The sequence below is a fragment of the Salvia hispanica genome, chromosome 2, assembly GCF_029641045.1.
Source record: "Salvia hispanica isolate PSC_SH4W2 chromosome 2, Shi_PSC_v1, whole genome shotgun sequence".
In the NCBI taxonomy this organism is placed as follows: Eukaryota; Viridiplantae; Streptophyta; class Magnoliopsida; order Lamiales; family Lamiaceae; genus Salvia; species Salvia hispanica.
In genome coordinates this window covers 30,605,279-30,677,367 of record NC_142693.1, presented here as the reverse complement: position 1 = coordinate 30,677,367, position 72,089 = coordinate 30,605,279, and the positions used below count along the sequence as shown (strand labels likewise).

The window sequence follows — 72,089 nt, the reverse complement described above, 5'->3', positions numbered from 1 at the left end:
TAAATGAAACATGTAAATCATTTAGATAAGGCACCGAGTAATCAACACTCACTAAAATCAATCCTAACTAATCATAAACAAAAATATATATTGGTTAATATAAGAAGGTAAGTAGCAACATCAAACCAATACTCAGACAAACAGCAATGACGCCCATCCCGACAATCTTGTTTCTCATCCTCGTTTCTACAGTAGCAGAAGCCCAAACAAAACCGTCCAACATCAGCTTAGGCTCTTCCCTCACACCCACCTCAAACTCCTACTGGCCTTCACCCTCCGGCTTTTATGCCTTTGGATTCTTCCCCCAACACGTCAACATCTACGCCATCGGCATCTTTCTTCCCGACAAAACCGTCGTCTGGACAGCGAACAGGGACACCAATCCAACCGTCTCCGACGACGCAGTCTCCCTTCTACTATCCCCTGACGGCAGGCTAATCCTGCGCCGGAGGCAAGGCCAAGACGTAGACGTCATCAACCCCTCCATAGCCATCGCGTCGGCCTCAATGCTCGACAACGGAAACTTTGTTCTCTATGCTTCCAATTCCACAGTCATCTGGCAGAGCTTTGACCACCCGACTAACACGCTCCTCCCCGGCCAGCGCCTCCAGCCAGGGAAAGAGCTCTTCTCCAGCGCCTCAGAGACCGACTACGGGAGAGGGATTTTCAGGCTGAAGATGCAGACCGATGGAAACCTTGTGCAGTATCCTATCAACACGGAGGACACAGAGGCTAACAATTACTATGCAACAGGCACATACAACGTGGGTAGTAACGTCTCATTCAACCTCGACCGCGACGGCCGACTTTATCTGCTCAATGGTAGCCTACCTCTGAAGAATGTATCCTATGGTGGATTCCCTACGCAGGGATACATCAATTTTATGAGGCTCGACATCGGAGGAATTTTCAGCATCTACTCTCTCTCACTCGGTAATCTCAACTTGACCAGGAGATGGTCCTCCACGCACGACCAGTGTGCTCCCAAAGGTTTCTGTGGAGTCAACGCCTTCTGTATTCTGATAGATAATGCGCCGGAATGTCAGTGTCTTCCCGGTTTCGTCTCCATCCAGCCCAGCAACAATACAGCCCCCTGTTCGAGAGTTTTGTCGATCCAGGACTGCCCCAAAATTGACGATAGATTGAAGTCCAATATGATAAGAGTCGAAAACATCAAATGGGATGAAGCCTGGTATGAGAATACGGTAATGACTGAAGAAGAAGAGTGCAGTAAATCATGCCTCGATGACTGCAACTGCGAAGCAGCCATGTATGCATACGAAGAATGCAGAAAACAGAGGCTTCCCATAAGATTCGGCAGAAGGTCTCCAGAAATATCAAACGTGATTTTCATTCGCAACATCACAACCACGGAACTCGACTTGGGAGGCGACTCCGAACTTAAAATCATCATCAAGAAAGAGCGGCGTGTTAACATCCTCATCACCGGCATTGTTCTCATGTCTATAGGTTTCTTGGCGTTGTCGATTTCTGTGATATTTGTTCGCCAGAAAAAGAAGGATTACAGCAAGATCGGTAAGGAAAATGGAGACAACTTTGTTGAGGGCATATCACTGCAAGTGTTCACATTCAAGCATCTGTCCGAGTCAACAAATGACTTCGAGGAGGAGCTGGGGAGAGGATCATCTGGCACAGTGTTCAAAGGGGTTCTGCAGCAGAAAATGGTGGCAGTGAAGAGGTTGGAGAAGGAATTCGCACAAGGAGAGATAGAGTTCAAGACAGAGTTGACAACAATTGGGAAGATGTATCATAGAAACCTAGTCCGGCTCCTAGGTTATTGCTTCAACGGTGACAACAAACTGTTGGTGTTTGAGTACATGAGCAATGGAACCCTTGCAGATATACTTTTTAATCAAGAGAAACGACCAAGCTGGGAGGAACGGATTGAGATTGCTCGAGATATATCGAGGGGGATATTGTATCTGCACGAGGAGTGCGAGACGCAGATCATTCACTGCGATATAAAGCCTCAGAACATACTCATGGACGAGAACTGGTGCGCTAAAATATCAGATTTTGGACTGGCGAAGCTCCTAAAACAAGATCAGACTAATACGTATACTGGGATAAGAGGCACTAAGGGCTATGTCGCACCAGAGTGGTACCAAAAGCAGGCGATCACGGTGAAAGCTGATGTTTATAGCTTCGGAGTGATGCTGCTGGAGATCATATGCTGTAGAAAGTGTGTTGATTGTAACAGGAATGAGGATGAGACTATTCTTGAAGAATGGGTTTACGATTGTTATGTAACGGGGAAGATTGGGAGTCTGGTGGGGGATGAAATGGTAGAGGAGAGGAAAATGGAGAGGATGGTGAAGATAGGAATATGGTGTGTGCAATATGATCCGTCACTGCGTCCAACTATGAAGAAAGTTCTGCTAATGTTGGAGGGAACTGTCGAGATTCCAATACCTCCAAGTCCGAGTTCTTTCTTAAGTTCTATTTAGTTTTACTAGTTGGTTTTGATACGAGTTTTAATAAATTGTTTTGAGTGTGTTCAGGCTGCAGCTTTCATGTAGCACCCGCTTCTTTTATTATCTTTTCATGTATGTTAACGTCGAACTAGAAATCTATCGTTCTCTTGTTTCGTGAAAATAAATGGAACTCGAGCCTTTGATGAACTTAATAGTGTTTTTGCAAAGTAAAAGTTAAAGAAATAATCAAACGAACTAAACCAACTAATGTACGTTGCGGAATAAAAAGGAATGCTATTCAAGTGTTCCCGAAAGAAAATATCCACATAATGCCCAAAATTTGTTTCTTTGGAATTTCATGATGGTCTTACAAAAAGGATGAGATGGGATATTAATATTACAATACTCTTGAATGAACCAAAAGCTCAAGGAAATAAAGTCTAGGGTAGCTTGCACTTGGACTTCTTTTCCCGAGCCCACGCCGCACTACCACCGCGCCATATTCGTGCAGTCGCCGAGCCCAGGCAGCCGACGGAGACTCAGGGCAGCTGACCCACGTCTCAAGGCAGCCGCAAGGCAGCCATGCTTTTCCTCTCACCTACAAGATAAGTAAAGACAAGTTTAGTGACTAGGAAACAAAAGAAAATAAAGGGGGCTATTAATTGAAGAAAAGAAACAACATTTCCTTTAGTTATAGAGGACCAAGGATTTGCCATAGAAGGCAAGTCAGCCCTGCAACAACTATTGCACAACAGCCATTTATTTCTCACGAGTACATACTCCATAAACCACCAAAAGAATAGCTAGCAAGGAGCCAAAGAGTCCAGATTTAATCTCTGCCAAAATCCCAACAAACTCCAATATATATACACCCTCTCCAATCAGCCTCACTGCCACACTATGACCACACACATTGTCGAGAATTAGAGCGGGAGCAAGGAGAGTGAAGGGAGTGAGCCTAGAAGTATCTCAACAAACAAGAGGAATCCACAAGCAAGGTAATCAAGATACTCCCTCTGCATCATATTAGAACCTCATACTCAAGAACTTAGAACTTTAGGATTTCCACATCACACAATTTAGTACAAGAAATATCATAAGCTACTGCCTAAGGAGGATCAAAGCTTTAGCACCCCATAGTCAAGAACTTCTTTACCACAAGCTATTGCCAGAAATGAACTCAACATAATGAACTAGATAATGGGAGTTAGAAAGCTTAGCTTAGTGCGATCGAATGACAACGAAGCTCCGGAGAACTGGCTGTAATGGTGGCGCTGCTGGAGCAGCTGCGCGAGGCAGCGGCGGCTGGCGTCGGCGCCGCCGAGTAAAGATCGCTGCCTTCCGGAGAGCTTGATGGAGAAAGAGCTCGACGGCGAGAGAAAACTCGGCGCAGAGCAGCGGCGAACGACGAGGTGGAGCCGTCGCGACGGAGGCGATGCCTCCTCTCCACCACTGATTCGCCGGGAAGGAAGAGCGCCCGCCGGAGCGCAGAGGAAGCGGGGGCGTGAGCCTCCGGTAAGTGTCGTGGCTGCCTCACGGAGGAGGCGGACGACAAGGGACGGCGGCGAGAGGAGCTGCCGCTCCCGTAGCGGAGTGAAGGACGGTGTGGGAGCCAGCGCTGACGGAGCTCCGAAATTCCCATCGAGGTAGCGGCGACGGAGAGGTCGTAGGAAGGGGATGGAGGCTCAGCTCCTCATTCTCAATTTAGGGAATCAATTTTAGGGGATGAATTTGTGGGGGGAAAGGAGACGGCGAGGAGGCACTGCGACTCCGGCGATAGTGTCGCTGAACTCGACGGAAATCGTGAGCACAGAGCTGACGGGCTGACGCTGGCAAATTCAGCCGAGAGAGAGAGGGAGAGTGCTGGACGGAAATGGGCGGTTGACGGCGTTTTTGCCGAGGAGGAGAAACGCTGCCGAAGGAGGCGGCGGAGGACGGCGACCGATGAGGGCGGCCGCGAGGCGGTGGCGGCGGAACAGGCGGCGTTGTCGCCGAGAGAGAGGAGGGAGGAGAGTTTAGGGTTTGTGATTGGGGAATTTTGGAAATGAAGGAGGAAGAGAGAGGGGTCGATGGTTAGGGTAGGGAGTTTGGGCCAATTCTTTTTATTAATTAGGTATCGGGCCTCTTTAGTAATAGGTTGGGCCACTAATTAATTAAAGCATGGGCTAAGAATTTATTTAAATCATGGGCCTTTATATGTTATGAATTAATTAATAGTCCACAAATTAATTCCACGAAGATAAGTCTAATTTTTTTTTCCGGAAACTAGCAAGAGTGCTCAAATGATTAATTTTAAGAAACTACGATACGCTAACGAGTATTTAGACCTCGAGCCAAATTTTTTGAATGTTTACATAAATGGCATGGGAGGTAGCACCCTCTAGTTAAGTGAATAATTTTACTAATTTAATTAAATCTACTGATTTAATTCATATTCAAGAATTCTAGAACTCTTCTAGAAAATTTTAAAAGAAGAATAAAATGATCATCGCACTTAGGATGCATTCATGTCTAAGCTTAATGGATACCTCAAAATCTAATAAAGTATCCTTTTTATTTTCCTAAAGGGACGTCTTCGAACGTCATCTAAGACCAAATTAAGGAAATTCCGGAAGGAGCTTTAGCTTTTGAGGTGGGCATTCTTTCAAAATGTGATTTCAGTATGAAAATGTGAATTTTTGCTCAAGTATGTTGTCATGCCATGTTTTGTTTTATGATTACCTATCTGCTTGGCTATGCCAATTTATGCTAAATCGAATTCGGGTCTCAGTAGGGCCGCAAACCCTACTCGGACTAGTGTACACATAAGGGGACCGTGAGCTAACAAAAGGGGTTGGGCGGTCCAGTGACCGTCGTGGAATGTGGCCACATTCCCGGTTCACACAATGTTCAGATATGGTAGATCTATGTCATATGATTGTGCAATCAAAATCTTTATGAAAGGAAAAGTATTTAGAGACTCGGGCCTTTTAAATAAAAACCCCGTGATCTCTCAACTGTGGCTTGACAATTAAAATCAAAACTGTTTTTGGCAATGTGCTCACTGAGTATATCAAATACTCAGCCCTGCATGTTTCTTTTAAAATGTGCAGGTTGAACGTGGACGGGCAGGCGATGGTGTTGGGAATGAATCCTCGAATAAGTCAATAGGTAGCCCAGGGTAGTATGTCTCCATACATACTGCCTTGTCTTGGACGTTTCCGCTATAATAGGATTCTATGTTAGAGGGATTGTGAACCTAGACCGCACTCTGACTTTATGTTGTCCATTTCACTTTCACCTGCGAGACTTTTGTCCTAGGTTTCTTCTTATAAATCATGTTTATTCTTCATCCCTTGATTTTAAGGTGCTATTGAATCACGTTTAGATGCAGTCACCATCATTAGGAAGTTTGTGGTCGTGACATTTCATTTCCTACATCTAGTCTAATCAATCGTTGCCTTCTTGTTTCCAAAAGGGATCTTCAAGCTTGTTTGTGTGGGGAATGAGCTCTCATTTCTATTGTATTTTAACTTGAATAATATAGTTTAATGTGTTGTGTGTGAATAAGAATCCCACTTTTATTGACTATTGTGTAAGGTCCAACACATCTTCCATGTTATATCTATAACTTGCAGAAATTGTTGCGGGACGGAACGTAACAAACTCCGACCCCCTCTTTTCTCTATAGAGATGAGCAGATACATTGGTGATTCGTATCGCAGATTAAACTTATACAGTTAAGATGTGATGAGTCCTGCATAGTGGACAATATTCATGTTGATGTTGCCGCAGCAGCAACTCATGATCGTGAACAATTAAGTTGCAACCACTTCCAGCTGAAATCCTAAAACAAACTTTATTCATAATATCTCATCAAATTGTCAAATTAAATCTCCCTAGTACTCCTACCCTATCGTGTATATATGGCTGATACTTTTTGAGCGACCATAAACATCTCATATTTAATAGTAGGAGTAGTAGTTAATAAACTTTAGTCTCTATGCTTAATTTTCATTTCTTCTCATTTTGTTACTAGTATATTTTATCATTTCCATGCGATGTTTTTGTTGCATTCTTTCAGATGATTATCTAATTATCTTTCTCTTGCTCGTCGACTCATCTCCTTGTGCATCTTTTTTTATGCTGAAGATGCGCACAAAAAATGCATAAATATTTTAATTTCGTTCATTAATGGATCCAATCCATATATCACTGTATGTATTTATAATTTTTTTTTATTAATTCTGTATCCCGTTCCACAAATGGAATTTACTAATAAGATGTGAATTTTTTTAAAATTCTGAAATAGTTATTCTCTCTTTATTAACTGAATAGCGTAATGAAATCAAGATACTTTATGTTATATTTTTGCGATGACAAAGTATTAATCTAAGTAAGAATGACGGCTCTCAGCATCTGGTGGAGTTTTATGAATGAAGACACTTACAAGATCTAGCTAGAGAGTCATAGTAAAACTAAGACAGTATTAAAAATGACGGATCCAGAAACTAGAGCTGGTGGGGTCGGACAAAAAATTTAATAGTATTATAGTACTCCCTCCGTCCCATTTAAGATGACATGTTTTCCTTTTTAGTTTGTCCCAACTAAGATAACACATTTCCTTTTTTTAGTAACTTTCTATCTCCAATTAATACACTCAACTACTTTTTTCCACCCCTATTAAAATATTCATCTTTCTTACTCTCTCTATTTCAATACTTCTATTCACCTTTTCTTTCTCTAATTAAACACATTAACCAATAACTCCTAAAACCCCGTGCCGGCTAAGGAATGTATCATCTTAGCCGGGACGGAGGAGTATAATATTTAAATAATTATTATTTAATTTATATATAATTTTTAAATAGTTATTTTTATTATTTTTGCAGTCCCTTCTGTTAATTTCTTTAGTATAGGAGTATCATTTAATATTATTCCTAGTATTTGTTATTACAAATTTAATTGTTAATTTCAACAAAATAGAAAATAAAACTAAAAAAACATTTTTTTAATATTTAACACATTTATAGGATCTAGTAAACTAAATTAATTGCACAAAATAAACAACTGCATAGTAAATAGGAGTACAACTATATATTAATAATAAGTTTATTGCATAAAAAATAAGGAAAAGCTAGACAACCACATTATGTACAACCATAATCCGGTTCGATAGAAAAAAAACCGGTTTATTCATAAATTTTCGGTTCAATAAAAACTAAATTTACTTTTCTACCCTTGATTAAAACTGCCGCCTCTTATTATTTTCTCCACCCAAAATGGTGCCTGTTTTTCAGTTTTTCCCTCTCCCGTTTTGCTATTTCCTTGGTTACCTCACAAACTTCCATATCCACCTAGCTATATTCAAGGATTCAATTTGTTGTTTTACAAAAGAAACACAACTAAAATGGGATGATACTATACAGAAAATATTTTAGCCAAATCTTTAACTAAACTTGCTTTCTTTCTTTTTTTTTTTTTCTATAAACATAGTATTGTTATCTGACGTATTTTTGTATGTATAACATGAATTTTTTTTAAATCTATATGTTTTGCATATTTATTTAATATGCGCACTGAATTAACTTTTCTCTTTTCCTTGTTTAATAACTTGTTTAATAAGTATTTATTATGTAATACTGTATTATATTTTTATTTAAAAATTCAAATACTTTAAAATTTAGTTGGATTCATAAACTGAAATGCTCATAAATTTTAATTATCATATCATATTATGTACTATATATATTTGTGTTTTTGTTTAATATTTTTATTTTTTATATAAACATGATATCTAATGTGATCAAAATATTAAATATAAATATAGAAAATATTATAATAAAAAATCATAGTTATATACAAGAATTTATAAACTGAAAGGCTTACCCATATAATTATCATATCATATGGAGTATTATATACTATATTTTTATGTTTTTGTTTATTTTTGTTTATTTTTTTACATAAATATAATATCTAGTGTGATAAAATATTAAGTATAAATATAAAACATATAGTGTAATAAAAAATGAAACATATTATATATACAAGAATATGTAATATAATTATGCTTATGGAAAAAAGAAAAAAAAGATTGATTCAAGGACATACAACATTATTTGCGTTTCAATCTGTCATTCTCATTGATCTATAAATGATAGCTAAAATGTATTACAAATTCATTAATCTAACATTTTGAGTTTTGATTTAATAGAGAAATTCTAATGAAATTATTGTTTGAATAAATATATATTTTTAAATCATAATCATCACTTGATTTTGTCAGTAAAATCCTATGATATTAGTGTTAGATTAAATAATTTTTAATGTGCTTTGAGATTTAATATTACAAAATAAATTAATTAATTTGTCAATCATCTCATCCATCTATTTGGTTTGTTAAAGCAATACTAATGACATTAGTCTTGATTGAAATCTAACGTTGCAATATAGATAGATCAATTAGTGATTTGATCAAATTATTTGTTAATGTGTTTAGGATTTAATATTGTTCGACTAGTGATTTATTTTCATCCAACCTTTTGACTTATTAGAGAAATTATATTGAATTATTGTTAGATTAAATAAATTTTTTTAATTTACTTAGATTACATTATGACAGAAAATAAATAAATCAAGCATCTAATTGTTCTTATTTAACTATTTTGTCTGTAAAAGTAATTCTATGACATTAATGTTTGATTAAATCATTTTTTTATGTGCTTGAGACTTTTAATGTTGTAAAATAAATACTTGTCATCCAACTACTATTTGGTTTGTAAGAAAAAAATACTCATGACATTTTAGTCATTATTTAGATCTAATGTTGCAAAATAGATAGATCAAATGATTTGATTAAATGATTTGTTAATATGCTCGTGATATACTCCCTCCGTCCCGGTTTAGCAGTCCCATTGACTTTTCTGCCATCTTTTTGTAAAAATGATAAAAAATAGTTAAAGAGGAGAAATGATAAATTAAGAGAGAGAATAATATAGAGAAGAGTCTTATCTACATTATTGTCTCTCTTACTTTACAATTTCTCCACTTTAACTATTTTTTATCATTTTTACAAAAAAAGGACGGAAAAGTCAATGAGACTGCTAAAGTGGGACAGAAGGAGTAATATTTTAAAATTCAACTAGTGGTTTATTATCATCCATTGTTTTTTACTTATGACATTATATTAGAATCAAACTAAATATATAAATCAAAACGAACAACGTTAAACGAGCGTCAAACGAGAGTGATGCTCACATAAGGAACGCACATAAGATATGTAACATATCATTCCTCTGGTATCTGATTCATTAAACTTTTAATGTGGTCAAGACTCAATATTGAAAAATATATAGATCAATTAATAAATTATTTTCATCTAACTATTATTAAAAAATCTTAATGATATTAATTATACTAAATTTAAAGTAAACTCAATGGCTCAAATAAATATTAATATTCATTTGAATGTATATATCAATTAAATCACAATAAAAATATCTCAATATTATAAGTAGATTTGAGATTAATAAAACTAAGATTAATCTAAACTAAACTGAATGATTAAATTGAATCTAAAATTCAACTTAATTGTTCAATTATATTTAAGTTGTATTGAATTTAAAATTAAAGTAAATGTTTAGTTGAGTCCAATATTGTAACACTCCGGAAATGTAGTATTTTAAATACTATATAGTAAGAAAATTTTGTCAACTTAGAACCAAAGTAGATTTTTTTTTTTGGGGAAGTTCTATGCATTTAGAAACACCTCATTCATTAAAAAAATCATGACCTTAATTGAGGATCTTTGTTGGAATGTAGAATTTAGATTTAAGGTAGAATTGTTGGGATCGTTTGGACTACAAAATTGTTCAAATCATGCTTCATTTGGTTTGATCAAAGTTATTACATGATAATTGGGCCTGATTTATTCCCTCATCTGAAGCAAGCCCATTTAATTTATTTCTTCTAAACCTTAGGCCCAATTTTCTTGTAGCCATTACTCTAACTTATCTCTAAGCTACCAATCGTATGTAACCACTTGCAGTGACTTTAGCTTAGATGGGTGTACTGAGTGTACACATGTGGAAGCCTGAGTATTTAGTAAAGAGAATAGAAGCTAAACATTAGAAAATAAGGAGAAAAGGGAAAGGGGAAGAATAGGAAGATTAAGAGGTATGTATAAAAATTTCTTCACGAAGGACTCCTCGTCTTTACCAAACAAATTATTTAAATCCCATAAATTTTGTGCCACAATTCTTTCCTCTTTCTGTATAGATCATGTAAGTGTTCCATGGTTCTGATTTGAGGCCTGAAATTCAGGGAAAGAAAGAGGGAAGGTTGCTGCTGCTGCTGTTTCGGTTCGCCGTTGTGCGACGCAGCAACCTGTTCGACCCTTTCCTGATGGTTCAATCATGGAATTTTGGTGTATTTTTACACCACGTTGAACCTATTCTGATAGGCTTTGAGAATCTTGTCTCGGGTCTTTATTTTGATATCGTTTAATTTGCCGTTTTGGTGTCGAAAGTTGCAAAAAAGGAAGGGGACAATTATGTCATGTCTAAAATAAATTTTAGAAATTGACTCCCTTTTAGGAGTTCACTGTGTTCTCTACTAAAGAGGTAAATTCCTTTCATTTTGTTTTGATTTTTTTTTAAGAGCACTCTAAACTTTCAAATCAAGTCAGTAGCTTGACTTAGTTTGTCAATCTCTCTTCCGCAGTTTGAGACGAGCTGCATTTCAGTTACAAATGATCTCATTTACTAGGAAATTCCTAACTTATGTCATTTATGGACCTACATTAGAATTCTAAGTTAGAATTACAAACTTTGTAGGTCGAGACGAGCTGTCAGGATAGGAACTTTTCACACATATTGCATTGTACTCTGAGGTCGTCAAGGTGGGTTTTCTATAACTCAAAACCATGTTATAAATTGCCATGTGAACATGTTAACTGTGTTTATAACATTGTTTACAAAATGATTGGATATTTGAGACTTCAGGCAAGAGGAAATTCCGAATTTCAAGCATAGACGGTTTACTTTGTGACTAAATGTCTAGATAAGTAGCCGTAAAGTATTCATGTGATCACATTGAGTCTCTTATCCAATGAAGAAGGGTAAACTTTGTTATAAAGTGTGTTTATCATTGTTTATTTTTAAGCATGAAAGTATGTTTGAACGAATGTAATACCCACTGAGTGTTTTCTGGCACTCAACCCAAATATTTTTCAAATGGTTTCAGGTGTTGGAGATCAAGCTGGGTGAAGACTAGCTGTTGGTGTGGATTTAATGGTGACCACGATGTTATGTGGATTTTTGCTTAAATCATCCTTAAACTTGGGTTTGGATGCTACCAATTAAATATCTTAGCTACTATTTTGTAAAAGGAAGAAAACAGCCGGTTTGAAACTTAGGGACATAGTTGGCTAGTGAGTTGTTAGATTGTATAAACAAATATTTTGGTATGTATAGAAAGGTTGACTGTAAATCTTTTGAATATGTCGTCTAGTTGGCAAGATATCTTCGTTGTTGGCATTTTTATTAGGTTTATATAGAGGTAAGGACTTGAAAAAGCTATGTTGGAGTTGAATTCAAACTTGAAGTGGAGGTGTTGTCTATTTCGAAATTTTATTTTGAAATCAGGTGAACTTTTCAATTAATATTTGTCATATAAGAATGTAGGTAGGTTTTAGTGACATCTCTATTCTGTTGAATTGGGGCGTTACAAATATTCATTGAATAGTTAAATTCAAATTAAATATCAAAATCCTTCGGTTGGATTTATGATAAACTGAATATGAAATGAATATAAATTTAACTAAATTATTTAATTAGATATCAAATATTAACTTAATTATTAAAATGAATCTAGTATTCAACTTATTTATATAATTAAATTTAAAATTTACTTAACTATTCAATTGAAACCAATATTAATCTGATTAGTTGAATTGAATCAAATATCAAAGCATTTCCAATCATTCGATTGAATCTAAGATTAATTGAATTAAAAACGAGTCCAAGTTTGAATGGATTGTTAAATTGCTAAACTACAACTTAACAGTAAATTTTAATCTGTTATGAATCTAAACTTAATTGAATCGATCGATTCAATATGAAAAACTAATTTATATTTTCCAATTGAATTTAGCATTTAATTGAATCTAAAACTTAAAATCGATAAGACAATAAGAATTATTAAGTTTAACATATACTTTAAATTGTTTAAATGAATATAAGATTAATTGAAAGCATAAATACTTATTTGGATCTAATTGAAATTCAATTAAATTGTTCAATTATGATTCAATTTAATATAAGAACAATTGAAATCTGGGATGATTCAATTGAATATAAGTATCAATCATATTGTTTAACATAATCATTTTTAGATTGAAATATCAGATCATTCAATTGAATACAAGTATCAATCATATTATTTAATATAATCATTTTTAAATTCCTAACAATAATCAAGATCCTAACTTTAATACCTCAATTAAATTGTAGTATGACTCATTTTTCTTTTCCTTTATGCCATTTGGGTTATACATCATTCGACAAGTGCTACATTATGCTTAAAATTAGTTGGATTGAATGATTAGAATTTAGGATATAGTACTACGCTACTTTGGAATGAATCAATTAGAAGAGAAAAATGGAAAAGAGAAAAATAGGAAAAAAAAAAAAAAAAAACCAACAGAGGGAGTCCGTCAATATAAGGTGGCTGCCTATTTTGATTCAATTTCCAATATTCGGCTATTAATTAGTAATTAATGTATAATTTGAGTTCAAAATTCAAATTAGCTCGTTCAAAGTTTAAATAAGGAGGGAATTCTAAAACAAAAAATAAAGAAAAGGCTATATAAGTAATTAAAACTTACGCACTAACTACAACTAATATTTTATCTATTAATTGACATAGAAATTTACTAATTTGTCCCTATGTGGTTGTCCACATTATGGTTGTTTAGCGTCACTCTAAAAAAATATACTTAAAAACGAAGGAATCAAAATAAAAATCTTCAATAAAAGAAATATCCCTAGATTTACTAAAACGACGCCTCGATCATCTCCCAAAACTAGTCTACAGCATTCTTCTCTTTTAAAGTAGAGCAACGGAGTTCTCTTCCGATCTCCTTAAATTTATTCTTCTCCATTACTAAATTTCCTCTTCATTTAAATTTTCTAATCCATAACAATGGTTTCTCTGTATTTTTATCTTCTCCCCACAATTTTTCTCTAATTTTCCAAGAAGACGAAGTTGCCGTGGGGTCGGGAGGCGGAGCTGCCATGGGTCGCCGGCATTTTACAGAGCTTCCCGGCGGCACTCACGGACCGACGATGGGGTCGGCCGACCCCACCTGGGTCCGTCAACTGCAAATTAACTTTCGATACCATTTATGGTGTGGAGAGAATAGGTAGAATTAAATTTATTATTAATAATTATGAATTTGAGTTTAGCTTAATGGGGATAGAATAGGTTGAGTTAGCTTTCGATCATATTTCATTGTATTTTCATTTTAAATTTTGTATTCATTTTAAATTTTCTATTATTGATAATAATCAATTTTTTTTTTATGATATACACTTGCATATAAAAGTATTCAGTATAAAGTGATGCGAGTTGGTGCGTACTTTTAATAATTAAAATTTTGAACTTCGAATTTTTAAGAATTTTCGAAGATTCTTAATTTTGAGATTTTCCAATTTTCAATTTCGGTGATAGAATTTTTAAAAGTAATCGAATATCCAAATTCAAAATTTAAACAGAATGAATTTTTTAAGAGTTATAATTCATACGTAAATTAAATTATAATCAAGTAGAGAGAGTTGTGGACTAAGGTTTCAGTAATTCACAGCTCTAATCATTTCAATTGGAATCTCGTAGCTTGACTTCGAAATCAAAGTCTACGTAATGAGTGAATATTAGAAAATTGATAACAAGACCTTAACATGACCCAACTATACGCCATTTTTAGTTTCTAAATTCATGTCTTGCAAATAAAACGCGTGAACTACGGCCTATACTTACAAGAGGGAGAGTGGATCCCGTAAATAAAGCATGTAATTAATTTAATATAGTAATGAGTAATCAATACGAGAAAATATTCACTAGTCAATACATACGGTAGTATTATGACATAGTATGAACAATTAATATTTTTTTGACAAGTGAAAATAGAGGAATACCTAAAATAATCTCACCTAATAGGACATTCATTATTTTTGGAAAGAGACCAAGTATATTTTTGGACTTTGTAATATGGAACTTGGAAGCATATATAGTTATGTCAATGAGGTCATAATACCATCTTGGTATGTCTTGACTAGACTTTTCATAGATAAATAAAAGTATTGGTTAATACAGGATGGTCAAGTTCATGCAATATCCTCTATAAAGTGATAAGTAGCATAATCAAACCCATACTCAGACAAACAACAATGTCCATCCTCACAATCTTGTTTCTCCTTCTCATTTCCACAGCATCAGAAGCTCAAAGAAGATCATCCAACATCACCTTAGGCTCTAACCTCACACTCACCTCCAACTCCACATGGCCTTCCCCCTCCGGCATCTACGCCTTCGGATTCTTCCCCCAACAAGTCAACAACTACGGTGTTGGCATCTTTCTTCCCGACAAAACCGTCGTCTGGACAGCGAAGAGGGACACAAATCCAACCGTCCCCAACGACACCGTCTCCCTTCTACTATCCCCCGAGGGCCGGCTAGTCCTCCGTCGGAGACAAGGCCAAGACATAAACGTCATCAGCCTATCCGCAACCATCGCCTTGGCATCAATGCATGACAACGGCAACTTTGTTCTCTATGATTCTGATTCAAGAATCATCTGGCAAAGCTTCGACAACCCGACCAGCACCCTCCTCCCGGGCCAGCGCATCTCTAATGGGCAAGGGATCTTCTCCAGCGCCTCCGAGACCGACTACGGGAAAGGGAATTTCAGGCTGAAGATGCAGACCGATGGATACCTCGTGCAGTATCCTATCAACACACCGGACATAGATCCATACGCTTACTATGTTCAAAAGCCAGACGGAGCAGTTAACGTCTCTGTCAACCTCGACAGCGACGGCCGCCTTTATCAGCTCAACGGTAGCTTGCCTCTGCGGAATATAACCATTGGTCGACTCCCTACAGAAGGATACATCAATTTCATGAGGCTCGACGTCGGAGGAATCTTCCGCATCTACTCTCTGTCTCTCGGTGATCTCAACTTGACCAGGAGATGGTCCTATACGGAAGACGAGTGTGTTCCTAAAGGTATCTGCGGAATCAACGCCTTCTGCATTCTGTTGGATAATAAACCGGATTGTCAGTGTCTTCCCGGTTTCTTCTTCGCTCAGTCCGGAAACCACAAAGCCGGCTGTTCGAGAAACTTCTCGGCGCAGGGCTGTTCCAAAACAGACAATAGACTGAAGTACGATATGAGAACAGTCAAAAACACCGTATGGGAGGATAGCACATATGAGATCTTACAAATGATGACGAGTGAAGAAGAATGCAGCAAAGCATGCCTTGATGACTGCAACTGTGAAGCAGCCTTCTTCAAAGATAACAGCTGCCAAAAGCAGAAGCTTCCGTTAAGATTCGGGAGAAGGTCTCTACAAGACTCAAACATGGCTCTCATTCGCTTTGGTACAAACATGCTACCCGACATTGGAGGCGATTCCGACCGTAAAAGAATCATCAAGAAAGAGCAGCGTATGGACATCCTCGTCATCGGAATTGTTCTCATGTCTATAGGCATCTTGGCGTTGTCAATTTCTGTGATCTTTGTTCGCCAGAAACGGAAGAAATACTACAAGATCGGTAAGGAAAATGGAGATAACTTTGTCGAGGGCCTTTCACTGCAAGTGTTCACATTTGAGCATCTGTCCGAAGCAACAAACGGCTTCAAAGAAGAGCTGGGGAGAGGATCATCTGGCACAGTTTTCAAAGGTGTTATGCAGCAGAAAATGGTGGCAGTTAAGAGGTTGGAGAAAGAATTCACAAAAGGAGAGATGGAGTTCCAGACAGAGTTGAAGACGATTGGGAAGATGTATCACCGGAACCTAGTCCGGCTCCTAGGTTACTGCTTTAATGGAGACAACAAACTGTTGGTGTTTGAGTACATGAGCAACGGATCCCTAGCGGACATACTTTTCAATCAAGGGAAACGGCCGTGCTGGGAGGAAAGGATTGAGATCGCTCGAGATATATCGAGGGGGATATTGTATCTGCACCATGAGTGTGAGACGCAGACCATTCACTGCGATATAAAGCCTCAGAACATACTCATGGATGACAAATGGTGCGCTAAGATATCGGACTTTGGGCTGGCGAAGCTCCTAAAGCAAGATCAGACTAATACGTATACTGAGATAAGAGGGACTAAGGGCTATGTAGCACCAGAGTGGTACCAAAAGCAGGCGATCACGGTGAAAGCAGATGTTTATAGCTTCGGAGTGATGCTGCTGGAGATCATATGTTGTAGGAAGTGTGTTGATTGGAGCAAGAGTGAGGATGAGGCCATTCTCGAGGATTGGGTTTACGACTGTTATTCATCGAGGATGATTGGAAATCTCGTGGGGGGTGAAATGGTGGAGGAGAAGAAAGTGGAGAGGATGGTGAAGATAGGGATATGGTGCGTGCAATATGATCCGTCGTTGCGTCCAACTATGAAGAAAGTTCTGCTAATGTTGGAGGGAACTGTCGAGATTCCGATACCTCCAAGTCCTACTTCTTTCTTAAGTTCTATCTAGTTTCAAGCGTACACGGTATACAAACTAATAATTTGTTTGAGTGTGCTATGAGTGAAATGAGTTTGAATAAGTTGTTAGAGTGTGTTAAGGAGGCTGCGGCTTTCATTTCCTGCCATTAGTCTGTCAATGTTTTGTTCTTGTTTCCCGAAAGGGATCTTCAAACTTTTTGGTGAGTGGAATGAGCTCTGATTTGTATTGTAATTTTAAAGCGAATAACGTTGTTGGATGTCTTGTGCGTGAAATAAGCTAGCGTAATAATTTTATTACCTAGATTATAGATATACGGAAAAAAGAACATATATGATCCACAAGCCTACACGAGTTGTCTCTTTCTCAACCGATGTGAGAATTAGAGTTTGTAACAAAGACCACCATGGATTTCTCAACACTAAACAAAATGAGGATATACACGAACAAAGTTAGGCCAAGCCGTAGTGGAAACTACCATTGTGAAACACAACGCCGTTGGAAATTCCGTCATCAGCCCCTCAGGAGTTGAAATTAGACGTTACAAGAGACAAGATTTTTAAGTTTTTTAAAAAATAGAAAATTAGATTTTAATCTTTTTAGTCGAATTTAGATTTTTGGATTTTTTATAATTAGTAAAATAAAAATATAAAAGGGTATTTCAGGTTAGGGTGGGTATGATTATTATATTTCTAGTTTTATGGTTAGAATTAATCTTTACTTCATAAAAATAGATTAATTTAAGTTTTCCTCTATTAATTACACTCTTTCCCAACAAAACCAGATTCATTACATAACAAAAAATTTCAAATCATCAAAGAAGTACTAAATGAAACAGAAATTATGAATTAGAGAACTTAGTAAAACAGGTTTGCATATAGTAGATATACAAATTGAGAATACGCTATTATCTTTCACAAAATGTATGAACAAGCAAATCATTTTTTTTTAAAATAAAGCTTTTATTGGCAGGTGTGTGTTCATATAAAATCATGCTCCATGTCAAGCCGTTCAAAATTTCTGCGGAAATTTGTTAAAGACCAAGTCAAATTTGTGGAATGTAGTGTAGTCAGTTTGACTAACATAAAAAAAGTCCATTCAAATAGACCCTAAGTTTGTCGCAGGACCCAACTAAATACGTGTGTCATTTTTTTCAAATTCCTTTACTACTGAAAAAACGCGTAAAGCAAGCAAATTCCTTTACTACAGAGAAAAAATCAGATTTTAATTACTACTATTTTTTAATAATTTTATCCTCATTTTTCACCTATAAATAAGTCTTTCCCCATTTTTACTTAGGGTTTAAGAATTTCAATTATTTCAATTACAGAATTTTTTTAATCATGTAATTTCTTTTCATTGTAGAATGTAGAGTCATCAACCCTCTTTAAAAATCAATTACTACTAAACTATTTATAAATAAATAATGTTTAAAAGGGAGTCAAGTCAATGCAATATCCTCGTTAAAGAGACAAGTAAGAGAAGGCAACAAAGCAATACACAGAAATGTCCACCCTCACAATCTTATTTCTCCTCCTCGTTTATACAGCAGCAGAAGCCCAAACAAGATCATCCAACATCACCGTAGGCTCTTCCCTCACACCCACCTCCAACTCCACCTGGTCTTCCCCCTCCGGTGTGTTCGCCTTCGGATTCTTCCCCCATCATGTCAACAGCTACGCTGTCGGCATCTTTCTTCCCGACAAAACCATAGTCTGGACAGCAAATAGGGACACCAATCCAACTGTCCCTGACGATGTCGTCTCCCTGCTACTATCCCCCGAGGGCCGGCTAATCCTCCGCCGTAGGCAAGGCCCAGATGTAGAGGTCATCAGCCCCTCCACAACCATCGCGTCGGCATCAATGCTCGACAACGGCAACTTTGTTCTCTACGATTCAAATTCCAGAATCATCTGGCAGAGCTTCGACCACCCGACCAACACCCTCCTCCCCGGCCAGCGACTAACATCGGGGAAAGAGCTCTTCTCCAGTGCCTCCGAGACCGACTACGGGAGAGGGATTTTCAAGCTGACGATGCAGGGCGATGGAAACCTTGTGCAGTATCCCGTCGACTCACCGAGCTCAGCGCCTTACGCTTACTATAACACACAAACAAGTGGAGCAGGTGATAATGTCTCTCTAGAACTTGACAGTGATGGCCGCCTTTATCTGGTCAACGGTAGTTTGCCTCTGAAGAATATATCCAGTGGTGGATTCCCTACGCAGGGGTCGATCAATCTCATGAGGCTTGATGTCGGAGGAATTTTCCGCATCTACTCTCTGTCTCTCAGTAATCTTGCCATGACCAGGAGATGGTCATCCACACTCAACGAGTGTGATCCCAAAGGTTTCTGTGGAGACAACTCCTTCTGCATTCTTATGGATAATAAGCCGGAATGTCAGTGTCTTCCCGGTTTCGTCTACGTTCAGCCCGGCAACAACACAGCTGGATGTTCTAGATACTTCCAAGCGCAGGGCTGCCCCCAAATTGACGGTAGATTGAAATACGATATGAGAAAGGTTGAAAACACCGAATGGGAGGATAACTCTTATGGCAATTTGAATATGATGATGAGTGAAGAAGAGTGCAGCAAAGCATGCCTCGATGACTGCAACTGCGAAGCAGCCTTCTTTAAAGACAGCCAATGCAAGAAGCAGAGGATTCCGTTAAGATTCGGCAGAAGGTGTACGGAAAACTCAAACATGGCTTTCGTTCGTGTCAGTACAACCATGCTGCCTAACTTGGGAGGCGATTCCGACAACAAAGGAATCAGCAAGAAAGAGAGGCATATAGACCTCCTCATCACTGGCATTGTGCTTATGTCTATAGGCATCTTGGCCTTATCAATTTCTGTGATCTTCCATCACAAGAAACAGAAGAGCTACAACAGGATCAATAAGGACGATGGAGCTAACTTTGTCGAGGGCATTTCACTTCAAGCATTCACATTCGAGCATCTGTCCGAAGCAACAAAGGGCTTTAAGGAAGAGGTGGGGAGAGGAGCATCCGGCACAGTGTTCAAAGGGGTTCTGCAGCATGGCCAGAAAATGGTGGCAGTGAAGAGACTGGAGAAAGAAGTCACACAAGGAGAGAGAGAGTTCCAGACAGAGCTGAAGACGATTGGGAAGATGTATCACCGAAACCTAGTTCGGCTCCTTGGTTACTGTCTCGATGGAGCCCACAAACTGTTGGTGTTTGAGTACATGAGCAACGGCTCCCTTGCTGACATACTTTTCAATCAACAGAAACGGTTGAGCTGGGAGGAACGGATGGAGATCGCTCGAGATATATCGAGAGGGATACTATATCTGCACCAAGAGTGTGAGGCACAGATCGTTCACTGTGATATAAAGCCACAGAACATACTTATGGACGAGAAGTGGTGCGCTAAGATATCTGATTTCGGGCTGGCAAAGCTCCTGAAACAAGATCAGACTAATACGTATAGTGGAATAAGAGGGACTAAAGGCTATGTTGCACCGGAGTGGTATCTGAAGCAGGCGATCACAGTGAAAGCAGATGTGTATAGCTTCGGTGTGATGCTGCTGGAGATCATATGCTGCAGGAAGTGCGTTGATTGGAGCAGGAATGAGGATGAGGCGATTCTTGAGGAATGGGTTTACGACTGTTATTTATCGAGGAAGATTGGGAGTTTGGTTGGGGATGAGATGGTGGAGGAGAGGAAAGTGGAGAGGATGGCGAAGATAGGGATTTGGTGTGTGCAATATGATCCTTCGCTGCGCCCAACTATGAAGAAAGTTTTGCTAATGTTGGAGGGAACTGTCGAGATTCCGATACCTCCAAGTCCTTCTTCTTTCTTAAGTTCAATCTAGCTTAACTTACTTCGATTTGGCTATAATGCAATTTGTTTCCTTTTTCTTTCTAATAATTTCTTGTATCTTGCTGGTCTAACTAAATCTATATCATCATTTATTCAAATCATTTCCCTATAAACTAATACTACTATCATATTTCAGCAAACATCACTAACATCAAATGAGTTAAATTACTTTCAATACCAGAAATTAACGTAACTAAATATAATTAGCCACGGAATAAAAGTATATAATTCCTAATCACAGATTATCAAAATAGATTATTGTAAAAAAATGTATACATAAGGAAATCTTACAATTTTGGTTTCTGCGCGATCGCAAGCTGCTGATTGCGAGAGGTAATGAGAATACGGAATCGCCGGCAATGGCTGCTTCTTCCGCCTCAACATCCTCTTCGATTTCTCCGCGGATTGAATTAATTTGCGCAATGGCGTGACCTTCAAATTTCGGGTGAATATGAACCTTGTGGTTGACGGCGATTATCTTCCGCCGCGCGACGGAGAAACTGTGGCCGCAGTTGGCAATCGCATCAGGGGTGGCTTTGGGGATTGATAGTTATTTCTTTTTTTCTTTTACCGTTTTTGAGAGTATAAAGTTAAGTGTTTGGTTGGCAAAATTAAATCTTATGATTAAATGTGTATCATATTTGGTTAATAAGATTAACTCCTATGATTTAATCCTGAATGGATAGTCTCATGATAATTAGTAATAGAATGACTAAAATAATCTCACCACTTAGTCTTATGATAATTAGTTATGGCAACCAAACGTCACCTTAATATACTTCAATATTTAATACTTTGCATTTTGGTTTAGAGTGATGCTAAACAAACAGATTATGGTCAACCGCACAAGGACATATTAGTAAATTTAAGTATTAATTATATATTAAAATATTAATTGCAGATAGTGGAGAAATTGAAATGATTTGTTAACCTATGCCTCATTTTCGTTTATTTCAAATTTCCCTCTTTTCGTAGTTTTCAAAATTTGAATTAAAGTTATACATTAATTACTACTCCTACATTTTTATAGTTTCAATAACCGAAATTTAATGCACAAATCTTTATGGTAACTATATCTATTAACTTCAAAATTAACTAAAAATCTCTATTACAGCTACAGAGCAACTTATTTGCAAAAAAAGGAATGCATTTAAATTACTTCTCTCATTGACATATTTCCTAATTATTTTTAAATTTTTTATATATCTATTGCAAGTCACTCTAATCATCGTTTCTCTCTTTCTTTTTTTTCTTTTCTATTTTTTTATTTTTCATTAAGTACACAAATATGCAATTATAATTGCATACTCCAATAATATACTATAGTATTATTTTCATATTTTGACACTAAGTTTAAAGTTAACAATTTTATGGAGGTGGGTGTTTGTTTGGATTTTGATTTTATCACCCGGATTGTTTTTACAAATAATATAGTTAAATAAAAATAATTCAATGATTAATCTATTTATCGAATGAAAACAATTTACTAATTGAAGTATATATTTTGTACTATTAGATCTTGACCATATTAAAAATTTAATGAATCAAATATTAATGTAATTACAATTTTTTTTACAAACCAAATAGATAAATGAAAATCATTCATTGCTTGATCTATCTATTTCTATGTTAAATTACGCATTACATCTAAGTTAATTTAATAAAATACTAATGTCATTAGGATTTTTTTACAAATTAAGTAAGTTGAATGAGATTAATTCACTGTTTGATCCATCTATTTGTATATCAGATCTAAACCATTAGGATTCTTTCATAAACCAGACAATTTGGATGAAAATAAGTCATTATTTGATCGTCTATTTTTGTGATATTAGATCTTAAGCTTATTAAAAAATTATTTGATCAAACACTAATGTAATTAAAATTACTTTTACAAATAAAACCATTGATGAGAATAATTTACTAAATAAGCTATCTATTTTATGATATTAGACTTAAGCACATTAAAAAGTTATTTAAACAAACATCATTGTCATGTTTGGTTGACAAAAAAATAAAGCTGACAAGAAAAATAATTCTCAGGAAAATGAATTACGGGAATATGATTTCTAATAACTTTACTTTCCTGTATTTGGAAAATATCAAGATTTAAAATTTTATATTTGATTTGAACATTAACTAAAAATATACTTATTATAATTATTTATTTATTAAGAAAATAACAATATAAGTTTTTTAACAAATTAAGTATTATTTTAAATGATGATAATAATATTATTATATTTATTGTTACTATGGATAGTTTAAATATGAATTATTCATCATAATATATAATAATATAATTATATTTATAGTTACATGGAGTATTATATTATAATCATAAATGATTATAATACTATAATATTATTATTATTATTATTATTATTATTATTATTATTATTATAATATTTAAAGATATAATTGTATTAATTTTTTAATTTAAAATTTCAGTACAACTTTATTTTTAATGATAATTTATAAAATAATAATAATGATTTATTATTGTATGTTTATATTATATTATTATATTTTAATTATTTAATAAATTATTATTATTACTATGATAATAACAATTATATATAACTATTATAATAATTTAGTTATAATTATGATTATTTTAATTATAGTTATTTATTATACTGAAATTAAGTATGATTTTTATTTATTTTTATAACATTGTAATTAATATAATACTATAATAGAACTATACTTTTGTATTAAATATGTACGAATCCTAAAATTGAGAAAAGGAATACCTAAGAAAAGTTAGGATTTAGAATCCTCAAAAGTTGCACTAACTTTCCTTGTTCCAGGATTCTAATTAGTTTCCCAATTTGATTAAAAATCGAAACAAACACATAAATGTACTCCCTCCGTCCCGATTAAGAGTCATACTTTTCCTTTTCCTTCATTTTTACCATAAATAGTAAGTAGGTCTCACATTCCACTAACTCAATTCACTTACATTTGATTATAAGTCCATATAAAAAAATGGGTCACACATTCCACTAACTTTTTCAACCAACTTTTCTTTACATTTCTTAAAACTCGTGCCCGGTCAAAGTGTGACTCTTAATCGGAGACGGAGGGAGTAAAATTCAAGAAATCAAATTACTTTTCCAAAAAAAATTCTGGCAACCAAGCATGACCATTAGGATTTGTTATTACTTATTAGGAACGAACCCCTCTTAATTTGCATACCAATAAAAACTTAAGATATTATTCGATTAACTATCTCTAATCTTATTTTTAGTTTCAACTCAACATATTTAATACTATAAAGTAAAATATAACATTTCAGTTTATAATCTAATACTTCGTCCGATAATTGAGTTGTTTCTTTTTCAAAATGATAATAAACAGTTAAAGTGGAGATATAGTAAAGTAAGTGAGAGAATAATATGTAGATGAATATTATCTACGTTAAATTTTTTTTTAATTGACCATTTATTCACTTTAACTATTTATTTTGTAAGTATTATTTTTTCAAATCGAGAGCAAAAAAGAAACGACTGAACTATATTGGGATGAAAGGAGTAATATATTTTACTAATTTAGAAGCTCTAACTGCTCTAAAAGTTAAATTAATATAATATTTTATAAACTAAAAAAAAAAAAAAACTTAGATTCAGTTATATTTTATCATAATATAGTTTAGAATATATACATTTAATAGCTTAGAATTAAAAATTACTAAGTATTATGTCATACAAGAATTTTTCAAACAAATTTGAAATCATTACATGAACTCTTGAATATAATATATATGTCATTTCTATCCCAATAAAGTTTAAAAAATATTAAAATGTATCGTGCTCAACATTTAATTGCTATATTTGATGTGCAACTCAATTCTTACCATAGGCGCGAACTCTATGATATGAAAATAGAAGAGAGGAAAAAGATGAAAGTATAATAAAATTAGAGGGAAGAAAAGTTAGAGGCGGCAATTCGCTTAAAATAATAGCTAAGGGTATAAAAGTAAACTGAAATTGGCAGTGAACCGGATAGTGGAAATAAACCGATTTTTCTCTATTAACCCAATTTATGGTCGTACATAATGTTGTTGTCTAGCTTTTCCCTTTGGTTTTGGTTTAAGCATTGGTTAGTGGAGGAGTGTGGTATTTATGAAAGGGGATGCATTTAATAAAGATAAAAAATTAGAAACGATTATTAATGTCAACATAAATGAAAAAAATTTATTAAAAATGAATACGATTTATTCCAATTGCATCATAGTAATTGTTAATTTTAGTATCCATGATATATCATTTTTTAATTATTAATATCTAAAATTTGAAATACTATTTAAATGTCGATCTTGATAATAAAATCAGTAAGTATAAATTAAAGTGAAACATTACTAAAGTAATGTACAATTTATTTACTTTTAATTTTTCAAATATATATTTCCTTCGTCTCATTAACAATGAAACATTTTATTTCAGTGTTAGATATTATATACTTTAACTTAGTATCCAAATAGCATATAGTGAAATCTTTGGTTTAGTATCGCGTAGACATAGATATATATACATCTTTATGGATAAACAACTCATGTTTATTTCGTTTTATGTTCGTGATTATCTGTAATTTGCAATTTTCCTTATGAATTTATCTTCATATCAAGCTCCTTTTCAATATTCATGTGTAATCTATCCATTCCAAATTTATATTCAATATATTGTACCATTTCAAAGAAAGCACAACCTCGAAAATGCAAGGTAAAACATTTCAACACATGGTGCAAAAACTATGTTTATCGATGCCTAAACTTAACCCGTTATTTTCTTCTATTTGCAACATTAATTTTCAATCATCGAAAGCATATTTCCTTGCTAAATTTCTCAAAGCAATTTGGCAAAAAGTTTTATTTTGTTACAACTATACCGTTGATGTAACAGCCCGCCATCCTAGGGTTACAATAAATGCGGCAACTTCTACTAACACGGACTTAAAGAATTCAACATAGGCTAGGGTTTTATTTAAAGAGTTTTGACCAAAGCATTTAAAGGAACTATCAGAGCAATAAATCAACGACTTAACCTAGAAGCTTAAATAAGTAAAAGAAAGGTATCATAAATTACGATAAAAAATTTCAAGAGTATGACATAGTTTCCAAGATAAAAACCACAAGAAGGTCTAAAGCCTCTAAACCGAAAGGAAAGTGCAAAATATTCAAAAATACTAAAGTGTTTCAAAATAATTTCAGCGGAAACGACCAAGAGAAAGAGCTGCTATGTATGAAGACACAACTACGCTTGAAGTTCAAAACATCCATCTTAATTAGTTATCATGCTCAACACCCGCCACCGCTCGTCATCGTTCAACCTGCACATAAGGAAAACACATGCAGGGCTGAGTATTTTGAAATACTCAGTGAACTCGTTGCCAAAACGTTTTATAAGTTATGCCACCCTTACCATAGTGAACTCGAGTTTTAAGCAGTTATAAGAGAATATCACGAGTATCACAAAATATATTTTCCAATAGATTGGCCAGTCAAACAACTCCCCACTTTTCTCATCAAATTTCCACAATCTCAACATTTCCATGGTGCGACGAAAGTGTGGCCACAATTTTCGCCCACGAGACCGGCCGACTAGCAAGGACGGCTCTCGATCCCCTCGTGTACACAGCCTGGTAGGGTTTGCGGCCCGTACTCAGACCCGAATTCGTATAAACATATCAATAGCCCTATAGCCTAATGGAGCGAACTCACAAACTAGGCATCAGACGCACAATATCACAACAAAACAGACACAGGCATGGCATAACAGTTAAACCACCCTTATTTCTCCACATTCATAGATTTGCACATAAAAGAGTTAAAGAGTAAAGCCCACCTCGACTGCTTAGGTTTCAAGTATGTTCTTTCCTTTGTTATCCGGCTTCGCAACTGAGGTTTCACCTTTTTAATCACATAGGCACATATCACAAATTAGATCCAATACATACTCCTAACTCATGCATGTCTCAACGTTTTTTCCTCTTCCCACCGATCTATTTTAGCATCATTAATCAATCAAGATCATGTTCATCGATAAGTTCCATTCGCATCTCAATTCTAGATCTAACATCAACATATGTCACACAAGAGTATTTTGCCATCATACACACACCACACAAACACAACACACACACGTGCATACACGCACCCACACACGCACACATGCATACATAATTTCCATATCCCTTTTATCCCACTTTCACTCAATAAGATGCATGAGGGTCCAAGAATACCGATTAATCGGTTATAAAGAAGAGGAATCGAGTAGAAAGAAGAAGATAAGTATAAGAATACCTTATGAGAAAAACGAACAGTAGAAATTAAGTATTAGACTCGGTTCTTCAAGATTCTTGGATTGAACTTCAATTATTCTTCAAAAGATGACAAAATATTGGAGAATAGAAGAAAAATTGGAGAGAGTGAAGAAGAGGGGGGGGGGGGGGGCAAAATTTTATGGGGCTAGGGTTAGGGGTTCTTTTATTTATTTATAGTGCTCAACAAGATCTTTAGGTAATTAAAATAGAATATTTGGTAAGATTTTATTCTCCACAATTAAATAAAACAATATTGTGGAGTAGGGAAGAAGAAATACCAAAAATAAGTTCTAAGGCAAAATCATGTAGTTTTCGAAAATTAGGCTTTTTAATTAGCCAAGATTTTGTTTTGAATATTTTACGGAGTAGAGCAAAATATCACGGAGCAAAATAAAAATAAAAATCCTCCCCCATTGGCATAAAAGATAGGCGTGTAATATGTGCCTTAATTAAGGCATAGATTTTTGAATATTAACTAACATAAGATATGACAAGATCTCTTGAGGTATGAAAAGATTTGGTAGAATATTTTAATTCTAGGTATGGAAGGAGATCAAATAAGGGATCAATTAAAATAAAATAAATTTCTCCTTCCCAAAGCTAGGTGATTTTCGAAAATCACCTTAATATTAATAAGGCTCGATTTTCCCATTAAGAAATAGGGAAATAATTGGGTTTTGGATTTAATTTGGATAAATATCCCAAGAATTAAATTAAATCCGGAAAAATAGAATTCCTTCTCCAAAAGTCCAAGGGTTCGAAAATCTCAATATTTAGGTGGCTAGTATTTATGGAAATTTTCCCTAATATTCTCACTCACCCTTAAACAAATAATTCACCTCATAATTTAATAAATCACATGCCACATCACATAGTCAACAATTTTGACTTTTCAAACTTCCCGGTCAAAGAAACTCATGCAATAAATTCATTTATCAAATAATTCACATCTCCCACGTCATCAATAATAAATTTTAGGGCTCTAAAATTAGAGTTCAGAAATTCGGGATGTTACAGTTGAAATTTGCAACAAAGTTCTTTCCTTTGTTAATAAAAGGTTATAAATATGAAAATTAGCAGTATATGTTAAAACAATTAGCAGGAAAGTTTAAAATAGGTTCCATGATTCTACGTAAATAGTCATGTAGTACGATTTAAAAAAGACTAAGAACATTTTTTTTTTCAGAGTCTTTGTCCTAGCGGCAAGGAGTTTAGACATCAATGTATGAGGTGCCGAGTTCGAGCCCTCTTGACGTCAGTTGTAATTTCCTCATTCATATAGGAGTTAAAAAAAAATTGAGATATGGTCAATTGCTAACTTATTATTTAATTGCTAATTAACTATAACTAATTTAAGACCATATTATTTTAGAAATCTTGTGTTCTATAATTTGATATGTATAATTTCGTTTTTCATTTTTTAATATTGAAAAGATAATAACAACAATCAAATTTAGGGTTTAGAAACACAATGTCAATATAGTGCATGATTAAATACATCAACACGAAGCCATGAGACTGTCAACACAATTTCTGTAACAGCCCGCCATCCTAGGGTTACAATAAATGCGGCGACTTCTACCAACACGGACTTAAAGAATTCAACATAGGCTAGGGTTTCATTTAAAGAGTTTTGACCAAAGCATTTAAAGGAACTATCAGAGCAATAAATCAACGACTTAAACTAGAAGCTTAAATAAGTAAAAGAAAGGTATCATAAATGACGATCAAAAATTTCAAGAGTATGGCATAGTTTCCAAGATAAAAATCACAAGAAGGTCTAAAGCCTCTAAACCGAAAGGAAAGTGCAAAATATTCAAAAATACTAAAGTGTTTCAAAATAATTTCAGCGGAAACGACCAAGAGAAAGAGCAGCTATGTATGAAGACACAACTACGCTTGAAGTTCAAAACATCCATCTTAATTAGTTATCATGCTCAACACCCGCCACCGCTCGTCATCGTTCAACCTGCACATAAGGAAAACACATGCAGGGCTGAGTATTTTGAAATACTCAGTGAACTCGTTGCCAAAACGTTTTATAAGTTATGCCACCCTTACCATAGTGAACTCGAGTTTTAAGCAGTTATAAGAGAATAACACGAGTATCACAAAATATATTTTCCAATAGACTGGCCAGTCAAACAACTCCCCACTTTTCTCATCAAATTTCCACAATCTCAACATTTCCATGGTGCGACGAAAGTGTGGCCACAATTTTCGCCCACGAGACCGGCCGACTAGCAAGGACGGCTCTCGATCCCCTCGTGTACACAGCCTGGTAGGGTTTGCGGCCCGTACTCAGACCCGAATTCGTATAAACATATCCATAGCCCTATAGCCCTATAGCCCAATGGAGCGAACTCACAAACTAGGCATCAGGCGCACAATATCACAACAAAACAGACACATGCATGGCATAACAGTTAAACCACCCTTATTTCTCCACATTCATAGATTTGCACATAAAAGAGTTGAAGAGTAAAGCCCACCTCGACTGCTTAGGTCTCAAGTATGTTCTTTCCTTTGTTATCCGGCTTCGCAACTGAGGTTTCACCTTTTTAATCACATAGGCACATATCACAAATCAGATTCAATACATACTCTTAACTTATGCATGTCTCAACGCTTTCCCTTTTCCTATCGATTTATCATAATATTACCAATCAAAGATCATGTTCATCCTATGACTTTCATTCGCATCTCAATTCTAGATCTAACATCAACATATGCCACACAAGAGTATTTTGCCAACACACAACACACACACTCACAACACGCACGCACACACACGCACGCATGCACATACACACGCACACACACACCACATGCATACATATTTACACATCCCTTTTATCCTACTTTCATTCAAACAAGATGCATGAGGGTTCAAGAATACCGATTAATCGGTTAGAAAGAAGAGGAATCGAGTAGCAAGAAGAAGATTAATATAAGAATACCTTTTTGAGAAAAACGAACGGTAGAAACGAAATAAGGACTTGGTTCTTCAAAAATCTTGAGGCTCAAACTCTAATTCTTCTCAAAGGATGAAGGATTAATGGAGAAAATAGAAGAAAATTGAGAGAGTATGAAGAGAGGGAGAGAACCGTGAGATAGGGGTGGTAGGCGATTTTTTTGATGGCTAGGATTAGGTTTTTGGCTCCATATATATAGAGCTCAATAAGATCTTTAGGCAATTAAATAGAATATTTGGGAAGATTTGATTCTACACAATTAAATAAAATAAATATTATGGAGTAGAGAAGAAGAAATAAAATGGCGTGTATTGCGTAGAGAGAAAGACCCAATTTTTGGTTTTCTAGTGTAGGATTTTTCTCATGGATTTATAGAGTGCAAATATAATATCTTTAATAAAATAAATTAAAGATTTGAGAAGATTTGGGGAGGAGAAGTGGCGTGATTTTAGTGGAGAAATAAGAGGATGTCGATTTTCATGCTATTCTTTAGCATATGATTTAATTTGGATATTTTACGGAGTAGAATAAAATATCACGGAGCAAAATAAAATAAAAATCCTCCCAAAAATAATAGGAATAGGCGTGTGAAATGGTCTTCCCATAAGGAATGGATTTTAAATTCTAGGTATGGAAGTATATCAATTAAGGGATCAAATAAATTAAAATAATTCTTTTCTTCCCAAAATAGGTGATTTTCGAAAATCACCAAGGAATAAGGGGCTCGATTTTTTTTTTCTCAATAAGAATAATAGGAATAATTGGGTTTAGGATTTAATTTGGATAAATATCCCAAGAATTAAATTAAATCCGGAAAAATAAAATTCCTCTTCCAAAAGTCCAAAGGTTCGAAAATCACAAGAATTAGGTGGCTAGTATTTATGGAAATTTTCTCTAATATTCTCACCCACCCTCAAACAAATAATTCACCTCATAATTTAATAAATCACATGCCACATCACATAGTCAACAAGTTTGACTTTTCAAACTTCCCGGTCAAAGAAACTTATAAATTCATTTATCAACTAATTCACGTTTCCCACGTCATCAATAATAAATTTTAGGGCTCTAAAATTAGGGTTTGAAAATCCGGGATGTTACAATTTCATATTGACATTTTACAAGCATTATATTGACATACTCTCAAGTAACATGGGACGGAGGGAGTATTATGTAAATTGTATTGATATAAACGTCTGCAAAAATATGAAAACTCTAAAAAAAAAAAATCAAATTTTGACTTCGAGACATATTCATGTAGGATCTCGTTGGAATCCTTATAAAATTTATAAAATTTATATTTAATGTGATACATGTTGCTTGAAAAATCAATTTGAATTGAGATAGTTATATACATTTAAAGTTTTGAGATATTTTTTAAAAGGTAATTATAACGACTTTATTATAATTTGACATAAATACCCTAATTGACATTTTTCTTTCACTCCATTGATACTCAGAGTTGAATGATCTTTACGAAATCGAGTTCCATGTTAAGCTGTTAAAAAAATGTGGAAATTTTCTAAGACCAAGTCAAATTTCTAGAATCTAGAGTTGTTAGTTTAACTTCCAAATAAGTCAAGTACTAATAGACAGCCGTGAATAATTAAATGACTAACAGGTAGTTGATTAATAAGGCATGGTGTCGGAGGAATCTACTGCCGGTATTCACTGTATTCACTAACTAAATACATTTTCCATTTTTTCCAATTCTTTTACTACAGCAAGAACGCGTGAAATAAGCAATCGCAACTGCATGCTCTACCATTGTCTTAAGCTCGTACCAACTTGTTCTATAGCCTTTACAAGCCATTGAGCACGCTGCTATATGTAAGGGCGCGGTAGTAGTTCCTCAATAGAAGTTATTCCTTCCAATCATTAAATTTAGTTACGTTTTCTCATTTCCATCCATCCCACAAAATTTATCATATTTCATAAAATTTTGTTACCCGTATGCCATTAACTCCTTCCCACTCACATTTTATTAATATAAAAAAGTAGAATCCACTTTCTACTAACTTTTTCAACTCATTTTCCATTCTTAAAACTCGTGTCTAGTCAAAGTGTGACAAAATCACAAAATTTAAGGGATAGAGGGAGTACCATGTAACATTTACTCCCTCCGGCTGCCATTTATAATCGCGTTTTGACTCGGCACTGATTTTAAAAAATTATTTGACTTTGTGAAGAAAAATGAGGAAATCAGTTGTTGCAAAATAAGTAATAGTATTGGTTTGAAAAAAGTGAGTGTAATGAGTTAGGTGAATGGTGGGTCGGTCTTCTTACCTAAAATGAAAAAAAAAGCAAATGAGACTTTAAATCACAGACATCCTAAAATAACAAAATCCGGATATTATTTCACGGACGGAGGGAATACTTTTTAACACTTTGAATAAATCAAATTTTAGTTTACATCCTTAATTTTAACCAACAAATAAATAATTCCCCAATTTTATTTAGGTTTTAACTTTTAAGTATGTCATCTATGGTTTGAGTTAAAATTACAACAACTCTTAAAATGACACTATGACACCACGTATCAGGTAATATTATAAACACTACACATCAATAGTATAAACGGTAGACAATAATCTATAGATTGCTGTTTAGCGTATTGGATATTGCTGGCCTAGAAAAATTGTTGTATTGTGTATTTGATATTGTTGGCCAAGTAAATTTACCCTATAACATTTTTTATGATTACCACATGGTAGCTAATTATTCGTCCACGTGTACAAATAATTGACTAAAAATGGTGATATGGTGTTACTTTAAGAGGTATTGTCATTTTAACGCACCCCGTCATCTGTAGAATAATTTTAAATAATTGCAGTATCCCCTATGAAAAGATAAATAGTGAAAGCAGCAAAGCAAAACACAGACCAAAAGAAATGTCCATCCTCACAATATTGTTTTTCCTTCTTATTTCTGCAGCAACAGAAGCTCAAACAAGATCATCCAACATCACCTTAGGCTCTTCCATCACTCCCAACTCCTCCTGGCTTTCCCACTCCGGCGTCTACGCCTTCGGATTCTTCCCTCAACATGTCAATGGCTACGCTGTCGGCATCTTTCTTCCCGACAAAACCGTCATCTGGACAGCAAACAGGAACAACAATCCTACTGTCCCTGACGACGTCGTTTCCCTCCTACTATCTACCGACGGCAGGCTAATCCTGCGCCGGACGCAAGGCCAAGACGTAGAAGTCATCAGCAGCTCCACAACCATCGCATCGGCGTCAATGCTCGACAACGGCAACTTTATTCTCTACGATTCCAATTCCAGAATCATCTGGCAGAGCTTTGACCACCCTACCAACACCCTCCTCCCGGGCCAAAGCCTCATGCCGGGGAAAGTGCTCTTCTCCAGCGCCTCCGAGACTGACCATGGGAGAGGGATATTCAAGCTGTCGATGCAGGGCGATGGAAACCTTGTGCTGTATCCTGTCGATTCACCAAGTACATCGGCTTACGCTTACTATTCAACACTCACAATCGGAGTAGGTGGAAACGTCTCTCTTAACCTCGAAAGCGACGGCCGTTTTTATCTGCTCAACGGTAGCTTGCCTCTGTGGAATATATGCGATGGTGGATTCCCTACACAGGGATACATCAATCTCATGAGGCTCGATGTCGGAGGAATCTTCCGCATCTACTCTCTCTCTCTCGGTGATCTCACCATGGCCAGGAGTTGGTCATCTACGGAAGACGTCTGTGTTCCCAAAGGTATCTGCGGAGTCAACGCCTTCTGTATTCTTCAGGATAGTGCACCGGAATGTCAGTGTCTTCCCGGTTTTGTCTTTGTTCAGTCCGGCAACAACACAGCTGGCTGTTCTAGAAACTTCCTAGCTCAGGGCTGTGCCAAAATTGATGATAGACTGAAATACGAAATGAGAAGGGTCGAAAACTCAGAATGGGAGGATAACTCGTATGAGATTTTGGAAATGATGAGTGAAGAAGAGTGCAGCAAAGCATGCCTCGATGACTGCAACTGCGAAGCAGCCTTCTTTCTAGACAGCCAATGCAGCAAACAGAGGCTTCCGTTAAGATATGGAAGAAGGTCTCTGGATAGCTCGAACGTGGCTCTCATTCGCTTCAGTACAACCGTGGTACCCGACATGGGAGGCAATTCTGTTACTAAAATCATCGCCAAGAAAGAGCCGCGTATAGACATCCTCATCATTGGCATTGTGCTTATGTCAATAGGCGTGTTGGCCTTGTTAATTTCCGTGTTCTTCGCTCACAAGAAACGGAAGGACTACAACAAGATTACTAACGAAGATGGTGCTAACTTTGCGGAGGGCATTTCGCTGAAAGTGTTCACATTTGAGCATTTGTCCGAAGCAACAAACGGCTTCAAGGAAAAGCTGGGGAGAGGAGCGTCTGGCACGGTATTCAAAGGGGTTCTGCAGAATGGCCAGAAAATGGTGGCAGTGAAGAGGTTGGAGAAGGAACACACACAAGGAGAGATAGAGTTCCAGACAGAGCTGAAGACGATTGGAAAGATGTATCACCGGAACCTAGTCCGACTCCTAGGTTACTGCTTCAATAAAGACACCAAATTGTTGGTGTTTGAGTACATGAGCAACGGATCCCTAGCTGATATACTTTTCAATCAAGAGAAACAACCAAGCTGGGAGGAACGGATGGAAATCGCTTGTGATATATCTAGAGGGATACTGTATCTGCACGAAGAGTGCGAGACACAGATCATTCACTGCGATATAAAGCCTCAGAACATACTCATGGATGGGAACTGGTGCGCTAAGATATCAGACTTTGGGCTAGCGAAGCTTCTAAAACAAGATCAGACTAATACAATATCTGGGATAAGAGGCACTAAGGGCTATGTAGCACCAGAATGGTACCATAAGCAGGCGATCACAGTGAAAGCAGATGTTTATAGCTTTGGTGTGATGCTGTTGGATATCATATGCTGTAGGAAGTGTGTTGATTGGAGCAGGAGAGAGGATGAGGCCATTCTTGAGGAATGGGTATACGACTGTTATGCAACGGGGAAGATCGGGAGTCTGGTGGATGATGAAATGGTGGAGGAGAAGAACGTGGAGAGGATGGTGAAGATAGGGATATGGTGTGTGCAATATGATCCATCACTGCGTCCAACTATGAAGGAAGTTCTACTAATGTTGGAGGGAACTGTTGAGATTCCAATACCTCCATGCCCGAGTTCCTTCTTTAAGTTAAATCTAGCTTGATTTACTAATGAGTGTGCTCCAATGTTTATTTTTTCTTTTACTTTATAATAATGTCCGGTTTGTTGCTTGTCTTCATTTATATCATACTCCAAATCATATCATTTCTCTAAAAACTACTAATAGTACTATCATTGATCAACTAACATTACTAGCATCAGATGATATGTGATATGCAATGTTCAGAAATTAACTTAAGAAAATGTAATTAGCCACAGTACCTAATGTATATTCACAGAATACCAAAATGGGTTATAGTAAATAAAACGTATATATAAGAAAATTTACTATACAATTTTGATATCAATTAGCTGAGTTCTTATCTACCAGTTTAGTTATTTTCATATATTTTTGCATAATTTTACATCAGATCTGTGTTATCCCAATTTGAGAACTAGAGAGAGAGAGAGAGAGAGAGAGGGAGAGGTGGAAGTCGTTGTCACACGGAGAATTTTAAGAATGATGATACAAAAGTTTAGCTAGAGTGTGAGAGTTACGTGTTGGTGGGCAGGGAGTATATTTTAGTCTTTTCTTTTTCTTTTTCTTTTTTTCGTACATATGTACGTGTGTTTGGATTGGGAGCATCCGCACTGATCCTTATTTCTTTTTCTTTAGTTTTATGCATTGGGCCAAAGTGATGCTTTTAATTGGGCCAACTTGTTTTATTTTTTCTTAGGCCACTTTAATTATTTTAGTTTTTGGGCCTTAGTTTAATAATTGTGCGTTGGTATGTTTGGACAGTCGACGATTGAAATTAGAAAATACGAGGGCTTTGTAATTATATTTTCCTAGGAAAGAACGCAGGATAATATGAGCACATGCAGGATGCATGCATCGGGTCCCTGCAGGGCTGCATACCCTACTCAGACTAGTGTACACCACGTAGATCGGGCACCATCTATTTTGAGTTGGTCGGTCTAGTGACTTGGTTCGTGGCCACGTTCCTTATTATGTATGTTCAGATATGGTGATGGTAGATTGGATGGAAAATGGTTGCGCAACCGAGCTTTACGTGAAATATATTTTAGTGTACTTGGGTTTCTTTTAAAGTTAAAACCCCCAAGGTCACCGATTATAGCTTGACAAACTATATTTTGGCATGTGTCCACTAAGTGCATCAAGTACTCAGCATGCATATTGTTTTTAATGTGCAGATTGAGCGGCGACGGATGTGGTGGATGTTGAGCAGAGTAATTGAAGATTATGTCATGTTTAGTATTCAGATGTGTCGGGTCTTCATATTCAGCATTATTACGCTTCCGTTAGAATTTTATATTTTTTTGGATTGTTTATCTTTGGGTCTTTCATCACAAGAAACAGAAGAACAACAACAGGATCAATAAGGACGATGGAGCTAACTTAGTCGAGGGTATTTCACTTCAAGCATTCACATTCGAGCATCTGTCCGAAGCAACAAAGGGCTTCAAGGAAGAGATGGGGAGAGGAGCATCCGATACAGTGTTCAAAGGGGTTCTGCAGCATGGCCAGAAAATGGTGGCAGTGAAGAGATTGAAGAAAGAAGTCACACAAGGAGAGAGAGAGTTCCAGACAGAGTGGACTTAGCAAGAAACACTTAATTATTATTCATAGAGCGATAAAACTCCAACTGGCCAGTTTTCTGAATAATAAAACCTTGTTCGAGCTCCTCTTGAGGACATTATCAAACGAGACTCACCTCGCGCACTATTCAACATAATAGCAATCCTAGCACCGCTAGATATTAATCACCACTACCCAATATATCAACATTATTGGGTTGCGAAAAACCCGCACCATTTGATAAGTCAAAGTAGTGCATAATCAATGCCGTATGCTCAATGCTAACTTATGTAGATTAAGAAATAGTTTTTTATCAAGACCTAGTCTTTCAATAGATAGCATAAAGACACGTCTTGTTGTTAGATCCATTCAGTGTTATATCACACCAACGTCATCTTATTTCAGTAAGATTTAGAAATAATCGGACTGACATTGCAACCTTTCACGATAGGTAGTCTAAGCTTATCTGGGTTGTGAAATTCTTCTTTTTCTTTTGCAAAACATTGCATAGAACCCACTGTGTTATCTTAATGGACGACACCCACAACCAGTCTACTAAGCAAAAGACTTAGACTTTGTTTGCTTCTTATACATTTAAATGTTTATAAAACATCTTATAAATGCACAAGCAAACACAATGTAATAATATACTGATTCTATTCGTGCGAAACTGCTTGAATAATACTGAATTGGGTTAAAAGTGGATTATAGAATTTTACGTATACAAGCAAGATTCTATTCGAGCGAAACTTGCTCGAAACATGCTTTTCAGTATACCAAACCTAACAATCTCCCCCTTATACTCAAATCATGCTTTCGAGTATACCCACTGCCAAAAACTCTCCCACTTATACATCATGTTTGAACATGCTGCCACAAAGGCATGTTATGTGAAAAATCTGTTTGGTTGTTCTCTGATCATATCTTTTCCACCATAATGTCTTTGTTGCGTACTTGATCTTTAATTAATTTCATCTCTCTATGTGATTGCTTAGCTTTATTAGCTCGTGTGTCCCTTGAGTTAGCCTTCACTAGAGTCATACTCCAAATGTAATACTTATAGGCATACTCAAACTTACGATTAAAGCTATTAGGAAGATACTCCTAAGGTAAACACATATTCAGAGGATGACTTATTCGATCACTGATTAGTCATAAAACTAAGTCAGTGTAACCCTAAGGACATTACATGAATGACTGGTAAACTAAAATATAGCAATTAGTCTTTCTCAAGCACTATGGTATACTCTTTACCTCAATCAAAGTCATTTTCCATGGTTAATATGATATACGTTTTTCATGCATAGGGACAACTAATATCAAACTTAGTACACATTATAGCATACATGAGACAACTATCTCCGAAACTAGTCTCATAATTCATGATCTCACTAAGCGTCAAACGACACTTGACTAGAGACAAGATAATTCCATCTTGAAAGGTATAAACCTTTTCATGGAATTGCTAATGCTAAAATGTTCTAAGGAATGTGTAGATATAGGATTTCTAAGAGAATCTCAACATTCTTTCTAGCAATCTTAAAAGGACTTAGATGTTAAGAATGTAATTAGTTTCTCTTAAATCCTTTATCTTAAACTGGGCAGACAACCAGTTTCCCACGCCAGATGCCAATCTGAGTTGTTTGCAATTTTTGTAGATTTCATCATCGTAGAGTACCAATAATACCATATGTAATGCACTTCAACTTCCTTGTGCTTATAACACTGTAAGGACACAAGTCAAATTTCAAATATTTGACAATTTTGATAAAACACATATACTCTGATTTAGATGCTTGCCTAAGACCACGAAGGTCTATATAAGCTTCCAATCATGTGTATCTTGCCCTTAATTACATATCCATTAGAATGTTCTAGTAGATGATTTCCTCAAAACTTCTATTTATAGAAGACTGTCTTGACAATCATAATACACACATATTAATTTATGTAAGTTCTAATAGACAGTATGATCGAATAAATCCTTGCACAACGATAGCGAGAAGATAATTCTCTTTGGGCATAACCCATTGTCATTGTCTAGCCATTTGAGATCCACATTTACACTTGCAAAGATACTTGCTCCCACTGACTGACACAACCTGTAGGTAGTATTGCAAGTCTTGTTAAATATGTTGTCTATCTTAGATTGTAATATCGAATCTATCACCTTTTCAAAGATGATTATCCAAATTAACCAATACTACATTGTAGTTAAAGGGATTATGTTCAAGTTAATCTAAGACTGAGTCTTACGACACTCTTAGACCCATGAACTTGTTGTGTTCCAGTGGAATGCTCCCACTACGGCATGGTTCTTACAATCTTAGGTACTGAAGTTGATTTTATTAGTGCAAAAGTTTCTAATGGTATGACTTCTTGGTAATGTGGAAAATCTGAGATCTCTCTATTTATTTTGAGAGTTATCACGCTGTTAGGCTTGTAGTTCATCTCTTGATCTTCATACAAGAATGATATCTTTGAAGATTACAGAACTTATAACCTTACATCATTTGGGACAAACCTTAAAACATGCCTCAGTACACAAATCCAATTTCTTGGACACTTTTCCAACACATGTTGGAACAACATTACACCTTGAGATGTGCTAAACTAGACACGCTCTAGTCCACAACTCGTGTTTTGTAGAAGGTACTGATGTTGGTAGTTTCTTTAATGTTTATTCCATCAATGATAAGATTTTAATGAGTACAACTGATCACTTAATCAAACTTGTCTTAGAAAGACTTTGATTCCTTCTTACATAACTATCCCATTTATTAGAAGAATGCTTGGATTCGTCAATGGAGATTAGACTGCACTACTGATCATAACCCTTTGTTCGTCTCCTTATGGTTTAAACCATTAAGGCTTGCTAGTCTTTCTATGTCGCACTTCTATAAGTATTCTAAATCTCTTGAATAATCAATTGATTCTAGCTTATAGTGCATCAAACAAACATTCTCGACATTCAAGCTATTTAACAAATTGTTAAAATCTTGATAGTCTAGATTAGTTTGAACAATCGCTAAGTATTTTCTTGGCCTTAAGACTAAGAGCCATAATACTTTATCATTCAATGATTAAGAAGTTGATGTGTTGTTGAATACTCAACCTTGTCGCACTTATATTATTTTAATACTATGATGCCTTAAGCATCAATCATAAAACAATAGTTGAGCATTAATAGCTCCCACTGCAACAAAAACCTAACTGAATCAAGATCTCTTACTTAGAAGTTGCATTGTCATGTAAGTCATTTTCCTTCTATAAAATAGGTCTATCCAACTCACAAAGCATCTTTTCTCGCTTTAAACAAACTTTGATGACAATTCAGGCTCTCCCATTTTCATATCTAGTCTTTTGTTCAAATGAACTAGGACTTAAGAAAAATGCAGCCTTTATGAATTCGTCATCTATCATGTTACTTTCCTCTAACAGTAATATAACGACTATTATTCTGAAGATTTTCTACTTTTCAGTTAAACCTTCTTGTAGTCATTTCTTATTACTTTAGGCGATGACTTGTGTCAGAAACTATTTGAGTGATCAAAAGATCCTCAAAACATTCTGTCACTCTAGGATATTCCAATCGAATCATCTTGACAGATTCTATTTGACTCAACTTATTTTAACACAAGTGATACCCGCAAGTGTACGGGGCTAGCGTACCAATTAGCAAGCAAGAGTATCGTATCCCACAGAGACAAATTCATATCAACTTAACTACCACGAGCAAATGTTGACTACTATCTAGAGAATCAGGAAAGTTTTGGTTTTGTTCTAACACTACGAAAAGCATATAATGAACAAATAGATAAATAAAAGCAAATAAACACGGAGTGAAAAGGAAATATGGAGAAAATTGTAGAACTCAAGGATCCGATGCACGATTCCAAGCTCTTATCCAATCAAATTGTCTTACCTTTTGGTGTCCCTAGAGTTATTAAGTCGACCACAATTATAGATTAAACCTCCTCCCGAGGTGAGAAACCTGTAGATTAGGTGCTAGGATTGAAGTCCTCTTCTAATCCTAAAACCCCTAACTCCCAAAAGCTCGATTAGGTCAAAGACCTCACTCAAAACCTCAACTCTCCCAAGTTTTATTGCATTAAGGTGTGAATTATTCCTATTTCCAGATTAATTATTTCATCTCCCGATTAATCTAGTTAATCTTACACAATCAAGTGGTGATCAAGCAATTGAAAGGAATAAACCCAAGAATAATCAAATAACTATAAGAGCAAGGTAAGAACAAAATTAATTTGATAAAAACTATGAAATTAGTGCATCTTCACCAAGAATTCTACAAAAAGGTATTTAGCTACTCATGTTCATGGAGAAGATCAATCACTTGGTTTCATTGCCCTCACAAGTTCATGAAGTGTACATTTTTTTATGCTTCTCTCACTCTCAAATGTATAGAGGCTCAATATTAATCACTCAAATCAAAATACAAGTAGTGTTTACCATAGGCTTGCTCAAAATCAAACATCTCCTCTACTAGAATATGAAAGTGAATCTAAAATCAGAAAGGGCTTTATTAAGGTTGTAATGTGGCTCTTTGGACGGTAGGGAATATTTAGGCTAAAGTGGCTGAAAAGAATACGAAGCACAAGTACCACATATTGAATCTCCCAACAAAAGACCATTTCCCAATGCAATTCTCTGATAAATAAGACTTTGTCAAACTTTTTCCTCTCATCCGATTCCCACTTATTTGGAAACCCAACCAAAAACTCCTCTAGACTTCGTCTAGCTTATACCTCCACAATTTATTTGGTTTTTTTTTTTACTCTAGACTTCGTCTAGCTTATACCTCCCTTATTTTTGTACAATGCCCCATATGTGCTTATAAGTTTTGTAGGCTTGTCACTTTTGAGAGTGATTTAACAATGAATCAACAATCGACACTCTTTTTATATGCTAGGAGGGTTGACTAAGGATTACGACAATTTACCAAAAGTAGAACTTGACATCGTGGAAGAACTTCTTCTTCTGATATGACTTGTAGTCCTCCGGAATGATCTTTGCCACCAAGAAATTCACAATATCTGCAAACCACGGAGATGAGCCTTGAGCATAGAAGAGATGCTCGTCGGGGAATTCTTCATTGATGGGAACCTTCAACTTCTCCCCTTCAAAACAGTGCTCCAATGACATAATGAAGATTTGGCAAATAAACTTATTATCACATACTTATGCTCAATACATAATCGCAAATAACCACAAAACAATTATGTATCTTGCAACTGTAACATTAAAATTTTGCACACTCAAGCAGAGGTCAATACGCATTAAAATTTTAGCATTTTTACTGGTCACAACACCGACGAATAGTCCAGAGACCGCAGCACGGCATGGCCGCCAAATGTTTCCTAAGCACGACCATCAGATTTAGCATTACAGAATTTTGTTTCTACAACACACTCCCATAACAATGCTCATGTGCTGATAACAAAACCAAGCTATCTCATAAATTCTGTTTGAACTTCTGAAACTTGTAATTTCTTAGGATTATTGTCCCCACAACATGGGTGGCGATAATATTAGAAATTACTTTCTAGTTCATACTATTTATATTTGAGAAGTCTGCCCTTATGAACTTGCTATTTCTTAGGATTATTGTCCCCACAGCATGGGTGACGATAATATTAGAAACTAGCTTCATAAATTTGCAAACCAACCGATGGAGACCATATACAACGCACTTGTTGTAATCATCACTTAGATATTTTTATATGGTTTTTGCATAATTATCACATAAGCAGATAAAGCTGATAATCCACTTAAAATAGATAAACACCAAATAAACAGATAAATCCATTTAATGCATGACATTTAAACACACTGGATAGTTAACGAAAATTATTTAATCTAGTCAAGGGAGAATCAATTAAATAATTATGTTTTATCTTGGATAATGTTTATCCAATTCATTTAGGATTGATCAAGATAGTATTAACTATCTAAACCCATTTAGGATTATTCTAGATTTTATCTCAATAAAATCAAATCCTACAATTCAAGATAACTTTGATCTAGGATTATCATTATTTAAATCGTACTAGGATATTACTAGATAGAATCGATTCCATCATAATCCTTAAGATAAATAAAATCCAATCAACCAAGATATATACAAATCTTAATTCTATTTAGAATAGACATCTAGAATATATCAAACATTACTTAGGATTTCTTAGATAAATAAATTTATCTAAATCCAATTAAGTACGAATTTCTTATATACTATCTTTATCCTAATCTTTCTAGGATATAAATCCAAAAGATAAGAATAACTTGGATTAATGTTTATTCTAATGCATCTAGGATTTATCTTAATAGAATTAAATCTATTCGAATCCATAGGATAAAAATAAATTAATATTAATATTAATCCTAATCCATCTAGAATTTTTTTAGGAGTAAATCCATATAAATCCATAGAATTAGATACTATTATATTATAATTATTCAAATCCATCCAAGATTTATCTAGGAACAAATCCATATAAATCTATAGATAATTGTAAAAAATTAACGTATACAAAACAAAATCTTACAATTTTGGTTTCTGTGCGATCGCAAGCTATCGCTAGAGGAAATTAGAATACAGAATCGCCGCCAAAGGCTGCTTCTTCCACCTCAACATCCTCTTCGATTTCTCTGCGGATTGAATTAATATGGGCATGTTGGGTTTTCTTGTATTCATCTAATGAGCGCAGCGGAAATTGCATACAAGAATAACAGATCTAGATTCATAATCATATTGCAAGTTGAGCATGTAAAATACAACGGAACTAAATCTTACTTGTTGTGTTGTTTTCTTCTGCGATTGAATCTTGCAAGTTGAATCCACTACTATCGACGTCCACGTGCAATCCAATCCGATGCAGGAACTATCCCGGTACAATTGCTCCGTAGAAGAATGCTAGGAATTCTCTCTACAAAGCTTTACGTATTTTTTCTCTAATGTTACGCTATTTCTAATCCCCACAATGGAGAATAAATAACCATTATATAGATGAAGAGTCACTAGGGTTCCACGATTGATGGGCTTATGGACTAATATAATTGTAGCCCAACTATAATTAATTAATCCATATTAATCTAATTCTAGCCTATTTCCTTTCAATCTCTCACTTGGACTAGCATTAGATATAATACGCAGTTCCAACTATATACCCTTGAACGGATCAAAATACACATATAGTGTGACACTTTAGGCCCTCATTATCGACGACGATCTAATCGAAGTCTGCACAAAACTCCTAGACTGCGTTGGCAGCGTAGCTCGATATATGAAGGACGTTTATGTGAATTCGGTAAACAAGCTTTTAAATAAAGTTTATAGTAATATCCTTTCATTCACGAACCACCCGATTGAGCCTAAGATTTGCTATGTGTCATCCAAATAGCTCAATCACTTTATCTCATCTTTATTAAATGACTCATTCGATCATATTCAATTACTTTAATCGAATATATCTTTGCATTGGTCAATGACTTAACGGTCAAGTAATATAGAGAATTTGAGTGTTCTCTCGAAATTCTAATTGAGGAATGAATATCATTCTTGGCTCAACTACCATTTTCATTTATCTTATGATATACCCAACACAAGTCCGTGTCTCAATCCTCCTTTGGGAGGCAAAGCGTGCTGGGGTTTGGTGCCCTTTGCACAGCGGAAGACTTGTACAAACAAATAAATCAGATACGGATCTATTTGACCGATTATGTGATTAATCAATTCACATGTTAAACAGATAATTGCATTCTAGAACACAAATAATTCATGCTTAGAAAATATAAATCCTAAACATGATTTCTACAGTTTAGGGTTACCGATTTTGATTCTCCAAAGAATCGACAATTGCTTGCGCCTTCTCCACGATGATCTTCAATACTAGACCACAGATCTTCTGACTGGTTCCCGAACTGTATCTCGATATCAGGGTAGGCTGATCCAACATACTAGGACTCGAATAAAAAGAAGACAGAAATTCCTCACGGAGGAGCGCTGATGAATTTTCTAGCTCCTCTACTAATTAGAGAGAGGGACGAAAATTTCATCTAATAATTAATTGTGATCCTGTCTCTCCTTTATTCTCCTTTTTATATTAAGTTCATATTGGCCCAGCAGGGATCTATGGAAGGTTTTGGATATGGGCTCCCCCAATTAGCTTTTTACTAATTAAATTGAACCCCATAAGCTTTTAACTGGAATATTACGAGCAACCACTACAGAAGTAATATTGCACTCCCCATCCAAATCCAAAATTACAAGTAATCCGGGTTTCCATTATTTATATTATTTATTTCCCACGCTTAAGATATAAATGTCCATTAATTAATTAATGTCTGCTATGGACTTAATTAATTAACATCTTATTAATTCCAAGAGTGGAACTAGCAATAAACACTTAATTATTATTCATAAAGCGATAAAACTCCAACTGGCCAGTTTTCTGAATAATAAGACCTTGTTCGAGCTCCTCTTGATTACATTATCAAACGACACTCACCTCGCGCACTATTCAACATAATAGGAATCATAGCATCGCTAGAAATTAATCACCACTACCCAATATATCAGGATTATTGGGTTGCGAAAAATCCGCACCATTTGATAAGTCAAAGTAGTGCATAATCAATACCGTATGCTCAATGCTAACGTATGTAGGCTAAGAAATAGTTATTTATCAAGACCTAGTCTTTCAGTAGATAGCATAAAGACACGCCTTGCTGTTAGATCCATTCAGTGCTATACCACACCAACGTCATCTTATTTCAGTAAGGCTTAGAAATAATCGGACTGACATTGCAACCTTTCACGATAGGTAGTCTAAGCCTATCTGGGTTGTGAAATTCTTCTTTTTCTTTTGCAAAGCATTGCATAGAACCGACTGTGTTACCTTAAAGTGGACGACACCCACAACCAGCCTACTAAGCAAAAGACTTAGACTTTGTTTGCTTCTTATACATTTAAATGTTTATAAAACATCTTATAAATGCACAAGCAAACACAATGTAATAATATACTGATTCTATTCGTGCGAAACTGCTCGAATAATACTGAATCGGGTTAAAAGTGGATTATAGAGTTTTACGTATACAAGCAAGATTCTATTCGAGCGAAACTTGCTCGAAACATGCTTTTCAGTATACCAAACCTAACAAAGCGTTGGACAAGATCAAATCACACCACTTAACAAACAAAATGTGTAATGACCTCATATCTAAGGACTATTACATACTTCATGAACTAATAAACTGTAGACAGTTAACAAAACAGTTTAATAGTAGGTATCAATACTCTCCAAAGTATACCATGAGTCCATCACGAATATCTGATATCTCATAGTTGTGAGAACAACTACATTCTCGAAGAATGTGATACAAACCCCATGCTAACCTATAACATATCATCAATATCCCATTCTTGATGATCATTGGTTAGAGCTATTTTAGAATTATACTATATCATTAATGTCTCACACCATTAAATACAGTCATAATTCAAGGGAACAAATATTTAGAATAAAGACAAACATTTAAAAAATTATTCCAATAAGTGCACAAAACCCATAGAAAATAAAATTTTCATAAAATGTGATCAAGTAATAATGTCTCAATACAAAATGTTTCTAAGACATATAAAACTTTAACTCCCACTGATTCAAAGCCATCTACCAACATGCTTAACACCTAAGCTCTCAAAGTGCTTGTTGTGTTTTGCTATACATAACGGTTTATTGAAAGGATCAGCTAAATTATCATAAGTGGGTACTCTTTCTAATTTTATGTCGCCTCTTTCAATTATTTCTCTGATCAGATGATATCTTCTGGGAACATGCTTGTTCCTATTCGTAGCTCTGGGTTCTTTTGCTTGCGCAACAGCACCAGTGTTGTCACAGTACAAATGTATTGCACTACTGGCACTCGGAACAACACCCAGTTCCTTAACGAACTCTAACAAAGCAACAACTTTTTTGGCAGCTTCAGATGCATCAATATACTCGGCTTCGGTGGTGGAATCGGCAGTTGTACCTTGTTTGGAACTATTCCAACTCACTGCTCCACCATTGAGGATCAAAACATATCCAGACTGAGATTTATAACCGTCATGGTCTGTTTGGAAACTAGCATCAGTATACCCAGTCACCGATAACTCTGGTTGTCCACCATAGACTAAGAAATATTGTTTAGTCCTTCTAAGGTACTTAAGAATAGTCTTAACAGTTTTCCAATGTTCCTCACTGGGATTTTGCTGAAATCTGTCTGTCATGCTAAGCGCATATGCCACATCTGGCCTAGTGGATATCATGGCATACGTAATAGATCCTATGGCCGAAGCATATGAGATCCTTTTCATGTTGTCTCTTTCTTTGTCATTAGAAGGACAATCCTTCTCTGACAATACATAGGAAGAAAACCTTTCTTGGAATTCTCCATTGAGAAGCGCCTTAGCAACTTGTCTATGTAAGTGGATTGTGATATTCCTAAAATCCTATTTGGTCTATCTCGATAGATCTTAATTCCAAGGATATAGGAAGCATCACCCAGATCCTTCATCATAAAGGAACTAGACAACCACTCTTTCACGGTCTACATCATGGAACGATCGCTTCCCATAATCAAGATGTCATCAACATATATGATAAGGTATACGACGTTTCCATTCTCACGTTTACTATAAACGCAAGGGTCCTTTTTGCTTCTGACAAAACAAAACGATTTGATTGTTTTGTCAAAACAAATATTCCAACTCCTTGAAGCTTGCTCAAGTCCATAAATGGACTTCCTTAGCTTGCACACTACATTCGGCCTTTCTTTTGATACAAAACCTTCAGGTTGTGTCATATAGACATTTCCTTCTAATTCTCCATTGAGAAATGCAGTTTTGACATCCATTTGTCAAATGTCAAAGTTGTAGTATGCAACTATTGCAAGTAATATCCTAATGGACTTGATCTTAGCAACTGGCGAAAAGGTTTCATCATAGTCAATGCCTTCGCGTTGACTATAACCTTTTGTCACTAACCTAGCCTTGTAGGTTTGTACTTTGTCATCTGCATCTCTCTTCTTTTTGAAGATCCATTTGCAGCCTATAGGGTAAACCCCATCTGGAAAGTCAACTAGTTCCCAAACTAAGTTGAAGTACATCGAGTCCATTTCAGATATCAAGGCTTCAAGCCACTTCTCTCGATCGGTGTCTGACACCGCCTCGGTATAGGACTTTGGCTCATCGTCATCTAAATCAGCTTCCATCATCTTGATTCTCAACCATTAGATTCAGTCTCTTAGGTGGACGATGAATCCTTCTAGGCCTATTGAGTTGGTTTTGCTTTGGTTTAGGCTGTTCATTCTGTATGTGAGAAGATTCAGGAATATCTATATGATCTTCTTGAGGTAGAGGTGATGCGACTATTGCATCATCTTGTCTTTGATGCATCTCATTGTCTTGAGGAGGTTCTTCGTGAGTCCCTCCAAGGTCTCCTCTAGTAGTAATTTCCCCTCCCAATAGATCATCAAAAACTCCCACTGAGTTATTGTTCAAACCATTTGACAATACCTCATCCTCAGTGTTATCTTGTGGTTCTTGAATTTCTTCAAGATCTACAATGTTGTGACCTTGTTCCTTTAAGACATAATTGTCTTCAAGAAACGTCACATTCCTAGAGATTATCACCTTGTGATCTCCAGGGCTGTAGAATTCATATCCTTTAGTTTCTTTAGGATATCCCACAAAATAACATTTCTCACTTTTAGTTTCCAATTTATCAGTCATCATTTTCTTAACAAAAGCTGGACAACCCCAGGTCCGGATATGGTTAAGACTTGTTTTCTTGCCACACCATAACTCATATGGTGTTTTCTCGACTGATTTAGAGGGAACCCACCCTATTTAGAATGTAAATAGTTGTTAGTAAGGCATGACCCCATAGGAATAAATGGAGATTGGCGAAGCTCATCATGGATCGAACCATATCTAATAATGTTCGATTTCTCCTTTCAGATACACCATTCATTTGAGGTGTACCAGGAGGTGTACCATGAGGTGTCCTGTCTGACTGGATTCCATGTGACTTCAAGTAATCAAGAAATTCTCGGCACAAGTATTCCCCTCCTCGATCTGATCGAAGAGTCTTGATACTTTTCCCCAGTTGTTTCTCAACTTCACACTTAAACTCTTTAAATTTCTCGAAGGCCTCGGATTTATGTTTCATAAGATACACATATCCATACCTTGACAAATCATCAGTAAAAGTTATGAAGTACGAATAACCACCTCTTGCTTGAGTTGGAAACGGTCCACACACATCTGTGTGAATTAACTCTAGCAAATCATTAGCACGAACCCCTTTCCCAGAAAATAATTTACTTGTCATTTTTCCTTTGAGACAGAATTCACAAGCTCCGTATGATTCTAAATCAAATGAAGTGAGATAGTCTAACTTTCTCAATCTTGTTATTCTTTTCTCATTAATATGACCAAGTCTGCAATGCCATAGATAAGTTGCATTATTCGTATTACATAGCTTAGGTCTTTTGTTTTGCACATTGAGAATATTTCGTTTGTATTCAAGCATATATAATTCATTTTCAAGAGTGGCATTTCCATAAAACAATCCATTAAAAGAAAACGAGCATCTGTTGTTTGCAAAATGGAAGGAAAAACCTTCAATGTCTAACATCGGAATGGAAATAATATTCTTAGAAATAACTGGAACGAAATAAAAATTGAACAATTCTAGTCTATGTCCCGAGGGAAGATCCAATCTGTAAGTCCCCACGCATTCGGCAGCAACTCTTGCTCCATTCCCAACACGCAAATCAACTTCCCCAGGCCTCACTTTCTTGCAGTCACTTAGACCCTGCACATTATTACAAATGTCTGAGCCACATGCTATATCTAATACCCAAGATTGTGAATTATTCATAGACATATTTATCTCAAATGACAAACATACCTGAGCTCCCACTTTCTGCACCTAGTGCCTTGAATTTTGGGCAATCTCTCTTCCAGTGTCCCTTCTCATGACAGAAAAAAGACACTCATCCTTTGATAATTTCAACTTCTTTTTAGCCCCTCCACTCTTAGGTTTTAGATCAACATCCTTAGATGCTTTCTTCTTCTGTTGCTGCTTATTCTTCCCTTTGGAAGACTTCGCAGAAGAGCTCACCATGAGCACTAGGCCTGTCAAATCGGGTATCCGCGGATACCCGATTCCAAAATTTTGGGTATCCGATCCCGAATTTTCCAAAATCTAATACCCGATACCCGATCCAAAAATAATTTTGGGTACCCAAATATCCGACTCGGGTATCCAGTCCCGATAAATCGGGTATCCAATCCCGATTTTGTGTTTTTTTTAAAAAAAAAAAAAAGAAATTAAAAATTCATAAGTTATAACATCCATCATTCATCCATAATAAACATCACTATTCAAACATTAATCCTAAATGTGACTTAAGAGTGAAGAATTTTGGGAGTATATTTAATTATTTATTTATTTTAAATAAAAGAAAGAATATTTAATTTATTAAATTAATAAAAAAATAAAAAACTCGGGTAATTCGGATAATTTGGGTATACCCGATCGGATGTCGGGTAACCCGATACCCGATAATCCAAAAATCTTATACCCGAACCCTATCCCGAAACCCGAAAAATCGGATATTGGATATCCAATTACCCATTATTTCGGGTTTGGATATCGAGTATCCAATATCCGATATCCATTTTGACACCCCTAATGAGCACAGATTTGACCTTAGCAGTGGAAGACTCATAAGTCTTAAGCATGTTGTGCAATTCTGGCACCCCAACCTTCGTGTGGTTCATCTTGAAATTCACAATGAAATTCTCAAAACTACTAGGAAGAGACTGCAGAATTAGGTTTGTTGAGACATTTGCGGGGAGCACCGTTCCAATCGATGCTAACCTCTCAATAAAACCAATCATTTTCAGCACATGCTCAGATACCTTGCCTCCATCATGAAGCTTGCACTTGAAGAGATCGCCAAGTATCTCATACTCCATAGTTTGAGCTTGTGAAGCATACAAACTCTCCAAGTGCGTAAGCATTTCATATGGAAACATGTGTTCATGTTGTCTTTGGAGTTCCAAACTCATAGATGACAGCATGACACACTGAGCATCAGATGCATTATCAATGTGTTTCGGATGAGCTTCAACGTCAAACATAGCAAACTCAGCAGATTCCTTATTAGGGATGACACCGATTGGTTTGTCCAAGACATACTCAACCTTGTCATGACTTAGCACCAAGCGCAAACAACGAAGCCAATCCGTGAAATATGACCCAGTCAACTTGTTTGTTTCCATCAAACATTTGTAAGCCAAGTTTGACATTTTATCTGAATAGAAAAAAAAAATGAAAGCAAATTAGAAAAGTATATAAAGATCACATTCGTATCACTAATCAAACAAGGGTTCATTGTATTGATTAGCTCCCACTAATTTTAACATATATTATGTCCCCCAACATAAAATACGAATTTATATCAAATATAAGTTTTAGTGGTCCAAGATCCAAATCCATATTATCGCAGCCCCTGCTTTGGCTGATCACTACAATAATATCACCAGGTAGGTCTCCAAGCCAATTGCAACAACTATTTTGCAATTCTTGATTTATTAATCCAATTAATATGCATCCATAAACTATTTAGGTCACTTTGGCGTCACTAAACAATTTAAGCAAGTCAACCCCATCACACGATGCCAACCATGGATCTATGAATGAGCCTAGGCCTTGTGGATTTAGAGTAAACACTTTGGCGTAAAACTCGTGGTCGAAAAGGCTAGGATCATCAAACAATTATGATGGACGATGCGTTTGTTTCAAAAAAAAGACTTATATTTTATGGGGAAAAGTGTGATTTATGTGAATATAATATCCAATATTACTGGGCGCCGCCTACCCAGACATAATATAACACGGACTACAAATACTGGGCGCCGCCTACCCAGACATAGTATAACACAGACTACACATACTGGGCGCCGCCTACCCAGACATAGTATAACACGGTCTCTAACTACTATAGTTACAATAAATAAGCATAAATCAAATAGCATGCTTATCAAATAAGATATCAAATAATGCTCAACAAATAAAATTAAATTTTATTCTCAAATTAAATGTGGATTAATCGATTATATTAACTCCAAATTAATATAATTGCATATTTAATATTAATTCTAAATTAATAAAACTATACAACAATTTATTAATCTAATTAATAAACTATGTTTCTGTAACAGGTTTTATATAATTAGTCTAATTAATTATATTTCTCTGTCATTTCAATTAAATAGCATCCGAAATAATTACTCACAAAACCATCTTGCTTGAAAAATTTGTAAACTTTGAATCAGATTTTAATACGGAAAATTTTTGAAACATAATAAAGTTTCCTTTTGTCAGAATATAATTTTCTTTGGAAATACTTAGGAATCAAGAAACAAAATCCCAATTCTAATAAACAATTGTTTTCCATAATATCCTATCATGTTTGAAACGAGAAAGGTGAAATCTAATTCCATGATTTGTTTTTACAAAACCCAAGTGATTTTCATCATGTACTTGTTCAAAACATGTATAATTACACAAAAATTAAATGAAATCTAATTTCTCATTCCAACACAATTACGTAAATCTAATTGTATCCCAATCATATAAATACGATTAATCCACAAGTAATTACCAAATTCAAAATTAATTATGAATCGAGCCCAGGGCTCTGATACCACTATTGAGTTTTCTTGTATTTATCTAATGAGCGCAGCGGAAATTGCATACAAGAATAACAGATCTAGATTCATAATCATATTGCAAGTTGAGCATGTAAAACACAATGGAACTAAATCTTACTTGTTGTGTTGTTTTCTTCTGCGATTGAATCCACTACTATCGAGGTCCACGTGCAATCCAATCCGATGCAGGAACTATCCCGGTACAATTGCTCCGTAGAAGAATGCTAGGAATTCTCTCTACAAAGCTTTACGTATTTTCTCTCTAATGTTACACTATTTCTAATCCCCACAATGGAGAATAAATAACCATTATATAGATGAAGAGTCACTAGGGTTCCACAATTGCTGGGCTTATGGACTAATATAATTGTAGCACAACTATAATTAATTAATCTATATTAATCTAATTCTAACCCATTTCCTTTCAAGGCAAACGCGTGAGCTTCAAATTTCAGGTGAAATGTAACTTTGTGGTGGACGGTGATGATTGTGGCGGAGGCCGCGCGACGGAGAAACTGTGGCCGCGGTTGGCAAACGCATCTGATTCAAGGTCGCTTTGGTTTTTTTTTTGTACTCCCTTTTTTTGACAGTAGTAGCCTAGTAGGAGATGTATTTAAAAAGAAAAAAATAAAAACTAGAAATAACAGTTTATGACAACATAAAAGAAAATAAAATCCAAGACGAGTACAATTTATTTCAGTTGCTGCATAATACTACTAGTAATTAATACTCCCTCCGTCCTTATTAAAATAAACTATAATTAGTCTTTAAAAATTATGAACCTTTTAAATATAAACAAAACTAATAATTGAATTTCTCTATATGTAAACACTACTTCCGTCTATATTTCTTATTTTATAAATTTTATATTAATACTTGTACTCCAATAAAAGTTTATATTTATCTGTGAGTGAGTAGTTAATTTGCATATAGTATCCATGGCATACATAATATCTAAAAATTAGATAAAAATATCAGTAAGTGCAAAATCAAAGATGAATATTACTAATGGGATTTGGTCATTTTTAATTTCCCAAATGTATTCGTCTCAAACCCAATCAGGAGTCGTTCTCCATGTGGATCCAAATATCTTTAAGCCCATCACTGAATTAAAAAAGGCTTAGATTTTATATTGCCCAATCCAATATAAATGAATAATCAGGCCCAATACTAAAGTTAAAACAGCTTATCCGATTTTGTTCAAATAAGCCCAAAGAAAAAAGATTTAAAATGGCCTAATCCCTTATCCCTCTAGTCTCTACTGTACCGATCAAACAGTTGGGTCGGCGGTAGCTTCAAAGACTGACACAGTGATATATATAGGATTTTCCGAATCTCATAGGCTTTCAGGTCGATGGATCCCTCTACCCTACATGGTGCTACATGGATCAACCATGTACTGCATCTACATTTGCAGTTTACAACAGACTGATCCATGAAGCTAACCCTTACATTTTTATATTAATCCATGCACGTTCAAGTGAAGAGTATATACTATAGTCTGTATGTAATGGACTCATACGTGCTGAAATTACCAATGCTTATAAATTTATTGATGCATTTAATAGGTAGTTGAGACAACACATCATGTATTATTAACTCTCTATATTGCCTATATATATATGGAGTTGTTTCTCGTTTTATAACTTGCATCCGAATTGTAGATAGTGGAATTTCTAGCTTAGTATCGCCTTCAAACATGAATACAGTACTCCTTTCGTCCCAAGGAAGATGACCCCTTCCTTAAGCGTCATGGGAATTTATGCAACATTTTTTGTGTGTTAAATGGAGATAGTAAAGTCAGATAGAGAATAAAGTATAGATAAAAGTATTTTCAATTTTAGTAATGAATCATCTTAAATGGAACAAACTATAAAGGAAAGTGGATCATCTTCCGTAGGGTAGAAGGATTACTCCATTCTATCGGATAAACAAGTCATTTGTTTATTTTAGTTTTATGTTTGTGATGATTATTTGTAATTTGCATTTTTTTTTCCCCTTTATTTTAGTATCAAGCTCATTTTTAATATTGCGTAATCCGTCCATTCCAAATTTGTGTCCAATATAAGTACCATTTCAAGAAAGCACAACCAAATATCAACTTAAAAAACAAAAAAACTCAAAATTGCAATGTAGTAAAGCATTTCAACACATGGTTTTCTCCTCGAAAGTGTTAGATATTTTAGTGTAATTGGATTAACTTGAATGATCGGTTATTGTTATAATGATACATCATTTAAGTATGGAGGTGCGGAGTGCACGCTTATTTGAATTCGTTATAATATTAGGAGCGAAGCTCCTAGATAGATGAACGGGGGTCCGGGGACAGCGCCCCCGGGTAGCGGGGTCCAAGGGGCAGAGCCCCTGGCTGGGGTCGAGCTGTATCGAAAATTCATCCGAAAATATAATTTCCGAAAGTCGAAGGACTAAATTGCAATTTTGGAAACCTTTGAAATTCGGTTATTTTCGGTTTCATCTCCCAACAGTAGCAATGTTTCATTGCACTGTTTCATCTTCTTCTTCTTCTGATCATTTTCTGGTTCAATATTATCGAAAAACATAAACATATGATCTTCTAATACTCTGAATTTTATCCGATCAAATATTTTGGTTGAACCCCGAAATTGATTTGATCTGAAAGTGATAAACACGACTTTCAGATATCCGGTTTTTGTTTCTCTGTTTTATATCTCCCTAACAGAAAGTGTGCAAAAGCTATATTCATCGAAGCTCCAAACTTAACCAGTTATTTTCTTCTATTTGAAACATTAATTTTCAACCATAATTCCTTCGCCAAATTTATCAAAGCAATTTGCCAAAAAGTTCAATGTTACAACCATACCTTTGAAATTTGCGACAAAGTTCTTTCCTTTGTTAATAAAAAGTTATAAATGAAAATTAATACTCCCTCCGTTTCGCCATAATTGAGGCGAAACCTTTTGGCACAGAGTTTTAGAAATAAATATTGGGTGTGTTAAATAATTAGATAAAAAAGTAAGAGAGAGGAAAATATAAAGAGAATAAAGTATAAAGTGAATAAAGTAAGAGAAAGTAAAGTAAGAAAGAGAAAAAAGTTATCATGTAAGGAAATGACTCAACTATGAAGAAACTTTCCGAAATAGTAAAATGACTCAACTACAGTGAAACGGAGGAAGTAGTATATGTTAAAATAATAAGCTGGAATGTTTTAAAAAATTCCAAGACTCTACGCGCGTAAATAGTCATATCCTAGGATTTAAAAAAAATGAACATTGCTTAGTCTAATTCTAAGGTTTGTGTTAAAATGACAACACTTTTTAAAGTGACACCGTGACACCACATATACAGCAATATTATAAAAGTTACACAGCAATTTATAGATTGCTGTATAGTGTGTCGGATATTGCTGGCCGAGAAAAATTGATGTATAAGATGTAGCATATATGATTGGCTATGAATGATGGTATGGTGTTATTTTAAGAGGTGGTGGCATCCTAACACTCCCCTAATTCTAATATACAAAAATTCTTTTCGTTTGCGGACTTGACTTCTATAGCAAAAAAACAAAAAAACAAAATCAAATTAATAAAGTACGAAGTGAAACAGTAATTATGAATTAGATAATTTGCGAAGTAGTAAGTTTTTTTAGTGTATAAGAAATCGAGTTGACGAGTTCCATGTTAAGGAGACCAAGTCAAATTTCTAGAATCTAGTGCTGTTAACTTAGTTTAATTTCAAAATCAAGGTCATTTAAAAAACAAGAGTGAACATTGCTTCCAAATCAAAGTCATGGAGTAAATATTTAAATAAAATAACTTGTAGATTTCCTAGGCATTCAGCCTCAGGCTTGACGCGGAGGAATCTTCCGCATCTACACCCTATCTCTTGGTATTATTCTCAATGAGATGATCCTTTACTACATGGAAAACGCGTGCCATTTTTTTCATATTTGTGGATCAAGTGTAGTTATTTTGACTACAGCTAAAAATTCAAAATGCAAACAACCGCAACTTTGAGCACGTACCAACGGTGTTCTGTCGCCGTTACGAACCCTTGAGCACGTTGGTCAATGTAAGAGCACGCTACTCGTTACTTAATAGAGGTCACCATGTAACATTTAATTTTTAATAATTCTAATTTAGGGTTTAAGCATTTCATTTAATCCAATTATAGAGGTTTTAATTTAATCATGGCTGAAACTTTTTATTTGTAGAGTAATCAACCCTCTTCAAAGGTAGTCAAGTCAATGCAATATCCCCATTTAAATAGATAAATAACGAAAGCAGCAAAGCAATACACATACTTACAGAAATGTCCATCCTCACAATCTTGTTTCTCCTTATTTCTACGGCAACAGAAGCTCAAAGAAGATACTCCAACATCACATTAGGCTCTTCCCTCACACTCACCTCCAACTCCACCTGGTCATCCCCCTCCGGTGTGTACGCCTTCGGATTCTTCCCCCATCATGTCAACAGCTACGCTGTCGGCATCTTTCTTCCCGACAAAACCGTCGTCTGGACAGCAAATAGGGACACCAATCCAACCGTGCCTGACGACGTCGTCTCCCTGCTACTATCTACCGACGGCAGGCTAATCCTGCGCCGGACGCAAGGCCAAGATGTAGAAGTCATCAGCCCCTCCACAACCATCGCGTCAGCGTCAATGCTCGACAACGGAAACTTTATTCTTTACGATTCTGATTCAAGAATCATCTGGCAGAGCTTCGACCACCCGACCAACACCCTCCTCCCCGGCCAGCGACTACCATCGGGGAAAGTGCTCTTCTCCAGCGCCTCCGAGACCGATTATGGGAGAGGGATTTTCAGGCTGGTGATGCAGGGCGATGGAAACCTTGTGCAGTATCCTGTAACTTCACCGAGCACAGCGGCATCCGCTTACTATTCAACAAGCACAGCCGGAGCAGGTGGTAATGTCTCTCTCAACCTCGACAGCGACGGTCGTCTTTATCTACTCAGCGGTAGCTTGCCTCTGCGGAATATATCCCGCGGTAGATTCCCTACGCAGGGATCCATCAATCTCATGAGGCTCGACGTCGGAGGAATCTTCCGCATCTACTCTCTCTCTCTCGGTAATCTCACCATGACCAAGAGATGGTCCGCTACAGATGACGAGTGTGTTCCCATAGGTTTCTGCGGAGTCAATGCCTTTTGTATTCTGATGGATAATGCTGCGGAATGTCGGTGTCTTCCCGGTTTCGTCTCTGTTCAGTCCGGCAACAACACAGCTGGCTGTTCTAGAAACTTCATAGCGCAGGGCTGTGCCAAAATTGACGATAGATTGAAATACGACATGAGAAGGGTCGAAAACTCAGAATGGGAGGATAACTCGTACGAGATTTGGGATGTGACGAGTGAAGAAGAGTGCAGCAAAGCATGCCTCGATGACTGCAACTGCGAAGCAGCCTTCTTTAAAGACAGCCAATGCAGAAAACAGAGGCTTCCATTAAGAGTCGGCAGAAGGTCTATGGGAAACTCAAACATAGCTCTCGTTCGCGTCAGTACAACCACGCAGCCCAACACAAGAGGCGATTCCGATCACAAAAGCATCATCAAGAAAGAGCGGCGTATAGACATCCTCATCATTGGCATTGTTCTTATGTCAATAGGCATCTTGGCCTTGTTAATTTCTGTGATCTTCGCTCACAAGAAGCGGAAGAGCTACAACAAGATCAGTATCGAAGATGGTGCTAACTTTGTGGAGGGCATTTCGCTGAAAGTATTCACATTCGAACATTTGTCCGAAGCAACAAACGGCTTTAAGGAAGAGCTGGGGAGAGGAGCGTCCGGCACAGTGTTCAAAGGGGTTCTGCACAATGGCCAGAAAATGGTGGCGGTGAAGAGGTTGGAGAAGGAATTCGCACAAGGAGAGATAGAGTTCAAGACAGAGTTGAAGACAATTGGGAAGATGTATCACCGGAACCTAGTCCGACTCCTAGGTTACTGCTTCAATGGAGACAACAAATTGTTGGTGTTTGAGTACATGAGCAACGGATCCCTAGCTGATATACTTTTCAATCAAGAGAAACAGCCTAGCTGGGAGGAACGGATGGAGATTGCTCGTGACATATCTAGAGGGATACTGTATCTGCACGAAGAGTGTGAGACGCAGATCATTCACTGCGATATAAAGCCTCAGAACATACTCATGGATGGGAACTGGTGCGCTAAGATATCAGACTTTGGGCTAGCGAAGCTTCTAAAACAAGATCAGACTAATACGTATACTGGGATAAGAGGCACTAAGGGCTATGTTGCACCAGAGTGGTTCCAAAAGCAGGCGATCACAGTGAAAGCAGATGTTTATAGCTTTGGAGTGATGCTGTTGGAGATCATATGCTGCAGGAAGTGTGTTGATTCAAGCCAGAATGAGGATGAGGCGATTCTTGAGGAATGGGTTTATGATTGTTATGTAACAAGGAAGATTAGGAGTCTGGTGGGGGATGAATTGGTGGAGGAAAGGAAAGTGGAGAGGATGGTGAAGATAGGGATATGGTGTGTGCAATATGATCCGTCGTTGCGTCCAACTATGAAGAAAGTTCTGCTAATGTTGGAGGGAACTGTCGAGATTCCCATACCTCCAAGTCCGAGTTCTTTCTTAAGCTCAATCTAGCTTGATTTATTATACGAGTGTGCTCCATTGTTTGTTTTTTCTTTCACTTTCCAGTAATGTCATTGTCATGTATCTTGCCAGTCTTCGTTTAAATCATAATCCAAATCATATCATTTCTCTAACAAATAGTACTATCACAGAGTAGGCTGACATTAACATCAGATGATATGTGATATGCAATGTTCAGAAATTAACTTAAGCAAATATAATCAGCCACAGATAATAAATGTGTATAAATTATAATCACAATGGATTATTGTAAAAAAATGTACGCATAGGAAAATCTTACTTACTATAAAATTTTGATTTCCTAAACTCCCCCGCGCCACACCGCCGATTGCAACCAGCTGAGCTGTCGTAAACCATATGGTACGGATGCCTTGATTTTGACGATGGGGAAATTGCGAGAGGAAATGAGAATACGGACTCACCGGCAATGGCCGCTTCTTCTCCCTCAACATCCTCTTCGATTTCTGCGCGGATTGGATTAATTTGCGCTATGGCGTGACCTTCAAATTTCGGGTGATTGACATATATAGAATTTTTTCTCAATCTTATGGGCTTTTTGATGGAATGGATCCACCATGTACTGCATCTGCAGTAGCAGTTTATAATAGATTGGTCCATGAAGCTAATCCCTAGTACATTATTACATTAATCCATGCACATTCATGTGTAGAGTAGTTATGGACTCATAGGTGTTGAAATTTACTTTGCCTATAAAATACTCTCTTTGTCCCCGATTAAGAGTCACACTTGTCCATTCTGTCCGTCCCCAATTAAGAGTCACACTTCATTTTTACCATAAACAGTAAGTAGGTCCCACATTCCACTAACTCAATTCACTTACATTTTATTATAAAATCAATATAAAAAAAATAGGTCTCACATTCACTAACTTTTTCAACCAACTTTTCTTTACATTTTTTAAAACCGGTGTTCGGTCAAAGTGTGACTCCTAATCGGAGACGGAGGGAGTATATTGATAGATCATGTATCTAATAGGCAGTTGAGACAACATATATATCATGTACTGCACCAAGGAGTAACTCTTTGCATTCGGATAGTAGATAGAGAAATCTCTATCTTAGTATCGCCCTCGGACATAGATATAGTACATTGTATCGGATAAACAGGTTATGTGTTTATTTCATTTTATGTTTGTGATTAATTATCTATAATTTGCATTTTTTTTGTATCAAGCTCCCTCTCAATATTGTTTAATCTGTCCATTCCATATTTTTGTCCAATATATTGTACCATTTCAAGAAAGCACAACCAAGTAATTAGCAGGAAAGTTTTAAAAAGGTTCCAAGATTCTACGTAAATAGTCATATACAAATTAAAAAAGGCCATGAACATTGCTTAATCTAATATTCAAAAAATTCTTTTCGTTTGCGCCTGCGGACTTGACTTATAGTATAACAAAAATAATTCAAATTAGTTAAGTACGAGATGAAACTGTAATTATGAATTAGATAATTTGCAAAGTATGTTTTCATATAGTAGATAAACATATTGATATTAGGCTATTACCCTTTCACATAATATACTCTAATAAGCAAATGTGATATTTGAAATATTATTTAAATGTCGATCTTGATAATAAAATCAGTAAGTATAAATTAAAGTGAAACATTATTAAAGTAATGTACTACAATTTATTTACTTTTAATTTCCCAAATACTATATAGTATTTCCTTGGTCTCATTAATAATGAAACGGTTTTCAGAATGAGATTTTATATAGTGTTGTTTAATGAATTACTAAAAAGAGAGTAAATTAAGAAAAAAGAAAAAATAAAAATGAGCTTATTTTCACTTTAGAAAACATTTTATTTTTAAATAAAATAATTCAAAAAAAAATATTTTATTTTTAACAGGAGCGAGGGATATTTATTAGTGTTAAAAAGTACTTCTACCAAAAAGTCCAAAACCCAATTAAGAGTCGTTCTCCATGTGGATCAAAAATTGTTTCAGCCCAGCATGGAATTAAATTATGCTTATATTTTATATTGCCCAATCCTATATAAATGATTAGTCAAGCCCAATACTTTAGTTAAAACAGCTTATCGGATTTAATCAACTAAGCCCCAAGAAAAAATCCCTTCTCTCCCAAGTCTCTATTGTACCGATCATACCGTTGGGTCGACCGTCGATGGCAGCTCCACGGACTGACACATAGAGACGTGGACTCATAACTGCTGAAATTTACTATTCCTAGAAATATACTCCTATTGATGGATTTAATAGGCAGTGGGGATGCAACTAGGATATAACTATCTATATTGCTCATATATATATATATATAGGGGAGTGTTATATTGCTAACTCAATGCTTAATTGCTAACTACAACCTCAATAATAGCCATTAGATATTCAAATTAAAGGCCTAGATCATTAACTACAAAATATCAATACGATCAACAAAAACGTCAATAAGGCTATAGGATTAATTCCAATAAAAATAATAGGGGTATTAATGTCAAGTTAGTTATAACTAACTTTTAAAAGAAATCCCAAAACTTTAAATTCATATAACATATATCAAATTAAAGATAATTTTATAAGGATTCCAACGATATACTACATGCATATGTTCCGGCGTCAAAATTTGAAAAAAAAAAATCTAGAATTTTCGTATTTTTCGTACACAGGCTAATGTCAATACAGCTAAGATAATATGTCAATATAAAGCATATTCAATGTCAATCCTAAATTTGTGTTGACATTCTCAAAGCATTGTGTTGATATTTTCGAAACACTATATTGACATTTTCATTCAAAACCCTAATTTGGCGTTTTTTTTTAAAAAATTTCGATTTAATTAATAAAAACGAAAATTACACGTGGCAAATTGTAGACCACACGTTTTTTAAAATCATGTGGCCTTAAATTAGTTGTAGTTAGCAATTAAATGATGAGTTAACAATTGATCACTCCCCTATATATATATATATATATATATATATAGGGTGATGATCAAAATAAGTATGTGTTTAAATCCAGAAATGCAGCCCAAATCTTAGCCCTAGGATTAGATGATCTAATGGTCAATAATTAACCAAAAATACGGAAGGTCATAATTAACCAGTTTTAGGTCATATTATAAGATTTGAGTTTAATGGCAAGCTAAGTTCATTTTAGGTCATACTTGGTTAGTATGACCTAAATATACACTAACTATGACCTAAAAATGCCCTACGCATGATATTGTTTTGCGTTTCTTTATTTAAATCTAGTTTTGCATAGATCAAAACCCTATATATATATATATATATATATATATATATATATATATATATATATAGAGGGTTAGGGGTGCATTAAGGTCCTTACACTCTCTTAGTCTTAAACTTCACACTAATATCAACCATTGGATCATTACTTTAGATGGGTGAGATTTAATGGTCCGTGTTACATTATTAGGCCGATAATGTACATTAAAAGGGTAAGATTGGAAACACTGAATTAATTTCACACGTTTTAAAACTGTAAGTGCGCTAATTACGTGAGATATTTTCTGCGACGATTCACATACCCCCCTCTCTCTCTTTCATTCCACTCTCTTTCTTCTCTCACGTCACTCACCATTTCCCCCACATCCAAAACCCTAACCGCCTCTATTCATCAGAGAGAAACCAGCAATCGCCGCCGATTGAGGCTGTGAAACCCGGAGTCGACGTGATTTCAAGAGCCACTTTCAAAATTCTAGTTGTGCGCACTTATTCGTCTAAAATTGGAGGTCGATGAGTTGAAATCTAGTGAACCCAAACTCGGTTTATCATGAATCTACTCAACCATTTCGCTGTCGCCTGCTGCAGAATACAACCAAAGGTATTTTTTCAACGAGATTACATTCGATTAAAAATGTTGAAATTGATTTTGATTTTGGGCGTACAATATTGATGCAGAATACAATATTAATGTTGAAATTGATTTTGATTTTGATTTTGATTTTGTCAAAATTAGATGTTGAAATTGATTTTGATTTTGTTGTTCGCAAAATTAGGTGTTGAATGTAATGTAATTTAGATGTATGTTTGCAAATGAGTCTGTAAAATAGCATCAATATCAAACATTATTTGTTTGGAATGCTACATTTTTTAAGTGACGCTCGTACATTATTACTGTAGCATTCTGAAGAAGAAGGAAATTCAAAAGGAAATTCGTCAGCTACATTATTTAACCAATGGTTGTACATTATTTGCTCTATATGCTCCTTTATATATTCTTTCAATATGCATTTGTACATTACTTTAACCCAATATTTACATTATTTCATACTGATGTGCTACATTATACTGTATTATTGTATTATCTACATTTTTAAATGTTTTGAGTTACATTATTTGCTCTATATGCTCCTTTGTATCTTCTTACATTAGGCATCTATACATTATTCAACCCAATTTTTACATTATTGTGTGTTATGGTATGATCTGTTACATTTTTAAAAAACTTTCAGTTACATTATATGCTCTATATGCTCCTCTGTATCTTCTTACATTAGGCATTTGTACATTATTTACTCAAAACTTTACATTATTCCATACTGATGTGCTACATTATCGTGAGTTATATAATGCTCTGTTACATTAATACACCTTTTTTACTTACGTTATCGGCAGCATAAGGTTACAGTAAATATGCATACATTAGGCTTTTGCACATTGTTGCATCAAATATTAACATTATTTCACACTGATGCGTTATATTATTATTTCTTATTGTTGGTAATGCAAAATTTGTATTGTCCATTAATATAAAATTTGGCTAATCAATGTATCTGTTTATGAATAGGTACAAAGAGTGCGCGAGTCGAATTCACTGACAGTGAGGAGTCAGCTTGTGTTGGATTTCCTTTTTTTTGGGTTTGTTGTAGTTCGATGGAAATAGAAAAGATGAATGGTTTGTAACTTAGTTTTGTAAAACAATGAATGCTTTTGAAAATGTTAACTTAGATTTTTGGGATGTAAAAGATTGTAATGTACATTCACGTCTAAATAATGTAATATTTATATATCAAATAATGTACATGTATGATGTAGTAATGTGGATAGAGAGGATCCTAACATTAAATTACTTGATGTAAATCGTATACATTATCATTGAACATACATATGTTGGTGCTCCAATATTTTGGTAAGGTAAATATACTTCACAATAATGGAAATCTTTAGCAATTAGTAATGTAAAATTATAAAAATATCATATGCGATAGTATTATAATGTAGACAACACATGAAATAATGTAAGAGACATATACATTAAATGACTATATTTGTACATTACGATCAGTATGAATTCAACAAAAATTAAGACGGACACGAGCTTTGATGTCTGGGTTGTACCATGCCCTAGCCCAGGGATGGCTTAACCCTATAGGATGGGAACTAAGTTCGGGCCACTGTCTTACCTACGGAAGTGTGGGTACTATGCTCTAGCCCAATGGATAAGTTAACCTTAGAGGAATGTCTCTAAGTTATCAAATAATATACATTATTATGTAATGGTGTTTTACATTAAAACAATAAAGATGTACATTATAAAATGTTTGAAACAAACAAAACTTAAGTGATAAATTGCAAGTATAAATGAGGAGTTCACATATGAATTATGTAAATATTGTATGTGTATGGTCGTGTGCGTTAATTTGGGGGTGCAATTATATAAAAGATAAGATTAAGAAAGATAAATAAATTAATAGAATATATCTAACAATCATGGGAAGCGTAAATCATGGAAGGAAATAACTGATCAAAAAGTAGAATTCTTATTATACCCTTTTCGATATTTTTAAGCATTTAACTAAATTCCATGTGGCCAAAAAAGCAACCGTAAGATTACAAAAATGAATGGCATATATATATATATATAGAGTTGCATTATCCACAAATCTACTCTTAAAGACCGAACCACCGAACCATACCAAATTAGGGTTTTTAGATCTAATTTTTTATGGATGAGATACACAAATTTATAAATTATTTTCGCCTTCATCACGAGCCTATTTTAATTCATTCGAAGGTAATAAAGTCATACTAACATGTTACGAAGATTTAACTTCATTCCAGAATATATTACTTCATTCCAGAAGGTTTTTACTTCATTCCAATAGGATTATTACTTCATTCCAGTACGTAAATGCGGTTTCGCCGTCGCGTGCCATTCTTCTCGCTACAATATCTATTACCACCTCCACGGCGCTGATATGGTTTAATAAACACATGGAATAATGTAATAAATTATTGGAATGAAGTATGTGTAGAGCATTTGAAATCATACTGGAATGAAGTAAAAATCTTATCCAATGAAGTAATAATGTTTCTGAATGAAGTAATAAACCCACTTGAATAAATTGCATTTTAAAATGTTAATCAAGTAAAAACTCAAGTCAATGAATTTGAATGAAGCATATGGTGAATCATTTCAAAACCTACTGGAAGCAAGTAAAAACATGTTGTAGTTTCAAGGTATTACGTACGGAATGAAGTAATATACCTATACAATGAAGTAAAATGGGCTTGTAATAAAGCAGAAAAAATTTACACAGCAGCACATCTCATCAAAAACACTAGATCTAATGGCCCAGATTTGGTCTCTAGTTCGGTCTTTAAAATTGGTTCGACATTGATCACAACTCTATATATATATAAATTCGGGTCCAACAAATAAAACCATATCGATATTTAATGAAATTAATTATAAATGACTCAGTCTGAATATAAAATGATTTAAGTAGTAATAATAAGTCTCACGTCTCATACTTAAATTTTTCATTACTCCCACCGTCCCCCATTACTTGACACAGTTTGCCATTTTGGTCCGTCCCCCATTACTTGACACACTTCTTTTTTTCCATTTTTGGTAGTGGACCCCATATTCCACTAACTCATTCATACTCACATTTATTATAAAACTAATACTTTAAAAGTAGGACCCACATCCCACCAACTTTTTCAACACACTTTCCATTACATTTCTTAAAACCCATGCCGGGTCAAACCGTGTCAAGTAATGGGGGACGGAGGGAGTATAAGATAACCAAACCTAATTAGCATTCATTATTAGTATGACAAAAATGTCCATCCTCACAATCTTGTTTCTCCTCCTCATTTCTACATCAGCAGAAGCTCAAAGAAGATCATCCAACATCACCTTAGGCTCTTCCCTCACACTCACCTCCAACTCCACATGGCCTTCCCCTTCCGGCCTCTACGCCTTCGGATTCTTCCCCCAACGCGTCAACAGCTACGCTGTTGGCATCTTTCTTCCCGAAAAAACCGTCGTCTGGACAGCGAATAGGGACACCAATCCAACCATCCCCAATGACACCGTCTCCCTTCTACTATCCCCTGAGGGCCGGCTAGTCCTCCGCCGAAGACAAGCCCAAGACGTTGACGTCATCAGCCTCAACGCAACCATCGTGTCGGCGTCAATGCATGACAACGGCAACTTCGTTCTCTATGATTCAAATTCAAGAATTATCTGGCAGAGCTTCGACCACCCGACCAACACGCTCCTCCCCGGCCAGCGCCTCCCGCCGGGGAAAGAGATCTTCTCCAGTGCCTCAGAGACCGACTACGGGAGAGGGATTTTCAGCTGAAGATGCAGAACGATGGAAACCTCGTGCAATATCCTATCAACACGCCTGACTCAGCGCCTAACTCTTACTATTCATCATTCACAGACAGAGCAGGTAGTAACATTAACAACTCTCTCAACCTCGACAGCGACGGCCGGCTTTATCTGCTCAACGGCACCTTGCCTCTGAAGAATATATGCGATGGTGGATTCCCTACATCAATCTCATGAGGCTTGACGTCGGAGGAATCTTCCGCATCTACTCTCTGTCTCTCGGTAATCTCACCATGGCCAGGAGTTGGTCATCTACGGAAGACGTCTGTGTTCCCAAAGGTATCTGCGGAGTCAACGCCTTCTGTACTCTGATGGATAATGCAGCGGAATGTTAGTGTCTTCCCGGTTTCGTCTCTGTTCAGTCTGGCAACAACACAGCTGGCTGTTCTAGAAACTTCCTAGCACAGGGCTGTGCCAAAATTGATGATAGACTGAAATACGAAATGAGAAGGGTCGAAAACTCAGAATGGGAGGATAACTTGTAACGCCCCGAAAATTTGAACCCTAATTTTAGAGCGTGGGAGACGTGAATTAATTGAGGAACGAAGTTATGACCGAGTCGGGTTTAGGGTTGCGTTGGAAGTTTGAAAAGTCAAACTTGTTGATTATATGACGTGGCATGCGAATATTTGAATTAAAGGTGAAATTATGTGATGATTTAATTGTTTAAGGGTGAGTGAGATTTTTAGGATACTATTCCATAACCTTTTCCTTGGAATTTTCGAAAATCATAGCCTTAGTGGAGAAAATCCCATTTTTTCCGGATTTAATTTAATTCTTGGGATATTTATCCAAATTAAATCCAAAACCCAATTATTCTCTATTTCCTAATAAGAAACATCGAACCCTATTGTTTTAAGGTGATTTTCGAAAATCACCTATTTTTGGAAAGGTAGAATTATTTTATTTTTAATTGATCCCTTATTGATTTCCTTCCATATTAAAAATTAAATATTCTAGCAAATCTTACCATACCTCAAGGAGATCTTGCCATATCTTATTTTAGTTAATATTAAAGATCCATTCCTTATTTAAAGGAGCAAATACACGCCTATTTCTTTTCCCAATGGGGAGATTTTTATTTTTATTTTGCTCCGTGATATTTTATTCTACTCCGTAAAATTTACAAAACAAAATCTTGGCTAATTAAAAGCCATATATTTCGAAAATCCCCATGCTTGAACCCTAGATCTTTTTCTTCCTCCCTACTCCACAATATTTGTTTTTAATTAATTATGGAGAATCAAATCTTACCAAATATTCTATATTTTTTACCTAAAGATCTTATTGAGCACTATAAATAAGAGAAACCCCTAACCCTAGCCATCACAATTTTCGCCCCCTCTCTCTTCTCCACACTCTCTCAATTTTCTTCTACTTTACTACAATAATCCTTCAACCTTTGAGAAGAATTAGAGTTTGAGCCTCATGATTTTTGAAGAACCAAGTCTTTACTTCGTTTCTACCGTTCGTTTTTCTCAAAAAGGTATTCTCATATTAACCTTCTTCTTTCTACTCGATTCCTCTTCTTTCTAACCGATTAATCGGTATTCTTGAACCCTCGTGCATCTTGTTTGAGTGAAAGTGGGATAAAGGGGTATGGAAAATATGTACGTGCGTGTGTGCATCGTGTGTGTGTGTGGCGTGTGTGTGTGTGTTGTGTGAATGTTGGAAAAATACTCATGTGTGACATATATTGATGTTAGATCTAGAGTTGAGATGCGAATGGAACTTATGTGATGAACATGGCCTTGATCGATGATGTTAAGATAAATCGATGGGAAAAGGGAAAGCGTTGAGACATGCATGAGTTAGGAGTTTATGTTGAATCTGATTTTTGATATATGCCTATGTGATTAAAAGGTGAAACCTCGGTTGCGAAGCAGGATATCAAAGGAAAGAACATACTTGAAATCTAAGCAGTAGAGGTGGGCTTTATTCTTAAACTCTTTTATGTTGCAAATTTATGAAAGTGGAGAGATAAGGGTGGTTTGAAACGTTATGCCATGCATGTGATTGTTTTTGATGATATTGTGTGCCCGATGCCTAGTTTGTGAGTACGCTCCATTAGGCTACAGTGGCTATGGATATGTATAAACGAATTCGGGTCTGAGTACGGGCCGCAAACCCTACCAGGCTGTGTACACAGAGGGGATCGGGAGCCGTCCTTGCTAGTCGGCCGGTCTCGTGGGCGAAAAGTGTGGCCACACTTTCGTCGCACTATGGAAATGATGAGATTGTGGAAAGTGATGAGGAAATTGGAGAGTTGTTTGATTGGTCAATCTATGGAAATATTTATTTTGATTATTGTAAAACCTCGAGTTCACTATGGTAAGGGTGGCATAATTTATAAAATGTTTTGGCAACGAGTTTACTGAGTATTTCAAAATACTCAGCCTTGCATGTGTTTTCCTTATGTGCAGGTTGAACGACGACGAGCGGTGGCGGGTGTTGAGCATATTAACTAATTAAGATGGGTGTTTTGAACTTCAAGCGTAGTTGTGTCTCCATACATAGCTGCGCTTTCTCTTGGTCGTTTCCGCTGAATTTTCTTTGAAACACTTTTGTATTATTTGGATATTTTGCACTTGTTCCTTTCGTTTTAGAATCTTGAGACATCTTGTGATATCATTGAGATTTATTGAACCCTTCAGTTTTGATCATACTTTATAGTACTTATCCTTCATTTATTTCTCTTGATTAAACCTTTGACTTGCGACTCTGATAGTTCGTTTAATACCTAGGTCAGGTCTCTTTAAATGAAACCCTAGCCTACATTCATGTTGCTTTTAAGCCCGTTTTGGTAGCAGTCGTCGTATTTATTATATCCTAGGAGGGTGGGCTGTTACATAACTCGTATGAGATTTCGGAAATGATGAGTGAAGAAGAGTGCAGCAAAGCATGCCTCGATGACTGCCACTGTGAAGTAGCCTTCTTTCGACACAGCCAATGCAACAAACAGAGGCTTCCGTTAAGATATGGAAGAAGGTCTCTGGATAGCTCGAACGTGTCTATCGTTCGCTTCAATACAACTGTGGTACCTGAAACGGGAGGCGATTCTGATACTAAAATCATAGCCAAGAAAGAGCCGCGTATAGACATCCTCATCATTGGCATTGTGCTTATGTCAATAGGCGTCTTTGCCTTGTTAATTTTTGTGTTCTTCGCTCACAAGAAACGAAAGAGCTACAACAAGATCACTAACGAAGATGGTGCTAACTTAGTGGATGGCATTTCGCTGAAAGTGTTCAAATTTGAGCATTTGTCCGAAGCAACAAATGGCTTCAAGGAAAAGCATGGGAGAGGAGCGTCTGGTACGGTGTTCAAAGGGGTTCTGCAGAATGGCCAGAAAACGGTGGCAGTGAAGAGGTTGGAGAAGGAATACACACAAGGAGAGATAGAGTTCCAGACAGAGCTGAAGATGATTGGAATGATGTATCACCGGAACCTAGTCCGACTCCTAGGTTACTGCTTCAATCGAGACAACAAATTGTTGGTGTTTGAGTACATGAGCAACGAATCCCTAGCTGATATACTTTTCAATCAAGAGAAACAGCCTAGCTGGGAGGAACGGATGGAGATTGCTCGTGACATATCTAGAGGGATACTGTATCTGCACGAAGAGTGTGAGACGCAGATCATTCACTGCGATATAAAGCCTCAGAACATACTCATGGATGGGAACTGGTGCGCTAAGATATCAGACTTTGGGCTAGCGAAGCTTCTAAAACAAGATCAGACTAATACGTATACTGGGATAAGAGGCACTAAGGGCTATGTTGCACCAGAGTGGTTCCAAAAGCAGGCGATCACAGTGAAAGCAGATGTTTATAGCTTTGGAGTGATGCTGTTGGAGATCATATGCTGCAGGAAGTGTGTTGATTCAAGCCAGAATGAGGATGAGGCGATTCTTGAGGAATGGGTTTATGATTGTTATGTAACAAGGAAGATTAGGAGTCTGGTGGGGGATGAAATGGTGGAGGAAAGGAAAGTGGAGAGGATGGTGAAGATAGGGATATGGTGTGTGCAATATGATCCGTCGTTGCGTCCAACTATGAAGAAAGTTCTGCTAATGTTGGAGGGAACTGTCGAGATTCCCATACCTCCAAGTCCGAGTTCTTTCTTAAGCTCAATCTAGCTTGATTTATTATACGAGTGTGCTCCATTGTTTGTTTTTCTTTTACTTTATAATAATGTCCTGTATGTTGCTTGTCTTCATTTATATCATACTCCAAATCATATCATTTCTCTAAAAACTACTAATAGTACTATCATAGATCAGCTAACATTATTAGCATCAGATGATATGTAATATGCAATGTTCAGAAATTAACTTAAGAAAAATGTAATTAGCCACAGATACTAAAAGTATAATCACAAAATGTAAAAATGGATTATTGTAAAAAAATGTATGCATAAGAAACTCTTACTATACAATTTTGATTTCCCAAACTCCGCCGCGCCGCACCGCCGATCATAACCAGCTGAGCTAATTATCTTGAAATTATGAACAGGGGTTCAAATTTTACAATAAATAAGTACTCCCTCCGTTTTTTTATATTTGAGTCATTTTTCCATTTCGAGAAGTTTCTTCATAGTTGAGTCGTTTCTATATATGGTAACTTTTTACTCTCTCTTACTTTACTTTATTGTCTCTTACTTTATTCTCTCCACTTTATTCACTTTATACTTTATTCTCTCTACCTTTTCCTCTCTCTTATTTTTTTATCTATTTATTTAACACACCCAACATTTTTTTCTAAAACTCCGTGCCGAAAAGTTTCGCCTCAACTATGAAGAAACAGAGGGAGTACCTAACACTTGAAAATTAATATAATAAAAATAGTAAGTAGTACATCTTAAAACAATGTTCAATTTTAAAATTACACATATTAAAATACATAAAAATAACACTTATTTTATAGCACAATTAAACCAACAACTCACATTGCATACAAAAAAATATAACCACAAAATAAAACAATAAAAAATGCAAACTCTTCAA

At 35.8% G+C, this 72,089-nt stretch overlaps 5 protein-coding genes, 1 long non-coding RNA gene and 1 pseudogene across 6 annotated transcripts; all 7 read left to right on the top strand.

Annotated features, from left to right (window-relative positions):
• The first annotated feature begins 3 nt into the window (after window positions 1–3).
• Window positions 4–2,642, top strand: LOC148932132 (G-type lectin S-receptor-like serine/threonine-protein kinase LECRK3). Its single transcript, XM_089064055.1, has one exon. The coding sequence runs from the start codon at window positions 147–149 to the stop codon at window positions 2,466–2,468; it is 2,322 nt and encodes a 773-aa protein (XP_088920181.1). The 5' UTR covers window positions 4–146; the 3' UTR covers window positions 2,469–2,642.
• Window positions 2,643–10,493: 7,851 nt separating this feature from the next.
• LOC125217399 (uncharacterized) lies at window positions 10,494–11,917 on the top strand. The gene is made up of 4 exons (XR_016135334.1): window positions 10,494–10,592; window positions 10,740–11,038; window positions 11,252–11,316; window positions 11,661–11,917. It is a non-coding gene; the product is annotated as an uncharacterized LOC125217399 (long non-coding RNA).
• Window positions 11,918–14,827: 2,910 nt separating this feature from the next.
• Window positions 14,828–17,493, top strand: LOC125198784 (G-type lectin S-receptor-like serine/threonine-protein kinase LECRK3). Its single transcript, XM_048097054.2, has one exon. The coding sequence runs from the start codon at window positions 14,864–14,866 to the stop codon at window positions 17,180–17,182; it is 2,319 nt and encodes a 772-aa protein (XP_047953011.2). The 5' UTR covers window positions 14,828–14,863; the 3' UTR covers window positions 17,183–17,493.
• A 1,119-nt stretch (window positions 17,494–18,612) lies between these two features.
• On the top strand, window positions 18,613–21,121 carry LOC125198786 (G-type lectin S-receptor-like serine/threonine-protein kinase LECRK3). Its single transcript, XM_089066028.1, has one exon. It carries the CDS (start codon window positions 18,656–18,658, stop codon window positions 20,981–20,983), a length of 2,328 nt encoding a protein of 775 aa, XP_088922154.1. The 5' UTR covers window positions 18,613–18,655; the 3' UTR covers window positions 20,984–21,121.
• A 12,060-nt stretch (window positions 21,122–33,181) lies between these two features.
• Window positions 33,182–35,577, top strand: LOC125192365 (G-type lectin S-receptor-like serine/threonine-protein kinase LECRK3). Its single transcript, XM_089063677.1, has one exon. The coding sequence runs from the start codon at window positions 33,182–33,184 to the stop codon at window positions 35,504–35,506; it is 2,325 nt and encodes a 774-aa protein (XP_088919803.1). The 3' UTR covers window positions 35,507–35,577.
• A 21,545-nt stretch (window positions 35,578–57,122) lies between these two features.
• Window positions 57,123–59,519, top strand: LOC125202080 (G-type lectin S-receptor-like serine/threonine-protein kinase LECRK3). Its single transcript, XM_089063410.1, has one exon. It carries the CDS (start codon window positions 57,123–57,125, stop codon window positions 59,442–59,444), a length of 2,322 nt encoding a protein of 773 aa, XP_088919536.1. The 3' UTR covers window positions 59,445–59,519.
• Window positions 59,520–66,518: 6,999 nt separating this feature from the next.
• Window positions 66,519–71,227, top strand: LOC148932131 (G-type lectin S-receptor-like serine/threonine-protein kinase LECRK3; annotated as a pseudogene).
• The last annotated feature ends 862 nt before the right edge of the window (window positions 71,228–72,089 follow it).

Coding starts and splice junctions, on each gene's coding strand:
- LOC148932132 (XM_089064055.1), top strand. CDS start 147: ATGACGCCCATCCCGACAATCTTGTTTCTCATCCTCGTTTCTACAGTA.
- LOC125198784 (XM_048097054.2), top strand. CDS start 14,864: ATGTCCATCCTCACAATCTTGTTTCTCCTTCTCATTTCCACAGCATCA.
- LOC125198786 (XM_089066028.1), top strand. CDS start 18,656: ATGTCCACCCTCACAATCTTATTTCTCCTCCTCGTTTATACAGCAGCA.
- LOC125192365 (XM_089063677.1), top strand. CDS start 33,182: ATGTCCATCCTCACAATATTGTTTTTCCTTCTTATTTCTGCAGCAACA.
- LOC125202080 (XM_089063410.1), top strand. CDS start 57,123: ATGTCCATCCTCACAATCTTGTTTCTCCTTATTTCTACGGCAACAGAA.